Here is a 71,896-nt window from a genome sequence, read left to right as displayed (position 1 = left end):
ATAAAAATATAGCTCCAAGTAAATTACCGATGGAAGTAGACGAAAGAGGGGATGCCTTCCGGGGCATACCCAAGATTTGACTTTTTGGTGTCCTTGGATTATCTTGGGGGTGCCATGGTCATCCCCAAGCTTAGGCTCTTGCCACTCTTTGTTCCATAATCCATCAAAAGAATTCACCCAAAACTTGAAAACTTCACAACACAAAACTCAATAGAAGAAAACAAAAGACTACTTCAAGGTACTGTAATGAACTCATTCTTTATTTATATTGGTGTTAAACCTACTGTATTCCAACTTCCTTATGGTTTATAAACTAATTTATTAGCCATAGATGCATTGAAATAAGCAAACAACACACAAAAAACAGAATCTGTCAAAAACAGAATAGTCTGTAGCAATCTGTAACTAACGCAAACTTTTGTAACTCTAACAAATTCTACCAAAATAGTATGTACTAGACAATTTGTTTATCGATCAGAAGCAAAAAGAATCAATGCAAAAGCACATTCCTGTGATTTATTGATTTTTTTCTCGTGAGCGCAAAGTTTCTGTTTTTCAGCAGAATCAAATCAACTATCATCATAGCTTATCCTATAGGTTCTACTTGGCACAAACACTAATTAAAACACAAAACCACATCTAACAGAAAGTAGAAACAAAATTTAGCACTAAACAGGAACAAAAACAAAGAACACAAAATAAAATTGGGTTGCCTCCCAACAAGCGTTATCGTTTAACGCCCCTAGCTAGGCATAAAAGCGAAGATAGATTTAACGAGTGCCATAATAATAGGATAGATCTTGAAAACTCATCTCATATTCTCTACGTTCAGCGGCAAGCTTCCTTTGAGGTAAGCAAAAGTAATCAAAAGGTCTAAAATTTGTAGGACAAAGGTCCCCAAGATCAATAAAGGGAGGAATAGGATCCTCTTTCGGCCCTTCATAGTGCACAACTATTTCATCACTAAAAGCATTTTTTTGGCAAAATTTTGTGAGCCTATACTCAAGAGAGTATCCTAGCTCATCGTTTCGAAGAGCAAAGCCATCATTAAACTCGTTAATGCAATCAATCAAGACTTTGGTAGGAACCTTTTTTCTAAGGTTTTCATTGAAAGCGACATAGTCGGAAGATTGAAAACATCTAAATTCCTCTTGATCATAAAGGATTGCTTCTATGGGAGGACGACCGGCGTCCACCCTATAGTGCGCAAAGATTTCTTTGGCTTCTCTAATGATAAATCTAAACTCATGAGCCAGAAAGATAGTAATAGCATGCTTAACAGAGGAATGCTCAGTATTAGAAAATTCCAAGAAAATCCTTTGTATGCAAGGATGCATGTGCATAAATTGTCTTTCAAGTTCAACTACAAGCATAGCGATAGCATCCGCAAGACTACTTGTTTTATGAAGGATAGAACCACCCAAGGAAGGCAAAGCACCGATACAAGTAAAGAAATCTTGAATAACACCTTTGCCAATAATGTTACCACTGCCAATTCGGAACTTTTTAGTATGCAAGATATGGGGTTCATCGGCCGGAGCCTCGGGATTTTCTATGCCATTATTATTGTCCATATCGACGATAATCTCCCCAGTTTCAGACATGGCGGCAAACAAAAGGGTGAGAGAAGAAAAGAGGCAAAAGATAAAGAGAGGAGGAGATTGGGAAAGAGAGGGCGAATCAAACGGGAAAGGTGAAGTGGGGGAGAGGAAAACGAGAGGCAAATAATGTAATGTGAGAGATAGGGATTGTGATGAGTACTTGGTATAGTTGACTTTTGCGCGAACTCCCCGGCAACGGCGCCAGAAATTCTTCTTGCTACCTCTTGAGCACTGCGTTGGATTTCCCCGAAGAGGAGAGGATGATGCAGTAAAGTAGCGTAAGTATTTCCCTCAGTTTTTGAGAACCAAGGTATCAATTCAGTAGGAGATCACGCACAAGTTCCTCGTACCTACACAAAACGATAGCAACTCGCAACGAACGCTTAGGGGTTGTCAATCCCTTCACGGTCACTTACGAGAGTGAGATCTGATAGAGATAATATTTTTGGTATTTTTGATAGATAGATGCAAAGTAAAAAGTAAAAGGCAAAGTAAAACAAAGCAAGTAAATAAAGTAATATAGATTGATATGATGAGAATAGACCCGGGGGGCATAGGTTTCACTAGTGGCTTCTCTCAAGAGCATAAGTATTCTATAGTGGGTGAACAAATTACTGTTGAACAATTGATAGAAAAGCGAATAATTATGAGATTATCTAGGTATGATCATGTATATAGGCATCACGTCCAAAACAAGTAGATCGAAACGATTCCGCATCTACTACTATTACTCCACTCATCGACCGCTATCCAGCACACATCTAGAGTATTAAGTAAAACAAAGTAACACTTTAAGTAAGATGACATGATGTACAGGGATAAATTCATGCAATATGGTAAAAACCCCATCTTGTTATCCTCGATGGCAACAATACAATACGTGCCTTTCAACTCTTTCTGTCACTGAGTAAGGACACCTCAAGATTGAACCCAAAGCTAAACACTTCTCCCGTTGCAAGAACTACCAATCTAGTTGGCCAAACCAAACGGATAATTCGAAGAGACTTGTAGAGATAACTCAATCATACATAAAAGAATTCAGAGAAGAATCAAATATTGTTCATAGATAATCTGAATCATAAACCCACAATTCATCGGTCTCAACAAACACACCGCAAAAAGAAGATTACATCGAATAAATCTCCACAAGAGAGGGGGAGAACATTGTATTGAGATCCAAAAAGAGAGAAGAAGTCATCTAGCTAATAACTATGGACCCGAAGGTCTGAAGTAAACTACTCACACTTCATCGGAGAGGCTATGGTGTTGATGTAGAAGCCCTCCGTGGTAGATGCCCTCTCCGACGGAGCTCCAGAATAGGCCCCAAGATGGGATCTCGCAGATACAACAGGTTGCGGCGGTGGAATTAGGTTTTTGGCTCCGTATCTGATCTGACGGGGGTACAATAGGTATATATAGGAGGAAGGAGTACGTCGGTGGAGCTCCGAGGGGCCCACGAGGCAAGGGGCGCGCCCAGGGGGGCGCCCTCCACCCTCGTGACCGCCTCTAGCACTTCTTGGAGTAGGGTCCAAGTCTCCTGGATCACGTTCGGTGAGAAAATCACGTTCCCGAAGGTTTTATTCTGTTTGGACTCCGTTTGATATTCCGTTTCTTTGAAATACTGAAATAGGCAAAAAACAACAATTCTGGACTGGGCCTCCGGTTAATAGGTTAGTCCCGAAAATAATATAAAAGTGGAAAATAAAGCCCAATATAATCCAAAACAGTAGACAAAGTAGCATGGAGTAATCAAAAATTATAGATACGTTGGAGACGTATCAGACATCTCGCTTTCCGGCGCTCCTTCGGTCCCCATGAGGTAGCCGCCAGGGACTCCCTCCTCCAGGACATCACGCTCATTCCGATGGACGTCGAGGACGCCCCTGACTCCATCTCTTGGCGTCTAGAGCCATCTAGTCGCTTCTCCACTAAATCCTTATACGCGGCCATCGCTCCCTCGACGGCTCCTGAGCCCTTTAGTCTAATCTGGGGCATTCGCCTCCCTCTGAAGATCCGGATTTTCCTGTGGCAGTGGATCAGGGGACGCCTTCATTCTGGGGTGGAGGTCCTCAAACGGAATGGACCAGGAGATGGGATTTGACCCTTGTGTGGCACGGTCGAGGATGCTAACCACATCTTCTTCTCTTGCTCTACAGCCCAATTCCTGTTGTCCTGTTTCCACGAGATGGTTGGTGGACAGTGGTGTAATACCAACTTCCCCGACTTACTTGCTGATATTCACACCTCCCCCCTCGCTACCGCCACATTCGTTGGTTGTCCGTCGGGGTTCTCGCCTGGACGCTTTAGACCATCCGCAACAAGCTTGTCATTCAGAAAGTGCCTATTCGACGTGCGACTGATGTTGTCTTCAAAATGTGTGGTTTCTTACAGCTATGGCGGCCGCTTACTCCCCCCAGGACCGGGACGTCATCAACACCCTCCTCGCCAACCTTTTCTCTATGGCTGTCCGCATGGCGCCCCCGCTACCGTCCCCTCCTTCGGAGCCCGATTAGCGCTCGGGCTGCTGGGCGTGAGTGTGTTGTGTTTTCTTTTTTCAGGGCTTGTTGAGCTGTGCCCTCAGCAGTAATCCTTTGGTGTACTTGTGCTTGTCTGAGACTTATGTGTGTGAGTGTGTGTGTGTACCTTGTTGGATGCTGGCTTGGGCGGTTTTCTTTATAATATAAAGCGGGGCGAAAGCCTTTTTCGGTAAAAGGGGATGTTCTTACTGACCACATCTATTTATTTCTTACTTTACGCCATGTTTAAATTGAAGATATCCGTGGTCCAGAGACAGAGCAAATTACAAAGAGAGGGGTGCCCTTCTAAAATATGCAGTGCAAATCAAGAATCTACAGTTGAATGATAGAATTCTCTCTGTGTATTCATTCCATCACTCTGGTTACAATATATACAAGGAAGAGACGTTACAATAAGTCCTACAAAGGTGGCACGCAGGCCAGGATGTGGCTCAGCTCCTAGATACATGGAATACAAGTACATACAATACATCACATGTTAACCCACCCCCTTAGCCGGAACTCCATTTGAATGGACGTTTAGGCTGTCTCGGAACTCATGAAATCTTGTGATGGAAGACCCTTGGTGAACAAGTCAGCGAATTGAGAGCTGGATGGGACATGCAAGACACGTGCTTCGCCGAGAGCCACGCTATCTCGGACAAAATGCATATCAATCTCGATGTGCTTAGTGCATTGGTGCTGGACAGGGTTGGAAGCGATGTACGAGGCACTGACATTGTCACAATAGACGACGGTGGCATGGGAAGGGGGTCGACGCAGCTCATGCAATAACTGGCGCAACCAACAGGACTCAGCGACACAATTAGCCACCCCACGGTATTCGGCCTCCGCACTAGACCAGGATACGGTGGCCTGATGCTTGGAGGACCAAGACAACAGGTTGTGGCCAAGGAAGACACAGAATCCAGATGTGGATTTGCGGGTGTCCGGGCACCCTGCCCAGTCCACATCCGTGTAGGCCACAAGATCATGAGTGGTGGACTTGTAGAGCTGCAACCCGTAGTGGGTGGTGCCACGCAAATAACGAAGAATGCGTTTGATGAGCTGCATGTGTGTGTCGCGAGGGGCATGCATGAAGAGGCACACTTGCTGAACCGCATAGGACAAGTCCGGGCAAGTGAGGGTGAGGTATTGAAGAGCCCCGGCGAGACTACGGTAAGTGGTTGGATTGTCCAGAAGGCGGCCATCGTGGGCGGACAGCTTGGAGTGTGTGTCGATGGGAGTAGATGCAGGCTTGCAGTTGAGCATCTTGGCACGGTCAAGTACTTTGAGAGCATATTGTTGCTGACACAAGAACAGACCATGAGCGTTAGGAGTGACATTGATGCCGAGAAAGTGGTGAAGATCACCAAGTTCGGTCATGGAGAATTCTTGTTTGAGCGAGTAGATGAGATGGTGAAGTGTTTGCGGAGTGCTAGCGGTGAGGATAATGTCATCTACATAAACGAGGAGGTAGGCAATGGAGGCACCTTGGTGGAGGATTAAGAGTGCAGAGTCGCTCTTGGAGGCAAGAAAACCAAGGGACAACAAGAATGACAGAAAGTGATGAAACCAGGTGCGGGGAGCTTGCTTGAGCCCATAAAGTGACTTGTGGAGGAAGCACACGTGATCCGGCCGAGTGGAGTCCACAAACCCAGTTGGTTGAGCACAATACACGGTCTCCTTGAGGTCACCATGAAGGAAAGCATTCTTGACGTCGAGTTGATGTATGGGCCAGTTGCTGGAGGTGGCGATGTTGAGCACAACGCGAGTGGTGGCCGGTTTGACAACTGGACTGAACGTTTCATCATAGTCAACGCCCTCCTTTTGAGTGAAGCCGCGAACAACCCATCATGCCTTGTAGCACGCCAAAGAACCGTCGGTGTTGAACTTGTGGTGGAATATCCACTTGCCCGTGACCATGTTGGCACCTGCAGGCTTGGGAACCAAAGACCAAGTCGAATTTTTGATTAAAGCATCATATTCATCACACATTGCATGTTGCCAATTGGGGTCTTTGAGAGTGGAGCGGTACGTGGGTGGAATGGGAGAGATGGAAGACGTGGTAGTGGTGAATAAAAATTTGGGCTGGCAGAAACTAGACTTGGCGCGAGATTGCATTTTGTGGGAATTATGGGGTGTTTTTATTGGTTTGGCCCGAGCTGGTAGACGAGGCTGAATGGGAGTGGCTGGCGCGGAAGCGAGGAAGATGGCATGGGGTCGGGTGCAGGTCTGGTTGACGCGGTATTTGAGGAGGATCCGCTGGCAGAGGCGACAGGCGCGGGATCCGCGAAAACGGATGGAGGGGGCGCACGATCCGAGGGGGCAGGCGAGGTGGGTGTAGTAGGCAGCGTGCCCGAGGAAGCGCGTGGGGTGGAGGCATGTGGGGTGCCAGACGCGGTGGAGCTGGGGGAGGGAGTTGGCGAGCGACGCGTCGAGGGTTGGGTCGGGGTGGCGGATAGCTGATGAGGCGGGATAGACGTGCATGGGGGTGTCGCGTCAGGGGATTCTGGCGGGTCCTGGTACGAGGTAGGTGGTGTCCTGGGCACTGAATCAGCCATGTCAGGTAGGAGAAACCGCGTGGGATTTGATGCGGGTGGGGAAGGTGTGGTCGGGGGTGTTGCTGGGGCGTATGGAAAATTATTTCCGTCAAAAATGATGTGACGGGAGACAATGACACGCCGTGATGTGAGATCGTAGCAGCGATACCCTTTGTGCTGAAGGGGGTAGCCCAGAAGCGCTGTAGGCGGCCTGGAGCATGGCGAGATGATCCCACACTGGCGGGTGTAGGAGGAGGCGCATGGAAGCAGGAGAGCTGCATAGGGTACGCCTGAGCATGGGAGCCGGGCCGCGGACCGAGCACGCCGGCAGAGTTCGGAGGAACCCAGCCAGGCTGCACAGTGGGCAGGGCCATGCCGTAGGGGGCGAAGAACCCCATGTAAGGGTTGTACGCCGCGGGTGGAGGGGTGCCAAGGCCGCCTTAGTCGCCACGGCCACGCCCTTGACCACGGCTGCGCCCGCGCCCGCCGCAGTTGCCAGATCCGCGATCCTGCGGGAAACCAGGCCCGCGCTCGTTGCTACGGTCGACGCGGTCACCCTGGCGAGGGTTGGAGGAGTTGCCGGAGGAGGATGCGGGGCCGCTGTTCCCGGTGATGGCGAGGATGGGGACGGGCTCGTCGGCCACGCGCTGGGCGAGGTTGTCCTCGACATGCTTCAGGCGCGAGAAGATCGTCTCGAATGGGAGGAGAGGCACGGTGTCCCCCAGGACGACGCGGATGGTGTCGAGCCGTTTGTCGATGCCATGGAGAAACTAAGTGGTGAGGTCGACCTCGGTGACGGCATGGTCGATGTCGGCTAAGCCAGCAGTGAGTAGTTTCATGCGGCGAGCATATTCGGCAACAGAGAGAACACCTTGTTTGAGATTGCGGTATTGGCGATTCAGCATCATATACCGAGCCACGCGATTCGCCAGGAAGTAGTCGCGGATGCCATGCCACATATCGTAGGTGGTGGTGGCGCCGACGACATGATCGATGAGGTTGTCCGCAAGGGTGGAGTAGATCCACAGAACGAGGTGAGCGTCGAGCTCGCGCTAGAAGGCAGTGGTGTTGAGGGGTAGGGGTTGTTCGATGAACTGGGCGACGCCGTAGCCAATTAGCACGAGGAGGAAGAATATCTTCCACTTGTGGTAGTTGTGTTCGTCGGGATTGAGGAGGAACTTGATGTGGTTTTGGATGCTGTCGCAAAAAAATTGGGTGCGGGGAGGGTGCGGCGGCGAAGGACGGCGGGGGCGCCGGAGAGGAGAAAAGAGGAGCAAATTGAGATCCGGTGGAGGGGGAGGAGCCACTGTGGGGCGTGGGAGAGGTGCCGAAGACAAAGGGGGAGTGGGTGCTGGCGGCGGCAGTGGTGCCGCCGCTGGTGGACGACGAGGAGAAGACGCCTGACGAGGTGGCCGAGCTGGTGCCCGGGGAGGTGGCCTTGGAGGTGGAGTTTTCGGCCATGTGGTTCTGGAGTCTGATACAAAGCTGAATGATAGAATTCTCTCTGTGTATTCATTCCATCACTCTGGTTACAATATATACAAGGAAGAGCCGTTACAACAAGTCCTACAAAGGTGGCACGCAGGCCAGGACGTGGCTCAGATCCTAGATACATGGAATACAAGTACATACAATACATCACATGTTAACATCTACTCATATAATTTCCTTTTTCCTTTTGTTAGTGTCAAAATATTACCACATTTTCTCCCCTCTCCTTGTAATTCTGAAGGGCTTGCTAAGATCTACTTTGTGTTCTACACACTGTTGCACTGCATGACAATGCATCTGTTGCCTTCTCCCGTGAGGTAGAGGCGCCTCCGCCAAATGGACCACTTGCAACATTGCAATGTTCATTAAGATAGTAATGCAAAGTTGCTTCATCTTTGTGTCAGTCAAGTAATTGGTCCCTGAAGCAGAGTAAGCAGAGTAATTAGCGCCCGTGACATGAGCCGTCATTCCAGCATCGGCTTCACCAGCCCTCAAGTAGGATTCTAACAATTGTGTCTCGAGCCTGATGCAACTGTTAGAATCAGAATGCACATGATGATCTTGCGGGACAATTAATCACACCAAAACGACAGCGAGATTTGTCAATGACGTCCCTTTGATACGCCTACATCCACGGGGTTTTTGTTCCCATCAATTTTCATATCCCCCTTCACTAGAACTATTTCCCCTTCTTTATACTTCCTCTGTAAACTAATATAAGATGCTTTAGCGACCTAAAAACGTCTTATATTTTTTTACAGAGGGAGTACTTCTCAAGGGTTTTGGGATAAATCATAATTTCTAGCTATGTGCGTTCTGCAAGTCCCTTGGAAATGGATTGGATTCAGCTAGGTAACAATTGATCCCCACGGCCCAGGAACCTAGGTGCATTCTGCAGAGGCCCCCCGCCTACAGGCTACCACGTTGATAGGCTCGCTTCCCCAGGGCCATCATCGCCTGCACCCACCCCAACGTCTCATGCACCACAACTGGGCAATGCTGCGCGTTTCGCCGTGCCGCCAGTCACCTTGCGTTGGTCCACGCGACTCCTACACCAACTTGGCGCCCCCGCGTGCTACTCAAGCTCGACTTGGCACGCACCTTCGACTCCATCGCATGGTCGTTCCTATTCGACATACTGCGGTGCCACGACTTCAGCAACCGCTTCCTCAACTGGATCACCCTCCTCCTGTCGTCGGACAGCACCAAGATTCTCTTGAACGACACCCCAACACTTGCGGTCTGCGCACGGATGTGGGCTGTGTCAAGGTGACTACGTGTCCCCACAACTCTTCGTCTTGTCTGTCGACACAATGGGCTGGCTTTTCCACCGGGCGATCGAGCTCCACGTCATGCAACAGCTTCACCCACGTCGCGCCATACCGCCCATCTCCCTATACGCCGAAGATGTAATCCTCCTCTGCCATCCCTCTCCAGGCGGTATCACAACGGTGAAAGTAATCCTTGACCTTTTTGGCCGCGCATTCGGACTGCAGGTGAACTTCCTGAAGAATGTTGCGGCCCTGATACGATGCGACACCGAAGATGTTGTCCATGTCATTGAGCACTTGGGGTGCCCCATAGTCCATTTTCCACTCACCTATTTGGGCATCCCACTCACGCTGCGTCTCCCTACCGCCGCCCAGCTCTAGCCCATCGTCGACAAGCACACCAGGAAGTTGCCCTCCTGGAAGACTTGGCTCGTGAACAAGGTTGGCCGTCTGGCCTTCATCAAGGCCGTCCTGAGCGAGATCCCCATCCACCAGCTCCTTGTGGTTGTGCCGCCAAAAAAGACCCTCAAACTACTGGAAAATCGAGAGGGGGTTCCTATGGACAGGCCGCGCTGAGAGCAATGGGGGCAACTGCCACATTAACTGGCGGCGCGTCTATCAGCCAATCCCGCTTGGTGGCCTTGGCGTGCATGACCTCGAGCACACCGGACTCCCCTTGCACATGCACTGGCTCTGGCTCAACCGTGTCTACAGTGGGAGGGCCTGGAACGGCCCTGACCCGCAACTCTCACGTCAGGAACACGCGCCACAACAACGATGACCGGGAACGGCCAGCGCGCCCTCTTTTGGGAAGACCGATGGATCAATGGTCACGTCGTCACTGAGATCACGCCTCTCCTTTACTCTTGCATCCCCAAACGATGCCGCAAGTCCACAACAGTCGCCAATGGCCTCCATGAAAACCAATGGGCTACCGACATCCATGGCACGATTCACATCCCGGAGGTTAGCAAATACCTCTGCCTTTCGCGCCTGACTGCCCAAACCACTCTCAGTGGCGAGACGAACAACATACGCTGGAAGTTGACTTCGAATGGAGAGTACTCTGCCAAGTACGCATACCTTGCCCCTTTCCATGGCTCCACCCATTGCCAGGCTTGGAGGCTACTTGGAAGTGTTGGGCGCTGCTGCTGGTGCGTTTCTTCCACTGGCTCGCCAACCTTGGCCGCTGGTAGACAGCCGACCGCCTCACGCGCTGCAACCTGCCACATCCACAATGTTGTCTGCTTTGCGATCAGGCTCTGGAGACGCTACATCACCTTCTCCTGGGATGCCCTTTCGCTCGACAGCTGTGGCACACGATCCTCTCATGGCTGCGCCTCTCCTGTCTGCCGCCCAACAATGACGCCACACTCCACTATTGGTCGTGATCGGCAAGACAGAACACCCCCAAGCCTATGCACAAGGGTCTTGCTTCCACTGCCCTACTCGTGCCATGGATGATTTGGGAGCATCACAATGGCTACGTCTTCGAGGGTGCTCGCCCTTCGATTACCTCCCTGATCGCCACGATTAAGGATGAGGCTGCACTTCGGGCCAGAGTCGGGGCTTTAGGGCTCTGCGTAGTCCTACCACAAACCTGGGATGTTCACTAATGTTCTTGTACTTGCCTTGTAACTAGCGTCCTAAGAGGATTGTACCGAACTCCTTCTCAATACAATGAAACGCAAATCTTTTGCGTTTTCTCAAAAAAAAAACTAAAATTAGATGTGATTCACAGGCACCTGAGAAAGAGGTGTCCGTCTGCTTGCATGCCTTGTTGCTGCCTGCGACCAGTTTGACATATATGATGAGCAGTGCTCCCATGTATAATAGACCAAGATTATGTATGATACTATGTGGGATTCAACCCTCTTCTTACTATGGCAACCTACAACAGATGTCGTGATCTCCACAACACTCTGGTTATCTCTGTCAACGTTAATAACTCTCGTCTATTTGACTTGTTCACCTGCATGCTTACCCAATCAGATAACTATGGTGTGCAGCACTGGGTATCTCTGCCTTGTTCAACAGTTTTGCCAGTCGCCCAAGTTGAATGGAAAAAAGGAAATGTTGTTCTTACTCACCACATCTATTTATTAATGTCTTTAGGCAATGTTTGAACTGAACCCAGCCGTGGTCGAGAGATCAGAGCAAAGTACAGACAGAGGGATGAACTTTTCAAATATGCAAGGCAAATCTAGAAAGTAGATTCTGCTCTGATAATTTCCTTATAATTCTGAACGGCTTTACTAAGATCTACTTTGTGTTCTACTTCTATACTCTCTTCCACTGGATTGCGGATAATTCATCTGTTGTTTGTCACATGACAATTCTTTTCTCTAAAACGAAACTCCAAAAATTCCGGAAGGAAGTGCCAACTAGATCCTTGGTTAAAAGTTTGAGACACTGCAAACTGCTTCATCCAAGCTTGTGACACTGCAAACTGCTTCATCATGGGCCAAAGGACCTCCCATTCTTGCATGGATCAGATTACTTTGTGGGTGAATTCCGTATATGCCACTCAAAACTTGCCCATATCCGCATATGCCATTGGAAATTTCCCTCCGTCAAATATGCCACCGAAAATTTGCACCGCGTACAGATATGCCACTATGGCCAGTTTGACCGTTAGTTGACTGTCAAGTGGAAGGTGAAAAGACGATTTTGCCCCTGGGCGTTCTTGTGCACTGCAGCACCAACTTTATCGATCCAGTACTGTAGCATTCAATGCATTGCGCATAATACTTTTGCGTCCAGTACTGGAGCAACTAGTGCAGCGCGCAGAGGGCGACATACTGTAGTAACAATTACTGTAGCGCATGATTTTTTAAACCTTCTATATTGCCAACAATTTTTATAACATTTTTTTAAAAGTGAACAATTACTGCGACGGAGCCTGTGTTGCGAACAATTTTTTTAAAAGTGAACAAAATTTGAAAAAAGTGGGTGGCACAGTTTTTAAAAAAACATGCGCTACAGTAATTGTTGCTACAGCAGGATCCGTCCCATATTGCGAACAATTTTTTTTTAAAAGTGAACAAAATTTGAAAAAAGTGGGCGGTACAGATAGTCACATTTTTGAAAAAGTGGGCGCTACAGTGCATCAGACGCTGCAGTGTCGCTCTGTTGCTACAGTGTAGGTCAGGGGCAAAATTGTCTTTTCACCTTCCACTTGACGGTCAACTAACGGTCAAACTGGCCATAGTGGCATATCTGTACACAGTGCAAATTTTCGGTGTCATATTTGACAGAGGGAAATTGCCAAGGGCAGATGGGGGTACGGGCAAGTTTGGAGTGGCATATACGGAATTCACCCTTACTTTGTAGAGAGAATCGGCAGAGTCGAATACTTTCCAGCGTAGTCTACAAACAAGAGCATTCAGATAGTGCTTTGGAAAAGACATGACTATCCACTGAAAGGGTATGAAAGCCGCATGCAGCATCAAAACAAAAGAGCTATATGAGGGATCAGCCATAGCAAATCATAGGCCTAAAAAGAACATCCGACAAACCACGCAGAACTTTTTTTTCTCTGTAAGCATCATCAAATGTGACTAAAACAACATAACTAACAATGGGATCACAGATGTGGCGTTAGTCCTACACCCACGCATTTCACAGATGTGGCTATCAACTGAAAGGGTATGAAAGCCGCGTGCAGCATCAAAACAAAAGAGCTATATGAGGGATCAGCCATACACTAGTAGAAAAAAGACCTATAGTCCCGGTTCGTGAGGGCCATTTGTCCCGGTTTTTGAACCGGGACTAAAATATCGGTACTAATGCCCTAAACCTTTAGTCCCGGTTCTTGCATAAACCGGGACAGATGGGCCTCCACATGACCGGTGCGCCAAGCATAGGCAGGAGGGCCTTTGGTCCCGGTTGGTGGCATCCACGCTTCAGCATTTCAGGGCTGGGGTTTTTGTTTTTTAGCGGGGGGGGGGGGGGGGGGGGGGGGGGGGGTTGGGGTTGGGGGTTTTGGGGGTTAACTTAAGTGTTTCATATATTGTGTTAGCTAGCTAATTAATAGAGAGAAGTGTCCTCTCTTATGTCTGCTTGGTCGACGCTACGTACTGTACATAGAGAGGCCCTCGACACGCTAGCTAGTAAGAAAATTAAGGAAACCATTAAGTACAGAAGTTTGTCATGCATACCGAGAGAAGTGATCGATCGATCTCTTCTTCTCCGAGAGATTGGTCGAACAACAAGTTTTCATATTATCTATCCGACGCTACTGGCTACATACATATACAATATGTAAGATCTCTTACAATCCCCTAGCATTTGAAATCAACTTTTACATGGTATTCTCCGGCTTTATTGCTGACGTGGTCAAGAAAGAATCCCGCCAATTCCTCTTGAATTGCTTTCATGCGATCTTGTGGTAGGAGTTCATTCCGCATCTATCACGTCTAATTTGAATGAAACTCAACAGAAATGATGGTGTAATAAAATGAAATTTTGAATATTATTGCTTACGCATTTCATATTGTCTTTTAGAGTAGCCCCGCTTATTTTTCAAAGTCGCGTTGTAGATGAACTCGCACACATAGTATCCACAGAAATTATTCCCTTCTTCCTGCCACAAGCATTTTACGAGAAATAGAGGTCAACCAAACTGATAATGAAACATTATAAATGGCATTAATGAAAGTATAGCTATAGAATCAACGGGAGATGCGCGCAACTATCTAGCTAGTAGTACTTACTTTCGGGTATGTATATCGCAGCTCCTTCGGCAGTCCCGGAGCTTCTGCCGTGAACTTTTTCCAAACCCTGCAAGACAAAAAAATAATTATTATTACTTGAGATATCAGGAAATGAACAAAAAGTTGCCGATATGGTGCGATAATGATCGGTTGAACTTACTTGTTGAGCAATTTAGTCATGTCCGCATAGGTTTCGGGATCTTTTTGTCTCGAGTCTAAGACGGTTACTAGTCCCCGCTCAAGCTTAATCTTCAGAAGAACATAGTGGAAGTTGCACATGCATGCATAACTCATCAATTACATTACTATAACCTCACTCGAGTAATAAGGGAAACCGAATATGCACACGACAGTAACACTCACTTGAAGTTGTAAGGAAAGAGTATTAAATTTTTGTTTTGATTTTTGATCAACTAGCAAGTTGGCCTCGGCCTCTTCGGCCTTCTTTTTAACCTGAAATTCATCTATGATATTTGTGTTAATGAACCCAATATCATACATTTCTTGTTTTTTGCACTCGACGATCTTCAATCTGCATAATATAGTGAGGATAATTAATTATAAATACATGCAATGGAAGAGCCGAGCTATATATAGAGACTTAATGACAGAAATAGTACTTACAGATAGTAGCAAAAGTCCGTTAATTTATCGAGGGCCTTTTGATTGAAGAACTCGAAGAACTCCTCAAATGGAACAGACAACAGATCAGTTCCAACGAGGTCGTGCTCCTCTTTAATTCTCAGATACAAAGTATTCGTCCCCCCAGACTCTCTGCAGGTTTTCATGTACCAATTATGGAATCTTCGCATCATCATTATTAGAGATTTTTCATCTTTGACGAAAGGCTTCCCGTACTCGTATCTGTGTTCGTCCACCTCCAAGAAATCAAAATGTACATCATCATGCAGGTAATCTCTAAGATTGCTATAACCGGGCACCGTCCCCGGAGCATTAGCGACTGTGTTTGTCCAAAGATCTTCTTTCTGCATATCGGAGACATAAGACGTCGGCACCTCAGGGTCTTTCTTCTTTGGCTTTAACCATTGCTGGATACTGATCGGGATCTTGTCCCTAACAAGAACCCCGCATTGAGCATGAAATGCATCCCTTGTCCGGATGGGTTCAATTGGCTTTCCATCGCGCGCGATTGCTGTGATCTCAAACCTTTCATCCGAGCGCAACTTTTTCTTCGGGCCTCGTTTCTTTACCGAAGTTGAGCTCGATCCGGAGGGCTAGAGAAAAAGAAGAAAGATGATTAATTAATATGTGTACATATGAAAACAATGAATGCATCAATTAACTAGTCAGCACGGCCGGGCTTAACTAATATATATATACCTGGCCGGACTCGGTTAGGTCACCGGAGCAGTCAGCACGGTCTTCTTCTTGTACCTCCATTGGGTCACCGGAGCCATCATGAACATAGCCCTCTTCTTGTACTGGCATTAATGGGTCACCGGAGCCATCATGAACATATCCCTCTTCTTCACCCGGTCCTTCCTGACCATCGATGTCGTTGAGAAACGACGCAACGACATCACTTCCTTGTGCGATTATCTCCCCCAACATCTCTTCTGTTGCTTCGTCTCGGGAGTGCTCCATAGTTTCTGCAAATATTTACAACATGTCAATTATTATTCAAACATGGTACAGATGGATATATATTAGTGGCAAACGTAGAACTAGCTAGCTAATCACAATAAGGAATCATGTTAGTGGCCTCAGCGCTGCTTCTCTAGGGTTTGGGGTGGCCTAGACAACGCTTCAAGGGTTTGGGGTGGCCTCGACACAACGCTTCAAGGGTTTGGGGTGGCCTCGACGACAACGCTCTTTTAATTTGGTAAATTTGGGTGGCCTCGAGAGAGTTTGTCGGGTAGGGGCGCGGCGGGAGGGGGTAGGAGACCAACATCATTTTTTCTCTAGGGTTTGGGTGTCCTCGAGAGTTTTGGTCGAGCGAGAGGGCCGAGGGGGGGTGCTCCCGTGGTATAAGTTATCATGGTCGAGAGTGGGTATATATATCGACCGCCCCTCATGTCGAAGTTATCCGGGAGGGAGTTATATCGACAACGACGCGACATACATATACATGGAAAAATAATGTTATCGGGGAGGGGGTATATCGGTACCCCCCTCGTGTTGAAGTTCTCGGGAGGGGGTATATCGACAATGACATACCCGATAAAAAATAAGAAGACAAAAGAAGAAATAAAAAGAGGAGCAGAAGAAAGGAATAGAAGAGAAGCAATCGAAGAAAAAAAGAAGAAAAAATAAGGAGAAGAAGAAAGGAATAGAGGAGAAAGAAGAAAAGATTTCTATTTTTTCTTCTTTCTCCTCTATTCCTTTCGTCTTCTCCTCTTCTTTTTCTTCTTTTTTCCTCTTCTTATTTATTTCTCCTCTTCTTTCTCTCCTCTTCTTCTCCTTTCTTCCTCTTCTTATTTTCCTTTTTCTCCTATCATTCTTTTTCTTCTTCTTCCTAATTCCTAGCTAGATATTTAAAAAAATTCTAAAACTTAAACTAACCTAAAATGTACTAAATCTAACTTTTGCATATATGAACATATATACACAAAGAACATACAAATATATATACATTTTTATAAAAAAGCAAAAACATCATATTCTATAAAAAAATCATATACATATAATCTAAAAAAACATCATATTTTATAAAAAATCATCATATATATATGAACAAAAACAATTATCACATATATTAAGAAAAACAGGGGAGGGCGCCACCGGACCAAGGTGAGTCGGGGCAGGGGCGCGGGGGGGGGGGGGGGGGGGGGCAGGGCGGAGAGCGGCGACGGCGACAGCGTCGGGGCGGGGCCTGGGCGGCGCGCGTCGGGATAGGGCCGGGGCGGCGCGCGTCGGGGCAGGGCGGCGAGCGGCGACGACGACGGCGTCGGGGCAGGGCGGTGAGCGGCGACAGCGTCGGGCGAGGGCGCGGGCGATGGCGTCGGGGCAGGGCTCGGCGGCGACGGCAACGAGGAGCAGCGTGGGGGCGTCGGAGCGGAGAAGAAGTGATTTTTGCAGAAACTGCTAAGTGTCTCTTATATACCCAAGGCATTGGTACCGGTTCGTGGCACCAACCGGTACCAATGCCCCCCTTTAGGCCTTTGGTCCCGCACCAACCGGTACCAATGCCCCCCTTTAGGCCTTTGGTCCCGGTTGGTGGCACCAACCGGGACTAAAGGGGGGCATTGGTACCGGTTGGTGCCACGAACCGGTACCAAAGGCCCCTGTGCTGCCCGCGTCGCGGCCAAAGTTTAGTCCCACCTCGCTAGTTGAGAGGGGCGCGCAGTGGTTTATAAGCCCCACTGCCACACCCCTCTCGAGCTCCTCTCCACTGCAGGCTTACGGGCCTACTTGCTACTGCTTTGCCTGATGGGCCTTCTGGGCCTACTGCGGGCCTGAATCCTGGCCCATGGATGGGTTTCTAGTCGTATTCAGGCCGTGGTGGCCGAGTTGGTGGCAAATTTTTTATTTTTTCCCAGTTTTCTTGTTTTCTTTTTTGCTTTATTTCTTTTCTTTTGTTTATACTTACAATAAAATACTTATTTATTTTATTTTATTTTGTTTATAATTACTTATAAATTTTATTTTATGATAATTCTTTTTGCTATTAAAGTTTCTAACAAAAAAAAGTTCTTTATGAAAATTCTTTTTGCTTTTAATGATTTTGAACAGAAAATACTTTGATAATTTTAGTTGCATGAATTTTATATAATTTTAGTTTCAATAATACTAGAAGTTGCTTATAATGTTTTGAACAGAAAATACTTTGATAATTTTAGTTTCATAAATTTTATTTATGTTATTAAAGTTTTTTTTGTTTCTACTTATCTATTTTATTAAAGTTTATATTATTTTGTTTCAAATTACTTATTTATTTTATTTTATTTTGTTTCTGACTTCATTTGTTATTTTTCATGCATTAACTGATTATTTTGAGCTATAAGATCATGAAATTAAAAAGCATTTGAAATGAAGTCTGAAAAGGTTCCAAGTTGGCATGGTTTCAACATTTCACCCACATAACATGTGCAAGAAAGTAGAGATGATTACGGCAAAAACTGGATGCACTTCGTGTACAAAACAGACAATCTTGTTCGAAGTATCAGAGTTTCATACGGAAACTCGTCTGTTACAAAGGGATTTCAATTTTTTTGAACTTATTTGAACCTCCTTGTTTTTCTATGTTCAAAATGCACCATTCAAAGCCACATCATCAATTTAGAACTCTTTCTGACTTCATTTGTTATTTTTCATGCATTTACAGTTTATTTTGAGCTATAAGACCATGAAACTGAAAAGCATTTGAAATGAACTCTGAAAAGGTTCCAAGTTGGCATGATATCATCATTTCACCCACATAGAATGTGCAAGAAAGTAGAGAGGCTTATGGCAAAAACTGGATGCACTTCGTGTACAAAACAGACAATCTCCTTCGAAGTACCAGGGTTTCATACGGAAACTCGTCTGTTACAAAGGGATTTCATTTCTTTTGAACTTATTTGAACCCCTTTGTTTTTCTATGTTCAAAATGCATCATTCAAAGCAACATCATCAATTTACAACCCTTTCTAACTTCATTTGTTATTTTTCATGCATTTACTGATTATTTTGAGCTATAAAACCATGAAATTGAAAAGCATTTGAATTGAACTCTGAAAAGGTTCCAAGTTGGCATGGTATCATCATTTCACCCACATACCATCTGCAAGAAATTAGAGAGGCTTACAACAAAAACTGGATGCACTTCGTGTACAAAACGGACAATCTCCTTCGAAGTATCAGGGTTTCATACGGAAACTCGTCTAGTTACAAAGGGATTTTAATTTTTTTTTGAACTTATTTGAACTCCCTTATTTTTCTGTGTTCAAAATGTACCATTTAAAGCTGTAAAACCATGAAGTTGAAAAGCATTTGAAATGAACTCTCAAACAAAAGTACATACTTAGTTCTCTAGAGCATTAAAACCAAAGTACATACATAGTTCTCATTGAACAACATATAGCTCTCGAGATCATCTAATTAAATCATACATTCAAATTATGTAAAACATTTCAATGCAAAAACAAATGCGATCATAGCCGCAACCAAGGTAACAACTGATCCAACTGCATAATGATACCAAGCCTCGGTATGAATGGCATATTTTCTAATCTTTTTAATCTTCAACCGCATTGCATCCATCTTGATCTTGTGATCATCGACGACATCCGCAACATGCAACTCCAATATCATCTTCTCCTCCTTAATTTTTCTTATTTTTTCCTTCAAGTAATTATTTTCTTCTTCAACTAAATTTAACCTCTCGACAATAGGGTCGGTTGAAATTTCCGGTTCAACAACCTCCTAGATAAATAAAATCTATGTCACATTGGTTGGCATAATTGTCATAAACAATAAATGAACCAAATAGTTATGAAAAGATAATATGTACCACATCTGAATCATAGACAGGAAGAGGGCCGACGAGGGCGGATACCAAAACCATCGCACTATATAATAACAAGGAATAATAAAAGTAAGAAAATTAGACAAGTATCTATCTAAAGTCAGAATTTTTTTTCTTTCAGAAAGAAGATAAGAACAAGAGGCTCACCACGGTGGTGCCGGCGACGAGATCGGCGCTGGCGATCGACGGCGGTGAAGACGGGGCGGGGACGGGGCGTGACGGACCGCTAAATCTAGACAAATCTCGTTGAAAATGGAGCTCGGAGGTCGAGTTTCGAGAGGAGAAAGCTTAACTAGTGTGGCTCGGGCATTTCATCAAACACCTCATGTGCATAGGAGGTGAACTAGAGCACCCAAATGTCCTCCCCTCGCCGGCTTGACAAAAACAGAGCACTGCGGAGTGCTCTGCCGCGACGGTGGTTATATGTAGGCAAGTTATTTGTCCCGGTTCGTGTCATGAACCGGGACTAAAGCCACACCTTCTGTCCCGGTTCAAGCCACAAACCGGGACCAATGATTGTGGGCCAGCAGAGAGGACCATTGGTCCCGGTTCGTGGCTCGAACCGGGACAAATGGTACCACACGAACCGGGACCAATGCCCACGAGGCCCCGGCCGGCCCCCTGGGCTCACGAACCGGGTCTAATACCCCCCATTGGTCCCGGTTCTTGAAGAACCGGGACTAATGGGCTGGCCAGGGCCGAACTGTAGCCCGGTTTTCTACTAGTGATAACAAATCATAGGCCTAAAACAACATCCGACAAACACGCAGAACTTTTTTTCTCTCTCTAAGCATCATCAAATGTGACTAAAACAACATAAGTAACAATGGGATCGCAGAGTTGGCATTAGTCCTACACCCACGCATTCCACATGCAAAAGTAATTAAATCTTGTCCAGGACCCCTCTGCATATATGATTCTAGCAGGGAGTGGTATGTATGGACGATGGATATTACTCGAATCAGTGATATCGAATAATATATAAATACATGATGTAAAAATAAGTCCTAACTAAATGAAAACCATTCGACATACAATGAGCAGGAGTGCTACACATTCAGGAAGACTCGTGATCAATACAGAGCAGCAAACTGAATCAATCTAAGCACCAACTACATTTTTCTTGCCAGTTGCCACTGTCAAAAGAGACGCCATGCTATGTTTGTGCTTGGACACGGTTAACCGTTAGTACTACTAGTTACATGAAATGTTTGGCATAATAATTAGATCACCAAGAAAGCAAGCTAGCATATTAGTACACACATACCACATGTACCTTCACAAGAGTCGAGCGGCTCTAGAAATAGAAACTTGGTTGAAATCTCTGGAATAGTTCGATCTGCTTCTGCTGCACTTCTATTGCAAATCAAGCAAGCAGGAGTGTGAGCACCAGCCAATTGAGTGGCATGATTCAAGCGGATTCCAATGTACATAGACAAATACTTCAGCCGACAGAGGAGCCAATTCTTGCACAAGGGTTGTCTGAACTTTGAAAGTAAGAAACTACTGCCCATCTGCATCTGCTAATGGCTCTGAGAAGAGAGGAACATAGGGTAGAAATCGTTGTGTGCTGTTCATGTTCTCAAGATTAAGAATACAACCAACTTTCTGATGTCGCATATCGTACGTTGCCAAGGTAGCACCTCCATATGAAAACAAGAAAATGGTGTCACAATCTGGATGAATCCCAACAACCCTGTACTTCATCCTAGTCATGCTCAGAAGCATATCCATGCTGGCGGTATGCTTCAGGACGAATTCTTTACTGTTACAATCCTTGAGGCACCAAAGTGTTATCTCAGGAACTAGGCTTTCATAGGTAGCTACAGCATAGTGTAAGCATCCCTGCGACAATCCAATCATACAAAATCTCGAACAGTACGGCACACGGATAGTCTTCCACTCTTTCCCCTCCACGTCCACCCCCACCACCACATACTCGTTGCCGGTGCTGATGTCCTCCAGCTCGCCAATCACATACATCATACCGCCGACAAAGACACATTTACACCTGAAGAACGGCGCCGCTTTCTCAACCATCCCACTATCCCGGCGACTCCAGGCTCCTGTCCGCGACGAGTAGATGCTCACTCCTGTCATATAATTTGCCAGATAGTCCTCCTCAAAATGAAGAACGTGGAAATGCGACGAAACTGCCGGATCAAAAGCCAGAGCTGCAGTATGGCTATATCTGATTGCCGGCGCCAAAGGCTTAGGGGGCAGCTCGAGCCACTTACCAATGGCGGGATTGCACACCACAAAACGGCAATCATCCTCTGCCCAATCCCAAGGGGCCGCCTTCTTGGTGCAGCCGCGGTAGAGAACGAGACCATTGCAAGTGTCCATCTGGGCCATGTCCTTGTACTTGTTAAGTTGCAGGTAAGGAAGGGAAGGGTCAAACGGAGCTGGGCCGCCGGAGACGCTGGCGAAGTGGTGGCGATACCCGCTGCCGCAGAAGGACGTGTAGAGGAAGCCGGCAAGGGTCTGGGGCAACTTCTTGCGGTTGGCAGGGTCAGCGATGAGGTCGCGCCAGGGCAGGGAGACGCACTTGAAGCGGTGGAGGGATCTAGCAGGGAGGCGGGAGAGGATCTCGAGGATGAGGTCGTCGGTGAACAGCGCGGCCGCCTCCGCCGTCGCCCCCGGATAGTTGCACCTGTACAGCCCCGACTTGGTCTTCTTCTCGAGACTCCTCTCCTTCTCCGTCTTCGCCTCCATGGAGCAGAATTTGGAGGGAGTAGGCAGGGGAGACCGGGACAGGGATCTGCAAAAGGAGGGAGGAAATCCTCGATCTGGCTAGGAAATCATCGACCATATAGTCGGTGGTTGCGATCTTCGCCGTGGTGAGTCAGGAAAGGTACCTTAGTTTTGAGCAATTTGATAAAATAGCACACCTTTCCTCGTACGTTGATAAAATAGCACATCTTTCTTTTTGTTAGATTAAATGACACACTTTTCCTTCGGGGCTAGACAAAATGGCACAAACAGACATTTTTCTCAATTTTCAGGTCAGGACCTACACGTCATATTATTTTGGACGATTTTGCCCTTTGATCTGTTCTACGCAGTAAACTGGTTCAGTCGAACCTCTGTTTCGAAACAGAGCGAAAAGAAACGCAGCGAGGAAGATGGATCGCCGCCTCGCCGGCCCTGCCAATTACGTGCTCCCCTTATCTCCCGGCGCTTCGTCCCGTTTCTTCCCGTCTCCTGTCGCTCCACCCGTTCCGCCGCCGCCGCCTCATCTTGTAATCTTCGAGTAATATTTGATGGATGAAGACACTGACTTATGCTCAAAAAAAAAAGACACTGACTTATGCTAGCTACGGTTTTTTTACTGATGCTTTTCTCTTGTACTGTATCATATTTTCTCTGCGTACATGTATGTTTGTACGATTGTTTATTCATTTACTGATGCCTTTCACTTGTTCAGCTCTACTTCCCTGCTAAAGCAAACAACTATACCAGTCAGCAGCCACCTACAGGCTTCTACAGGAGCAAGCACCTACAGCCAGCAAACGAACGTACGCTACGGCGAGCGACCGGCCTGCACTGCCACGTGCTGCAGGGGGACTTCAAGTGGCGGCGCCCTTCTTCTCCCGCATTGCGATGAAGCAGCCGCAGCCCGCAGCGCGTACGGCGGCCGCGGCGCGCGGTAAGGTGGCGGACAGGGCGGCTCGGGGACGAATCACGGCGAGATCGTGGATGGTTCCGTCGTTCCTCTGTTCCGGTGTTCTCTCATCCTCTGGATCGTCTCGTCTCCTCTCTCGATCGAACCAGTCCAAAGTGTAAAATCGTCCAAAATAATATAACGTGTAGGTCCTGACGTGGAAATTGTGAAAAAAAGTCAGTTTGTGCCATTTTATCTAACCCTGAAGGAAAAGTGTGTCATTTAATCTAATAAAAAGAAAGGTGTGCTATTTTATCAATGTACGAGGAAAGGTGTGCTATTTTATCAAATTGCTCCTTAGTTTTAGGGCGGCTACGGGGGACGCTATACTTTTATTTTTATTTTTCGAGACTTGGATTAGATACTTGTTTATTTTTTTAGACTTGAATTGGATAGAGTCGCTTATGCGTGTTTGTAACGAGATATAAGTGGCCCGCACATAATTATCCTGGCTTGTAATATTGTTTCATCTGATTTGTAGTACTAGTGTACTACTCGGGATGATGAACACTGGATTTGCTTTTTCCCTATGGTTTATAATAACTGGGATGATGAACACGGAATTTGTTTGCTTCCAATGATATGTAGCATTGTGGAATGATCTACGTTCTTCTTATCCTATATGTTTCCATTGGAATGATTTCCTGTGGAACAATGAACATGAGCTCATTTGATCCCCGTACCTCTTGTTCGTCCTCACGAATTTTTTGTGTGTGACTTAGGTGACATGGTTGCTGAAAAAGACTGAAGAAGACCTAAAAACTAAAAGAGATACCGCGTACGGCGTGTCCGTGTTTTAGCACTCGGCGAAGAGCATTACACCCGGCGTACGTGAAAATTCCAGTAGCGCGCTGTCTGCACTCCAGACACTCATATCTTTCCGGGTCAATTCAAACACACATTCTGGTTGGTGCAAACTCGCCATGAACAAGTTTGCTCAGGCTTTTTGTGGTGCCCTCTTCCTAACCTCAGAAGTCTGATGCTGAGCGGCTGGGATAGGGAAGTTAGCAGCTGTCCATGCACGCACACGATTCCATAATACTGAAGATCGCTTTCTTTTGAGCCGAACCACAAGGGGCCAACCCACGCCGTTGAAGATTGTCGACCGCTAGAAGATTGTACTTTGCATGTTTCAGTAGCATGAACTGACACCGCTTCACTGTTTACAGGCTATATTCCTTCTGTGGTTCCGCAAAATGTGCCGCCCTACATCCACAAAAATCCTCTCATAGTGAATTTCCGGATAATGATCGCGCCTCCCCTCCCTCCCTCACGCGACGCTAACACCACTTCGAGCCTCCCCTTCTCCTAACCTCCTCCCCTCGCCGCCACCTTGACGTACTGGCGGGCAGCGGCGGGGCGCTTTCCTTCCCCCGCTCGGTCCCATCAGGGTCAGGCGGGGCACAACGTTTGCTCGGGGCGTGTCGGCGCGGCGGTAGCAGCTGGCAGCGACGTGAAGGGGCCGCACGAACAGTGGTGCGCGATGGGCTCCGGTGGCGACGGACGTCCGGATCTGGGCCCAGGTGGCGCGGGCTGCAGGCGTCCGCTCCTACCGTGGCCATGGCTGGTGGTGGTGGAGGTGCATCGGCGATGGCTGGTGGGCGTGCTAGTCGGGATCCACGAGTCCCGCCGGCTGGACGACAGCGGCAGTGCAGATGGTCTCCCCGGTGAGTTTTCTAGGCGGTTAGGGGCGGTCCTTGGGGGCCATCCTCGCCGGTGGCCAGGCCTGCGATGGTGGCTTTGCGCGGTTCTGCGACGGCCGCTGAGATGGAGCGGCACAGGGGTGTGTCCGGTGGGGAGGTTGGCTAGAGGGATGGGCGGCGGCGATGTGCTCGAGCTACCCGTCACTGACATAGGGGTGTTCTCGTCCGGATGTGTCCGCTCCCCCACCTCCCCCTTCCCCAGCAGTGTGCTGGTTGTCTCAACTTCGGTGATGTTCAAGGTGGGTCGTTTGCTGCGGGACGTCGGACGGGGGCATCCCTCTGGTACAAAGCTGGACTCTTTGCATGGTCTTGGGGGTGCCCGGATGTTGGGCGGTGACCCTGGTGGCGGGAGGCGTGGCGTTCGAGGGCGGGACGTGCGTCTCAGGTGCGTGCGGGCAGCCATGGCTTCGTGGGGGGCTTGGCTGTGGGTGGTTGGCGGAGCGGGGGTGTGTAGAAGGGGTGTGAGCACCAAGGGTACATCACTTGCCCAGTTCTGGTACTAGCCGTCGGGGGCGGCATCCATGGACGCCGTTTCCTTCCTGAAGGCTCCGTCGCGGTGCTCCCACTCCTTCATGTGGCTCCGGGTGAAAACTTGATCTTCGGATCAGACGGTGACGACTATCCGTGGTCATACCCTGCTGGGAGGCACCGTCCTGGAGTCCTTCGTCATTGTCCTTCTCAACCCTCCTTGGTGGCTCCAAGTAGCTCTTCTTGGCTCATCTCTAGTTTGCTTGGTTGTCGTCTGAGTGGTGTGTCGGTGCCCGACACCTTTGTATCTTGTCTTGGGTGTGTGTGTGTTGTGTGCCGTGGTGGTGTTGTGTTTGTAGCTGTTCGCTCGGATGTATGTGGTGATGATTTCTTTATAATATAAAGCGGGGTAACCCTTTTTGGGTAATTTCAAGATGATCAGGTGTACACTACACAAATGCAGGGGAGGCAAATTTGGCTACACTGCCTAGACAACTACTCCCTCCGTTCCAAAATAGATGACCCAACTTTGTACTATAAGTTAGTACAAAGTTGGGTCATCTATTTTGGAACGAAGGGAGTAAGTAACAATGAACAGGGTAAAACTCTCAGCCCAGCATTATTTATACGACGTAAACATGTCAAGCAGACTCCTTACTCCTCCTGAATACATCTCTTGAGGTTAACTGTGCCAAAGTATCTGGAAGTCTGCTGCAGAGTCAAAAAGCTTTTTTTTCAGAGAACACATGATCTTCTGTCGTGTACTAATATATCTCAAGGCGGTGGGGTGGTACCTCGAGTGAGTGTGCGATGCTCTTCCTAGTCCCTGAAAAGAGATGTCCGTCTGCCTGCCTGCCTTTTTTGTTGCCGCCTGCAACAAAATAGACATATATGATGAGCACTGTTCCCAGCCTACATTCTGTAGCTACTACTGTTGTTAAATCTTTGCTGCCATTTCACACAGGAAAGGTCTTGTCTTGAGAATTCAACTTTGGATCCAAGGAAGTGAAAAAAACTACAAAGGCAGGGGAAAAAAAACTAAAACCACTAGACCAAGATTTATGTATGATACTAGTAGCTGGGATTCAGTCCTCTGCTTGTTGTGGCAAATGTTCAGACTGAGGGCAAATGAATTGCCAGCTCTTTATAGATTTAAAACTGTTGCAGATATTGATCACTTCACTGGTTAAAACTACCGAGATCCAATGCAAATCATAAAAGCAAAGTTTCAGTTTGTGAAAGCGCCATTCAACCGGGGTAACGATGCAGTTTCAGGAAATTGCATGTCCTCCAAGCAACCTTCAACGGATGTCGTGATCTTCACAACACTCTGCTTACCTCTGTATTTGACTTCTTCCACTGTATGCTGCCCCAATCAGAAAACTATGGTGTGCAACACTGGGTATCTTCAACTGTTTTGTTAGTCACCTTGAATGGAAAAAAGGGGGTGCACTTTCAAGCCAAATTTGAAATGAACCGGGCTGTGGTTGAGATCACAGCAAGGACAAGAAGAGAAGAAGAGATCACAGCAAAAATACAAACAAAGGGATGAACCTAAATATGCATCGAAAATCGAGAAAACAGATTCTGATTTGGTTGTTTTCTTTCTATTACCATCGTTTCCCCCTCCTTTGTAAGTCTAAAGGGCATACTAAAATCTACCAGGTCTTTGAGTTCGAAACTCTCTTGGACTTGATTGGGCTGGACTGTATAACGGGTACCTAATCTGCTGTAACATGTCAATTATTTTCTCTAAAATAAAACATGACAATTCTTCTCTCAATTCTCAAAGGAGCTTCTGCCTCGATGATGACAAGTAAGGCAGAGATGCTCCCTGCCCAAAGGTTGATGACTCCGCAATGTTCAGAGACATGGTAATACAAAGTTGTTTCATCCAAGATGGGCCACGCAGCCAGAGAGTGTGGGCAAGTATTATATGGCCTGCCAATGTTGATGATAAAATAAAAGCAGGAGGGCAGCCCAACCGAACAGACACATTAAAGATCTTTTATCCTTCACAAGCATGACCATGTGCTACTGCATTAGCCTCCTTAAGTTATCTTCAGAAACTCCCTGCCCATCTAGTAACACTCCTATATAGCTGCAGTGCTGGTTATCCTCTGTATTGTCCGGATGTCCTCATCCCAATCAGAAAGAGTCTGGTCCTTTCTTCCTTGTATTCAGAAATGACACCGGTTGCCCCCCAAAATGGGATCTTCGTCGAAGACTGACTGAGTCAATTTTAAGTTTTAACCATATCCTATAGCTGGCCTTAAGTCCAGCAATATCTTTTGATGCCACTCTCCTTTTTCTGCACAACTCAGGGAAATTTGCAAGTTGATAGCCATGGCAGATCTAGCATGAACATGCACCGCATCATCACTTACATGCTACCTGTATTCCCACACCAAATATATGTGCCAACTTTCTAAATAAAGATATTCACCGCTAGTGGCTAGTGTACAACAGGGGAGGCAAATTTGGCTAGACTGTCTAGAACCAAGCAAGTAAAACAAAACTTAACAGAACCCGCACCTTGATTTAGACTATGTACCCATGCAAAAATATCAGAGCGAGTCTGCTGCAGAGTCCAAAAAAGTACCTTTTTCCTGATGATTCTATTTTTTTCAGAGAACAATTGATTTTCTTCTGTCGAAATATTTCTGGCAGCTGGGTGCTACCTGGAGTGTGCCATGTTCTTACCAGGCACCTCAACAGAGGTGGCCTGCCTGCGAGAAGTTTGCCGTATATATGATGACCAAGATTATGTATGTTCACACTGATAAATGAATGGTCAGCTCTTTACTAGCAATCAACTCTTACATGCATCTGATTCAGTCCATGCAAGTTTGAAATAAATACAACATCATTTCTGAAGCAGCTCGGATATTTTCTTTGAATTAAATGGCATTCCTAAATGATTCAACTCGACTTTTTCAGTTCATATTTTCCATTCTCATTCTATAGTCTTAAAAGTAAACCATTCGAGAATCAGGAATCGTCACATCACAAATATACGGAAACAACGCTGGTTGAGGCACTCAAACAGGGTAGCAACGCGGCCAAATCAATCAACACAGCGGACACCAAGAGGCCTTATTTTTTGTGGTCATTCAGCTGTGTTGACACACAAATACCCTGCATGTTGATGAAGCGCATCTCTATAAAATTCTTGTTACCACTGTAAGTAAAACTCTGCTGTACTGATTTCTTTCGCCTGCATGCTGCTATTCATACAAGAGTACATACTCCAATTTTGGTTTATATTGCCATTGATGCAATTTCTCTGTGACTAACAGATGGAAACAGCCTCTTACAGAAATGTAGGGAAAGGCTGCGTACTATAGACCCAAAGTGGTCGGACCCTTCCCTGGACCCTGCGCAAGCGGGAGCTACATGCACCAGGTTGCCCTAACAGATCAAAAGCTCTAGTGAATTCACTAGAAACAGCAAACACACATAAAACGAACATGCTGAAAGGCAACGTTTTACCAAAACACTGAATGAATAAGGTAAACAAGACATTGCACGGTTGCACCCGTAACCAGTCTGATTGAACCTTTTAGTACACTAGCAGATTCACAATCTGCAGTAGGATTTAGGATAACCATAATAACTGATTATTAGAGAAAGGAAGACCGATTACAGTGTAATTTAGCCACATTGAACTAACATCTGTCAAGAAAAAGGCCAGTGCTTGGCAAAACAGACCAAGAGTAACAATGTTCATTGGAAATGACATTATGCTTCATCTGTAGTTTGCCAGGCATTGTTCTGAACTGGAAATCAAGCAAGCATGAGGGTAAGCACCAGCAAATTCAACGGCAAGACCGAAGCAGATTCCGAAGTACACAGGCAAATTGTTAAGCCGAAAGAAGAGACTGTTCTTGGGAGGAAGCACATGGGTGGTTTGAAGGTAAAGCTACTGCCCATCTGCATCTGGTAATGACTCCGAGAAGAGAGGAACATAGGGTAGAAACTGTTTCGGTTTTGTAATGCCTTTCTCAAGATTAAGGACACAGCCAACTTTCTGATGTTGCATATCATACACTACCAAGGTGTCACCTCCAGATGACATCAAGAAAACGGTGTCACAATCTGGATGAATCTCAGCCACCGTATACTTCTCCCCAATCATGCCCATAAGCTCATTGATGTTGGCAGAACGCTTCAGAACCAATTCTTTACTGTCACGATCCTTGAGGCACCAAAGTGTTATCCCAGAATCTAGGATTTCATTACTATCATTGACTGAAACCGTTGAAGCTACAACATAGTGCAAGCACCCCTGCGACACTCCAATCGTGGCAGATCTTTGGCCATACGGCACAGGGATAGTCTTCCACACTTTCCCCTCCATGTCCACCACCATCAGCACGTATATGTTGTTGAAGTCCATCAGGTTGCCAATCAAATACATCATACCGCCGACGAAGACACATTTACTATTGAGCGGCACCACTTTCTCAACCATCCTACTACCACTCCTGAAACTCCAGGCTCCTGTCCGTGACGAGTAGATGTTCACTCCTGTGATGTAAGTTTCTGGAACCGCCTGCTCAAAGTGAAGAACGTAGAAATGAGATGAGACTGCCGGATCAAAAGCAAGACCTGTGGTACAGCTATATCTCTTTACGGGCACAGGCGGCCGAGGGGGCAGCTCCACCCACCTCCCAGTGGCGGGATTGCACACTAGAAAACGGAAATCATCCCAACTCTCCATCTTCTTCTTGAAGCCACAGTAGAGAAGGAGGCCATTGCAGGCGTCCAACTGGGTGATGCCGCCGTACTTGTTATTGTGCAGGTAAGGGATGGAAAGGTCGAACGGGGCTGCGCCGTCCCCGGAGACACTGGCGAAGTGGTGGCCGATCCTGTTGTTGATGGTCATGTAGAAGAAGCCAACGAGGGTCTGGGGCAGCTTCTTGCGGTTGGCGGGGTCGGCGATGAGGTCGCGCCAGGACACGGAGACGCACTTGAAGCGGTGGAGGGATCTGACGGGGAGGCGGGAGAGGATCTCCAGGATGAGGTCGTCGGTGAGCAGGGGCAGGCCGGCCGTTGGCTTGGTGTCCCTCTCCAAGAGCTCCCCTTTCTCCGCCTCCTCCATGGAGCGGGAGTGGAAGCAGAAGGGCCTAGGCAGGGGTCAGATCTGCAGATGGAGAGAGGGAATCACGAATCAGGCCAAGGAAAATCAGGTAGTAGCAGCCGGTGGTGGTGACCTCTTCCTCGCCGTGGTGAGTCGGGAAAGGTAGTACCTTGGTTTGGTTTAGGGCGGCGACGGGCGGCGGGGATGCAGCCGGCGGCGACGGGCGACAGGATCACAGGAGGACGAATGTGTGGACGCTCAAGCTTTTCTTCTCCAGCCGGACTGAAACAAAAAAGCCCAATCCGGTTGGGCTTTTTTTCCCTTCTTGCCCCCTATATGTCTGACTCACTATTTTTTAACCTTCCAAATTATGTGCAAAAGCATGCAACAATGCAACATAGAACTACAGACGAGCTACAACTACAACTCGTTCATAGATTCACTTATTCATAGATAAAACCAGCTAGAACTACATCCAGGAATAAAAATTACATATACCGCAAACTAATCTATTTGCTCCTTGTCTGAGGGGATTGGGATCACCGCTTTGCCGAAACAACCATCCACGTGGTCAACGGCAGCATGAGGCATCTGCCCATCCTCATTTGCAAAGGTCTTCTCCTGCTCTCGGTCATGAATGAAGATCCTGCGGCGGTTCGTCAACACCACCCGCTCATCCTCGATGGACTCAAGGATGGTGTAGGCTTCGCCAATGAGGGACGCGTTAGTGTATAGCTCGACGAGGGCTATAGCGTCTGACAGCACCGCCTCAAGCTGCACCTCCCCCTCGATGTGCTCCTTCCACCATCGAGAGGCGGAAGTGCTCCCGCGCGTGCTCCATCAATAGGTGGGGGTGATGTCAGCCCGTCGACAAGGGCGTCCACCATCTCCAACCCGGGGCCAATTGGGTCAACCGCCAAGACCACCTCCTCTGAGACATCTCCCTCCGAACCTGAGCCTTCTCTAAAGGTTTTTTCCACATCGCTTTTGAACTTTCCACAAACTGGTTTTTCGATTTTCTTCTGTTTTATTTATTTTTGTTTTTTTTTCTTTTTTTTTCTTTTTTCACATCACAAACTTCTTTAATTTGGATTTTTTTAAATTCAAGCACTTTTATGAAAATCGGAAACAATTTTCAAAATTGTGAACATGTTCTAAAACTTGTGAACATTTTCTTGGAACTCACGAACAAATTTTTGATAATCGTGAACAATTTTAAAATTTGTTAACATCTCCAAAATTTATGAATATTTTCTTGGAATTCACAAAATAATTCTTGATATTAGTGAAAAACAAATTAAACATGTGAACATTCTTTGATGTTAGTGAACATTTTTTGAACTTCATGAAAATTTTGAATTCACGAACACTTTTTGAAATCATGAACATTTTCCTAATTCATGAATATATATTTTCAAAATATTGACCATTTTTTGAAATTTCAGGAACTTATTTTCAAATTCATAAACATTTTTCTAATTATTTATTTTTTTATCCACAAACATGCTTTTGCTGTTGCAAACATTTTTTAAAGTTCTTGGACATTTATTGAATCCGTGAACATTTTCTCAAATAGCCAAACATGTGTGTTGAATCCGGGAACTTTTTTTGAATTCATGAATATTTTGGAAAATCACAAATAATTTTTTAATGCACGAACATTTTTTGAAGTTCAAGAACATTTTTTTGAACTCACGAACAGTTTTTCAAACTGAGAGCATTTTTCAAATTCTTAAACATATTTTTTCATTTTTTTTAAATCCTGAACAATATGAAGCCAAAAATAAGAGAGAAAAGAATAGGAAAACAAACAGGGGCGCAACTCGCCCGCACATGGGCCAGCCCAAATTTTGTGCAGGAGGCGCACCTGTTTGTAATTCTGAAGGGATTACGAAGATCTAAGTAGTACTTTGTGTTCTTTTGCACTTGACTACGGATAATTAACATCTGATGCCAATTCTTCTCTCCAACAAAAAAGGGATGTCAATTCTTCTCTCAAAGGAGCTTCACCTGCTACAACGGGAGGGGTCAGCTGCCGCTCCACCTGCTCAAATAGATTGCCTTCTCCCGTGTGCAGAGAGACAGCCTTGGCCATGGACTGGGTTGTTCCAACAAATGACTAAGATCTACTTTGTGTTCTAGATACTCTTTTTCACTGGATTACGGATAACTAACATGACAATTATTTTCTCCAACTAAAACGGGATATCAATTCTTCTCTCAAAGGAGCTTCTGCCGCTCCATCCGTTAGTAGGAGACAGCCTTCACCATGGACTGGGTTGTTCCAACAGGGACACATGACGGTTAAGGTTCAGAGACAGTAATACAACAGTGTTTGCACAGTCGGTTAGTTTCTTGCTGTTACCATCATCTTCCCATTGTTATTAACACTGCAGAATAAGGCAAAGCTTTTGCCGACGCTTCAAAAGGATGTATATTTCACTTGACGAGTTTCTTCTGTCTAAAAGTTGGGAAAAAAGAGAGAGAATAGAGATTCACCTTTCAGAATTAAAGGGTCGTGTCAGTTCCCGTCCAATTCCAGTTTTGTACACGGGCTTAAAAATATTAACTATCTGACCTAGCAATTAACATGAAACCAAGGGGTTTAATAATCAGGTTAAGTAAGAAAGCATACGTGCTAGACCAAACGCAGCCTGGATCCTAGCATTATTTTTTTCCAGGGAGATCAGGAGCATTCATTCATTACAGATGCAGATTACAAGCAAAATGCAGATCTTTATCCATTACCACCATTATTTTTTTTATTAGAACGAAGGCTCAAGAAGAGCCCGGCTTTAAATTAACAAAGCCATCAACCGGCCAGGATTACAAAGATTACAACCACGAACCACACAAAGAAAAAGAAAACGGCAAAGATACAAAGGCACTGGGAGGCAGCTCACATAGCACACATCCAGCTAGATAACAGATCGACATGAAGCTAATAGATAGGAGATGCTAGGGACCTCTTGCACGCACACAACCACGGGGAAGGCATCTGCCAGCGCAGGGCAAGGAGACGACGACGATGAGAGGCATGCCGTTGCCAGAACACCAGGGACTTGTGGAAGACACACCCAGACGACTCCATCGTCAAAGAAGGCCCCTACCTCATCGCCTGGCTCGAAAGGCGCCGCATCGTTGAGCGATGGACTAGTTCACCCTAGAACCTGCCTGGATGGTACCCAACGAAGCCACAGGAGCGGAACCAGGCGTTCCTGACATGTCGACGGCGACTCGCCTAGAGCCAAGCAGACCCAAAATCTGAGACCGGGCAAGAAAGAGGGTAAGCTGCCAGGATAAAAAAACAGCAGCAGGGGCCAAGAACCAAAATTCAGAAGCTCCGGCTTCCTCGGCGAGCTGGTGAGGAAACCACTGGAGGAGGGGAACCCTATCCCCTCCCTTCCTGGAAATCCACGGCACCGGAGGCACGCACAACAGCCGCACGAAGAGCACAATAATCACAGAACCCCGCTCCAAGGAGGACACAGCTGCCGCTGGAGACTTGCTGCCGCCGCCTACATCACTTGTAACAGGCCAATTTGAAATTTCCGCGTCACCCAGTATTCCACGGATGATAAACCATGTTGTCGGCCTGTTCCCTGGGTAATAGTTCGTACATTCTATCCCTATCTCGGCACATGCCTTTACTTGTTCCAATGATGTGTGACTATTTGATGTCCCAAACATGTCCGTCCAGCTTTCAACTACCTGCAATTTGATAACCATGGTTAGTTATAAAGAAGGACGGCATGCATTTAGAACAGAAAAACAAAAACACGCAGCCGTATTTATTAGGACCAGAGACCAAATGCAAGGATAACTATCACAAACAATTTCGAATTTCTCACTTGATTAATTTTGTGTTATTAATCTTTCGATGCACATAATGACTTTAGAAATCAAAATCAGCTTTATTTTACTTTATTTTTTGGGTGGAAGATCGCTGCAAAGACAACATTCAGATCTTGTCATTTGCAAATTCTAATGTTAATTAGATACACTAACTGAATATATGTTGAATTTGTTTCCAACAAGATTGTGGTTTCTTCTTAACATGCTGTCTACAATTTTTTTTTTAAACCTCACATACAAAATAATTACCTCCTTAACACTGGAGCACTCCTTATGTCCCATAAGGATCTCCATTACAATAACGCCCAAACTATATATGTCGGTCTTGAAGGTGATTTCTCCACTAATTAAGAATTCTGGTGCCATATACCCCCTGCACAAAATTTTGGTGTAGTCTGTTCGATTAGGTGAATGAAGAGTATGCAAAAAAAAAATGGCAGATGAGTAATAAAAATGTTAAGTTCGCAAAGAAAATTACTAGCCTACATTGTCCCAAGCTTGTGATCAGTAATAGCCCGACTCTGGCTTCCACTTAAGTGACGTGATAGACCGAAATCCGCAATTCTGGGCGTCATGTTATCATCCAATAGTACATTCTGAGGTTTGAGGTCCATGTGAATAATACGCTGTTGGTGAAGATAATGTACGCCCTCACAGATCCCCTTGATTATTTGGTAATGTGTGGTCCACTGAAGTCGACAAGATGCATCTGCAAAGAGTATACAATATAACAAATAGTTAGTACCATATGCGGTGGAATAAGCAGTCCAACGAAACAAAAAAAAGGCCTTCGTGAATGATTGCCCGATTTCGGAAGTTAATAAATATGCTAAGTTCAAAGGAAGTTCTCGAAACACCCATCTCATTGTCAAAACGTGGGTGTGACAATTGGGGGGCGGGGGGGGGGGGGGGGGGGGGGGGATAACTGGGGGATAACTGGCCGCCATCCGTCATCTCGCTTGTGGAAGTTAGGTGTTATTCTCCTGAAACAGAATTAGTGCTGCTCATTAGCCATACGTGCAATTAAGAAGAAACAGCAACTTAACAATTTATGCAGAAAAAAATTACTAGTATATCTATCTGAAGTCTGAAGTCGACTTTGATCTAAAACTTCAGAGATCCCCTGATTATAACAACAAAAAAGTGAATATATGTGGAAACAAATTAAAGTATATATCTATCTGATGAGGTCTGAAAGAGACACAATGAAGGACGACCAGGCGGAGACTGGAGAAAGAAACCACGCACTACTCCCACTCCACTACCTTTTCATCGTGCGCGTGAACCAAATGCTTTTGAAAATTTTATTTACTCTTCTTCGGGTGCATCTTTGAGCATCCCAACAGCCGCGCCAAAAGATGCGCGCGCGGGGTAAAATGCCCATTTAGCGCGCGCTCCAGCGAAGGCAAGAAATTAGGCGGCGGCGTTGGGGTCGGCGTGGCCGTAGGTGCGGTCGTCGAAGGCATCTGGTTCAAGATGAGGCCGCGCTCGGCCAGGTACCACGCTTTGACCTGCTCGTCCATCGTCGACATGTCCGCCCCCATCATGAACGCCAGGTCGGTGTTCCTCTTCCTCACGGCGACGTTGGTCCAGAGTAGGTCGAGCTAGCTTCACGTCCTGCTTCGTCATCAACGCCGACCACCGCATATCGGTTTTCTCCTCCCTCTTGGCTGCGTTGTTCTTGGTGTCGGTGATGCACTGCTCGATCGATGATTGCAGCCGCTCGGCAGCCGGTGCGCGTCCTTCGCCGTCTTGACTCTTTTTGTTGCCGTCAGGGCGCCTGTCGGTGTCAAAACCGGCGGATCTCGGGTAGGGGGTCCCAAGCAGTGCGTCTTAAGATCAATGGTAACAGGAGGCAAGGGACACGATGTTTTACCCAGGTTCGGGCCCTCTTGATGGAGGTAAAACCCTACGTCCTGCTTGATTGATATTGATGATGTGGGTATTATAAGAGTAGATCTACCACGAGATCAAGGAGGCTAAACCCTAGAAGCTAGCCTATGGTATGATTGTTGTTGTCTGTCTATCGACTAGCCTGGCCTTGGTTTATATAATGCACCAGAGGCCTAGGATAACAAGAGTCCTAGCCGCATACGCCGGTGGGGGAGGAGTCCTTGTCTTGATCGCCAAGTCTTGCGGAATCTTCCTTGTATGCGCCAGCTGTCCGGACTGGCCCATGAGTATACGGCCATGGGGGTCCTCGGCCCAATCCAACTGATCGGGAGATAACGCGTTGAGTACCCCATAGTCCAGGACACCGTCAGTAGCCCCCTGAACCGGTCTTCAAGTTAGGGACGCTCCTCGATTCTTCTGAACTGTTCTTCATCTTCGGTTGCCGGTCTTGAAAACTGGTTCAACAAATCTTCTCATCTTCTATCTTGAGGATCGCCGAAATCCATTCGACGAGTTTAAACGTCGGGTATCCGAGGTTTCCGGCCTTTATCAATGCCTTGTTGTTTTTATGCCACACCTCGGGTTTTGAAGTTGTTCCCGGGTGGCAGCGTCCTCTCGCGTCCGAGCTCCAACGCCGGACTACATTCGAGATATCTTTTGCAGCCAAGCACCAATGCCGGACTGCTTCCCAGCTCTAGCACTGGAATGTATCCAAGCTCCAACGTCGGACTATGTATCCGAGCTCCAACGCCGGACTGTATCCGAGGTGTCGTAAATCACCTTGGTTCAAAGAAGTTTGAAGGAGTTTAGCCGAGCTTAATGCCGGAAATGCCCTCTATGGAGCCAGCCACTAGCGCCCGAGCTTTATGCCGGACTGCTTTCGAGGTGATGCACCACCCCGCATGTGGGCCGATTTTTGTCAATATTTTTGATTGGTGCAATTTATTCTCTGCCGAGATACATAACCAGTAGCCCTCAAGGTGGGTATCGGTCTAAAACCCGAGATGCCCATGAAGGATGACATAAGACCGCTGATCCTCGTAGCTGCTGAGACTCAGGTTGATTTGCAAAATCGGTCTGAGGATCAAGTCCTAGCTCGGCAGAATACTTCGGGACACAAAAAGCGGCGTGCTCAGTCCTCGAGACTCAGGTTGGGTGCGGCCGACCAACCTGAGGATCAAAATCTCCTCGGAAACTGTATTGCACTTAAAATTTTCTGCATAGAACAGGCAATGCAGTAGCCCCCGAGACACTGGTCGGGTGGCAACACCAGATCAGGGGATCGATGTGCCCCTTTAATATTTGTAAATAATGAGCCCGAAGCCCAGTAGCCCCCGAGCCTTAATGCGGGCACGGGAGGCCGAATTAAGGATCGATATCCATAGTAAAATCACAAATTATGTGTAATGACTCTATGTATCCAAGTACTTTATGTCATTAATGCTCGGATCCGCATTGTACAAAAACTTTGTTGACCGACTATCGGCTTCCACCTCCTCGGCCAATAGCCGAGGAGTGTTTGTCCTGCTTTATATATGAGGGCAAAGATTTAGAACAAACAAGGCAATCTGGCCATGCGGTTTTATAAACAAAGGTACACGGAGAGACATGTTATATTACTATTTAACAGAAGAAATGTCTTCCAAAGAAAATAGTCCCGCTATCGGTTCCTTTCTTTGGGTTGTCATGTTAAGCATGATCATGAAACCTCAGCTCCAATGTAAAAGCAAAATATCGAGAATTTAGTGTGGGAGGCCAGTTAATAGCCCCCGGTAGTGTTCGGCGACAGTCGAGGTCAAGCCGTAAACACTTCGGCCATTGTTATGAATGGCCCGTCGTTTAACGCCGTCATCGGATCTCCGACCAGTTTACGCTTATTGTAACAGTCAGTTTTCGGCTTTCTCCACTGAGGTGCTTAACCATGTGAGCTGGAAGCACAATCGCAGTGGTTCTCCCTTTGCACACCTAGCCGAACAAAGCGGAACATAGGAGGCAAGCGCAGGAGCCGGGTAACCCAACTATTGACCGAAGACACAATTCGAAACCGATGCATATATAGCAATAGCCGAGAATGTTTTTGCCGAATCTCTAAAGGTGTCCGACGTTGCACTGCGAGACTTGTGCTGAAAGCACACAAATAGTTTAAAAGTGCCATGGGCTCGAAAAGCAAAAAAACTTATTCAAAAGGTTAGTGTCCGAACTAGATCAAGTGTTCGGTGCCAATCCAAAAATTGGACTTTAGAAACAAAAGGTGCTTCTGCCGCGCTTTAACATGACACATCCTATCTCAAAACTTTAAGCGGGTCAGTCTACGGCTAGTAACCGCACACTTGTGTCGAAAAAAAGGAGTGATAAATAATAACAAAAACTTTGCAACGGCTAGGAAGAGAAACACTTAGTATGAAACGGCTCAAATAAACATAAGAGCCCCCAAGTGACTTGGGTAAAAGTTGAATATATAATGTAAGGTGACATGTAGAATGCCTTCTATCCGGATTGTAGATCGTTTGTCGTAGCGGACCTTTTCGCTTCAACCTCTGGACCCAATAGTCCGGAGTGTGTTCGAATACCCTCGCGGTAATAAAAACCGGGGCATGCATGGAGACCAGGCGTAGGGGTCATTAGTGCTTTATCAGACAAGTGACCAACTAGTTATGTTATATTACATGGTTAGTAAGAAACATCTTCCAGGGAGAATAGTTCCGTTAGGGTTTCCTTTCCCTGGGAGGCATTGCCCTAAAGTGCATGTCCGGACTGCGAAAAGAGCAGAAAAACATCTGGGGGCAGGTAAATAAATAGGTAAGAAATCATCTTTTAGTTCACCGACCGAGTATTCCCTTAAGAACGCTAGCTTTCGGCTTCACCCAGTCTGAGGTACACATCCGGCTGACCCGGCAGTAACAATCGCAGAGGTGCTCCCTTTACCACCTAGCCGAACAATCGGGAACGTAGGGGTAAGCACAGGAGCCAGGCAACCCAGCTTGGCCAAAACTTAAGTCATATCGATGCATATAATGGTGAATAAAAGGTACATGCGGAAGTGTGACACATGTGTTGGGCATAAAGCCCGAATTGATAAGCTTCTGTTAAAGAAGCCCCCAGGTATAATGAGCGCGGGTAGCGCGTCAAGTATGTGCGAACAAAGTTTCGACAAGGAAGATTTTTACAAGCAACTTTTTTCCGAGAAAGTATAATGCTTGGTCGAACCAAACACAAGTTAGAAATTTTAAAACTTTAAGCATGAAGGCAACTTAGCTGGTTAATGTGTTCGGTATTGAAGATGCGGTCCGAGCTTGATGCGGGACAAGGATCCATCCCTCAAGCCGGTCCCGAGGTGGCGGAGCAAAGAGCTCGGCACTGTGAAGTGGTGATATAGCATGGTCAATGCAGGACGACAGAGTGATGCCGAAGTCCCTGGCATGGGGTAATGAAGTGTTGACGAAGCCCCCCGTCCAACCGAGGTGACGTCAGAGGATATAGTCCGGCTGGATCATTTTCCTGTGCACAAAAAATAGTGCAAACCATAGATAATAGTAAAAAATCGTGGCATAATAAATAATTTATGCAAAGTGAGTAATAAAAGAAATATGGCCTGGCGCCGAAGTCGATGTCGATGCAGGTCGTCGGCGTAATGCAATAAAGGCGTGGCAAAGCCTGGATTCACAGGTCGGTCCAAGTTCCGGATGCGGCGTTCGCCGGACTATGTAGGGAAACTGACCGAACCATCATGCGATCGTCGATAATGCGGCCACCATTTGATAGACCTGTGTACATATGATGGACAAACCAGAGTAATAATTCCTTGGGAAAAATTAACCCAAACAAGCAAAACGAAATACTAGGATTAATAGCACCTGGTTTATTCGTTGTAGCAATCCGAAGGAAGGTGATTCCCAAAATTGGGACTCGATCCGCGCACCCATTGCCTGGTCGGCTAGTGACGCCGAAGTGTCCGGAGTAGGTTGATGAAGAGATGGCGAAGCCCCCGGTCCAGCAGAGATGTCGAAGTAGGTCGGCGTGATGGAGACCAGCTTGAAGATGCAATAGTGCGGCCCTGCCGATGCAGGTCGTGACGCGGTCGATGCCGTCTTGATGAAGCGACCGCGTGGCGATGCAGGTGTGCCCGCTCCGTGTAATTCATGGGGCGGCGATGTTGGTGACGATTTATCCTACGCGATGCCGAACTATTGTTCGGCTGGCCGAGATGATGTTCCGAAGAAATTGAGCTCGGCTTAACAAAGCGACGACGTGTCTAACACAGGTCGGCCCCGTGGAGTGATGTTGTCGGGCTAGTTTGACATCGGCACGACGGTGAAGTTCGTATTGCAAAAATACTTTTAATACTACTGGGATGTGTTTGAGAATAAAACATAACACCCCATACGAAAACTTCCTTCAAAAAGGATATTCGAGATCCCGTTCATAAAGAAGATGAATTCGGGTCGGATTCGTTCTCGCGCAGAAAACAGATCCAAAAAGTGATGCACTAATCGGAAGTTTTCCAGAGTTTGGATGGTCGGATCGAGCTGAATTTTTGGCAGGCGGTAGATATGGGAATTCCGCAGTAAATCAACGGTTGGATCCTCCAAAGGACATCCGAGCTAGATGCTGGATACCACGCCCTAAACTCGTCCGGATTCTCGTCCAGATTCAACAGGGCTCCGGTATATCGGAGATTGCCGGAGATTCCTCCATCGGAACTCGACGAAATTTTTGCAGGGTTGTTGTAGAATTAATTCCGCATAATTCCACCGAAGTAATCGTTTAAGCGACACTCGAGGAGGCGGTGGCGGCGGATACAAGTTTGCTGTCCAGAAAAACAGCTCGGTCGCCTGAGGGTAATGTTGACGTTGAGCCCCCGAGCTCCATGGATGACTCCTCCATGATCTTGATAGAGATCGGAGTTGGTGTTGATGAAGGCCTTCATCCAAACATGACGATCGGAGGTAGGCCGCAGTCCTCGGTCAAGCCAAGGTGACCAGTCGAGCTGGTGACGAAGAAGCCGACGTCGCAGTTGACCTGCAGTCGAGCCATTGATCCTTGTGCCGATCACAGAGCGGAACTCTCAATGAAAGCACCAATGTCGGTGTCAAAACCGACGGATCTCGGGTAGGGGGTCCCAAGTAGTGCGTCTTAGAATCAATGGTAACAGGAGGCAAGGGACACGATGTTTTACCCAGGTTCGGGCCCTCTTGATGGAGGTAAAACCCTACGTCCTGCTTGATTGATATTGATGATGTGGGTATTACAAGAGTAGATCTACCACGAGATCAAGGAGGCTAAACCCTAGAAGCTAGCCTATGGTATGATTGTTGTTGTCTGTCTATCGACTAGCCTGACCTTGGTTTATATAATGCACCAGAGGCCTAGGATAACAAGAGTCCTAGCCGAATACGTCGGTGGGGGAGGAGTCCTTGTCTTGATCGCCAAGTCTTGCGGAATCTTCCTTGTATGCGGCAGCTGCCCGGACTGGCCCATGAGTATACGGCCATGGGGGTCCTCGGCCCAATCCAACTGATCGGGAGACGACGCGTTGAGTACCCCCTAGTCCGGGACACCGTCAGTAGCCCCCTGAACCGGTCTTCAAGTTAGGGACGCTCCTCTATTCTTCCGAACTGTTCGTCATATTCGGTTGCCGGTCTTGAAAACTGGTTCAACAAATCTTCTCATCTTCTATCTTGAGGATCGCCGAAATGCATTCGACGAGTTTAAACGTCGGGTATCCGAGGTTTCCGGCCTTTATCAATGCCTTGTTATTTTTATGCCACACCTCGGGTTTTGAAGTTGTTCCTGGGTGGCAGCGTCCTCTCTCGTCCGAGCTCCAACGCCAGACTACATTCGAGATATCTTTTGCAGCCAAGCACCAATGCCGGACTGCTTCCCAGCTCTAACGCCGGAATGTATCCGAGCTCCAACGTCGGACTATGTATCCGAGCTCCAACGCCGGACTGTATCCGAGGTGTCATAAATCACCTTGGTTCAAAGAAGTTTGAAGGAGTTTAGCCGAGCTTAATACCGGAAATGCCCTCTATGGAGCCAGCCACTAGCGCCCGAGCTTTATGCCGGACTGCTTCCGAGGTGGTGCACCACCCTGCAGGTGGGCCGATTTTTGTCAATATTTTTGATTGGTGCAATTTATTCTCTGTCGAGATACATAACCAGTAGCCCTCAAGGTGGGTATCGGTCTAAAACCCGAGATGCCCATGAAGGATGACATAAGACCGCTGATCCTCGTAGCTGCTGAGACTCAGGTTGATTTGCAAAATCGGTCTGAGGATCAAGTCCTAGCTCGACAGAATACTTCGGGACACAAAAAGCGGCGTGCTCAGTCCTCAAGACTCAGGTTGGGTGCGGCCGACCAACCTGAGGATCAAAATCTCCTCGGAGACTGTATTACACTTAATTTTTTTTGCATTGGACAGGCAATGCAGTAGCCCCCGAGACACTGGTCGGGTGGCAACACCAGATCAGGGGATCGATGTGCCCCTTTAATATTTGTAAATAATGAGCCCGAAGCCCAGTAGCCCCCGAGCCTTAGTGCGGGCACGGGAGGCCGAATTAAGGATCGATATCCATAGTAAAATCACAAATTATGTGTAATGACTCTATGTATCCAAGTACTTTATGTCATTAATACTCAGATCCGCATTGTACAAAAACTTTGTTGACCGACCATCGGCTTCCACCTCCTCGGCCAATAGCCGAGGAGTGTTTGTCCTGCTTTATAAAGCCTTTATGAGGGCAAAGATTTAGAACAAACAAGGCATCTGGCCATGCGGTTTTATAAACAAAGGTACACGGAGAGACATGTTATATTACTGTTTAACAGAAGAAATGTCTTCCAAAGAAAATAGTCCCGCTATCGGTTCCTTTCTTTGGGTTGTCATGTTAAGCATGATCATGAAACCTCAGCTCCAATGTAAGAGCAAAATATCGAAGATTTAGTGTGGGAGGCCAGTTAATAGCCTCCGGTAGTGTTTGGCGACAGTCGAGGTCAAGCCGTAAACACTTCGGCCATTGTTATGAATGGCCCGTCGTTTAACGCCGTCATCGGACCGCCGACCAGTTTACGCTTACTGTAACAATCAGTTTTCAACTTTCTCCACTGAGGTGCTTAACCATGTGAGCTGGAAGCACAATCGCAGTGGTTCTCCCTTTGCACACCTAGCCGAACAAAGCGGAACATAGGAGGCAAGCGCAGGAGCCGGGCAACCCAACTATTGACCGAAGACACAATTCGAAACCGATGCATATATAGCAATACCCGAGAATGTTTTTGCCGAATCTCTAAAGGTGTTCGGCGTTGCACTGCGAGACTTGTGCTGAAAACACACAAATAGTTTAAAAGTGCCATGGGCTCGAAAAGCAAAAAAAACTTATTCAAAAGGTTAGTGTCCGAACTAGATCAAGTGTTCGGTGCCAATCCGAAAATTGGACTTTAGAAACAAAAGGTGCTTCTGCCACGCATTAACATGACACATCCTATCTCAAAATTTCAAGCGGGTCACCCTATGGCTAGTAACCGCACACTTGTGTCGAAAAAAAGGAGTGATAAATAATAATAAAAACTTTGCAACGGCTAGGAAGAGAAACACTTAGTATGAAACGGCTCAAATAAACATAAGAGCCCCCAAGTGACTTGGGTAAAAGTTGACTATATAATGTAAGGTGACATGTAGAATGCCTTCTAGCCGGATTGTAGATCGTTTGTCGTAGCGGACCTTTTCGCTTCAACCTCTGGACCCAATAGTCCGGAGTGTGTCCGAATACCCTCACGGTAATAAAACCGGGGCATGCGTGGAGACCAGGCGTAGGGGTCATTAGTGCTTTATCAGACAAGTGCCCAACTAGTTATGTTATATTACATGGTTAGTAAGAAACATCTTCTAGGAAGAATAGTTCCATTATGGGTTCCTTTTCCTGGGAGGCATGTCCTAAAGTGCATGTCCGGACTGCGAAAAGAGCAGAAAAACATCTGGTGACAGGTAAATAAATAGGTAAGAAATCAACTTTTAGTTCACCGACCGAGTATTCTCTTAAGAACGCTAGCTTTTGGCTTCACCCAGTCTAAGGTACACATCCGGCTGACCCGGCAGTAACAATCGCAGAGGTGCTCCCTTTACCACCTAGCCGAACAATCGGGAACGTAGGGGTAAGCACAGGAGCCAGGCAACCCAGCTTGGCCAAAACTGAAGTTATATCGATGCATATAATGGTGAATAAAAGGTATATGCAGAAGTGTGACACATGTGTTGGGCATAAAGCCCGAATTAATAAGCTTCTGTTAAAGAAGCCCCCAGGTATAATGAGCGCGGGTAGCCCGTCAAGTGTGTGCGAACAAAGTTTCGACAAGGAAGATTTTTACAAGCAACTTTTTTCCGAGAAAGTATAATGCTTGGTCGAACCGAACACAAGTTAGAAATTTTAAAACTTTGAGCATGAAGGCAACTTAGCTGGTTAATGTGTTCGGTATTGACAATGCGGTCCGAGCTTGATGCGGGACAAGGTTCCATCCCCCAAGCCGGTCCCGAGGTGGCGGAGCAAAGAGCTCGGCACTGTGAAGTGGTGATATAGCATGGTCAATGCAGGACGGTAGAGTGATGCCGAAGTCCCTGGCATGGGGTAATGAAGTGTTGACGAAGCCCCCCGTCCAACCAAGGTGACGTCAAAGGATATAGTCCGGCTGGATCATTTTCCTGTGCACAAAAAATAGTGCAAACCAGAGATAATAGTAAAAAAATCGTTTCATAATAAATAATTTATGCAAAGTGAGTAATAAAAGAAATATGGCCTGGCGCCGAAGTCGATGTCGATGTAGGTCGTCGGCGTAATGCAATAAAGGCGTGGCAAAGCCTGGATTCACAGGTCGGTCCGAGTTTCGGATACGGTGTTCGCCGGACTATGTACGGAAACTGACCGAACCATCAATGCTACCGTCGATAATGCGGCCACCATTTGATAGACCTGTGTACATATGATGGACAAACTAGAGTAATAATTCCTTGGGAAAAATTAACCCAAACAAGCAAAAAGAAATACTAGGATTAATAGCACCTGGTTTATTTGTTGTAGCAATTCGTAGGAAGGTGATTCCCAAAATTAGGACTCGATCCGCGCACCCATTGCCTGGTCGGCTAGTGACGCCGAAGTGTCCGGAGTAGGTTGATGAAGAGATGGCGAAGCCCCCGGTCCAGCCAAGATGTCAAAGTAGGTCGGCGTGATGGACACCAGCTTGAAGAAGCAATAGTGCGGCCCTGCCGATGCAGGTCGTGACGCGGTCGATGCCGGCTTGATGAAGCGACCGCGTGGCGATGCAGGTGTGCCCGCTCCGTGTAATTCGTGGGGCGGCGATGTTGGTGACGATTTATCCTTCGCGATGCCGAACTATTGTTCGGCTGGCCGAGATGATGTTCCGAAGAAATTGAGCTCAGCTCAACAAAGCACGACGTGTCTAACACAGGTCAGCCACCGTGGAGTGATGTTGTCGGGCTAGTTTGACACCGGCGCGACGGTAAAGTTCGTATTGCAAAAATACTTTTAATACTACCGGGATGTGTTTGAGAATAAAACACAACACCTCATACGAAAACTTCATTCAAAAAGGATGTCCGAGATCCCGTTCATAAAGAAGATGAATTCGGGTCGGATTCGTTCTCGCGCAGAAAACAGATCCAAAAAGTGATGCACTAATCGGAAGTTTTCCGGAGTTTGGACGGTCGGATCGAGCTGAATTTTTGGCAGGCGGTAGATATGGGAATTCCGCAGTAAATCAACGGTTGGATCCTCCAAAGGACATCCGAGCTAGATGCTGGATACCACGCCCTAAACTCATCCGGATTCTCGTCCAGATTCAACAGGGCTCCGGTATATCGGAGATTGCCGGAGATTCCTCCATCGGAACTCGACGAAATTTTTGCAGGGTTGTTGTAGACTTAATTCCGCATAATTCCACCGAAGTAATCGTTTAAGCGACACTCGAGGAGGCGGTGGTGGTGGATACAAGTTTGCTGTCCAGAAAAACAGCTCGGTCGCCTGAGGGCAATGTTGACGTTGAGCCCCCGAGCTCCATGGATGACTCCTCCATGATCTTGATAGAGATCGGAGTTGGTGTTGATGAAGGCCTTCATCCAAACATGACGATCGAAGGTAGGCCGCAGTCCTCGGTCAAGCCAAGGTGACCAGTCGAGCTGGTGACGAAGAAGCCGACGTCGCAGTTGACCTGCAGTCGAGCCATTGATCCTTGTGCCGATCACACAGCGGAACTCTCAATGAAAGCACCAATGTCGGTGTCAAAACTGGCGGATCCCGGGTAGGGGGTCCCAAGCAGTGCGTCTTAGGATCAATGGTAACAGGAGGCAAGGGACACGATGTTTTACCCAGGTTCGGGCCCTCTTGATGGAGGTAAAACCCTATGTCCTGCTTGATTGATATTGATGATGTGGGTATTACAAGAGTAGATCTACCACGAGATCAAGGAGGCTAAACCCTAGAAGCTAGCCTATGGTATGATTGTTGTTGTCTGTCTATCGACTAGCCTGGCCTTGGTTTATATAATGCACCAGAGGCCTAGGATAACAAGAGTCCTAGCCGAATACGCCGGTGGGGGAGGAGTCCTTGTCTTGATCGCCAAGTCTTGCGGAATCTTCCTTGTATGCGCCAGCTGTCCGGACTGGCCCATGAGTATACGGCCATGGGGGTCCTCGGCCCAATCCAACTGATCGGGAGACGACGGGTTGAGTACCCCCTAGTCCAGGACACCGTCAGCGCCCATCCGCCGCCTCCAGGCCGGGCGTGTCCAGCTTGTACGTCTCCTTGGCCTTAGCGAGGGTGTGCTGGACATCCCTCCACTTCTCGCACTTCTTGATCTGGGAGAACATGTGGAGGAACTTGAACTCTTGGTCGCTGCTGTCCTGGCGGTACATGGTGAACATCTAAATCATCTGCGCAACCGAAGAACAAGTGTCGGCGACGTACACGGTGAAAAGAAGTGAGAGCCGGCGGCTATACATACCTGACTCTAGACGTTGGCGCCGCTTTCCGGGCGAGCTGCGATCTCCTCGACGATCCCATGCCATTTGTTGCAGTTCGTCTGGATGATCACCCAATGGTTCGACATGGCCTTTGCGCCGACGCTGCATGTGGATGGTGGCGAAGTAGGGGTCAACAAGCTTACGCTCATCGAATGCCGACTTGATACGCGTCCAATACATGTCCGCATTCTGGTTTGCGCCAGTGACCGAGTCGATGCTGACAATCTTCCATGCTTTGGCGAGGCACTCGTCTTCTTTGGACGTCCACTTGACGTGCGGCTCGCCCGTCCTGGCATTGGCCCCCCGCTTCTTCTTTCTCCCTTTGCTAGCCGGCACCGGCTCCATATACTCCTCCTCCTCCTCCTCCTCCTCCTCGGCGTCGTCCAGCTCGTCGTCCATGTCGTCGATGGTGTCCATTATGTCATCTTGCGTGTGGAACCCGGGGTAGGAGGCGGCGGCGACCGAGCCACTCGTGATGATCTCGTCCATGTCAGTGTCCCTCGCGCCGGGGTTGCCGAAATATGACGCCGAGGCTTGCGAGAAGGGCAGGGCGCCATGACATAGAGGCGGCGTTGGTTAGCATGTGTACGTCAGCGGCGAGTAGTTGTACACGGGGGGGGGGGGGGGGGGGGGGTTACTGGAGGCTGGCGAACGCAGGCGAGGGAGTGCGCTGGTCGGGGTTAATTCCATAGGGTGATGTGCACTGTGAAGGTAATATGCCCTAGAGGCAATAATAAAGTTGTTATTTTATATTTCCCTATTCATGGTAAAGATTAATTATTCATGCTAGAATTGTATTGATTGGAAACATTAATACATGTGTGAATACATAAGCAAACACCGTGTCCCTAGTGAGCTTCTACTAGACTAGCTCGTTGATCAAACATGGTTAATATTTCCTAACCATTGACATGAGTTGTCATTTGATAACGGGATCGAATCGGTAGGAGAATGATGTGATGGAAAAGACCCATCCGTTAGCTTAGCATAATGACCGTTCAGTTTTATTGATATTGCTTTGTTCATGTTAAATAAATATTCCTTCGACTATGAGATTATGCAACTTCCGGATACCAGAGGAATGCCTTGTGTCCTATCAAACGTCACAATGTAACTGGGTGATTATAAAAATGATCTACAGGTATATCCGAAGGTGTTTGTTGAGTTGGCATAGATTGAAATTAGGATTTGTCAATTCGAGTATCGGACAGGTAACTCTGGGCCCTCTCGGTAATGCACATCATAAGCTTGCAAGCAAACAACTAAGGAGTTAGTCACGAGGTGATGTATTATGGAACGAGTAAAGAGACTTGCCAGTAACGAGATTGAACTAGATATGAAGATACCGACAATCGAATCTCGGGCAAGTAACATACCGATGGACAAAGGGAATTACGTATGTTGTCATAACGGTTCGACCGATAAAGATCTTCGTAGAATATGTAGGAGCCAATATCGGCATCCAAGTTCCGCTATTGATTATTGACCGGAGAGGTGTCTCGATCATGTCTACATAGTTTTCGAACCCGTAGGGTCCCCACACTTAATGTTCGCTGACGATATAGTATTATATGAGTGATGTGATTTGGTGATCGAATGTTGTTCAGAGTACCGGATGAGATCACGGAAATGACGAGGAGTCTTGAAATGATCGAGAGGTAAAGATTGATATATATGACGATGGTATTCGGACACCGGAAGTGTTTGGGAGGGTATCGGGTACTTATCAGGTCACTGCAAAGGAGTTTCGGGCACCCCTGGCAAAGATATAAGCCGTATGGGCCTAGAGAGGGAACACACCAGCCCACAAGGGGTTGGTGCACCCCTATAGTGGCCGGCCCTATGAGGAGGAGAAGAAAAGAGTGGAGGGAAAGGAAAGTGTGGAGTAGGACTCCCACTTCCTTCCCTCTCCCCCCTTCGTCTTACAAGAAAAGGGGGCGCGGGGCAAGACAGCAGCCCTAGGGCTGCCTCCTCCCCTCCCACCTATATATACATGGGTAGGGGGTGCCACACAAAGAGACAACATTGTCTTAGCCGTGTGCGGAGCCCCCGTCCACCGTTTACTCCCTCGATCATATTTTTGTAGTGCTTAAAAAGGACTGATGCATGTATAAAATTATTCAGCCATAAAACAAGCAGGAACATACAACTTCACAAGCACATCATAGTGAACACTCGACACTCTCAATACAATAGTACAAATATCCATAGTACTCACTTCCCCATGAGAGAAGTAGAGGTCATGGAGCAGAAACTATTGTGCTGTCGAGCCCCTCCCGTGAAGAGCAATCCGACGTTCGACAACTCCATATCCCGCTAATTGCTGCCCGAAGGCCAAAGAAACACAGGCTTATTCATCTATCATGGTGAAGTTCCACGACTTTATATGGTTCAGTTGGGTGAAGTTGCCAGTGGAACCTGCAAATACCAGATATATCTTGTCCTGCAGAAGCTGTGATAGATCAATGTAGATATCTCCTTGGTAGACATACCGCCCACAGATGCTGTGTTGGACTAGAAATACTTGAAACAATTTCGATGTGCCGTGGTACCTGATACTGACCCATACATCAGACCCACTTGAGAGGACGATGGAAACATTACTAAGCGGGTATTACCGAATAGATTTGACGTTGTTGATGTTGATGCCGATATGGTTGCCGTCAAGGTCATCCTCATAGCTCTTCCTCGTGTCAAACTCGACAGCAACAACTGGGTCCGTCTTCGTGCCATCTGCCGTGTCATTGCATATGCCAAGCCACTGGCCACTACTGTTGCTAGGCAATGATGGATTGTTTGTGAGCACAAATGCCATACCTTCTCCAGCCCCATTCTGACCGGGGAGGATGCTGAGCAGGAAATCTGTCCTGAACGATGTGGGCATCATGAGCTTTTTGTTCCACAGCTTGATGGTTTCCCTTGCATAGAACACTCTCCCCGACCGGTGGCGCATGTTTCCGGTACTTGGTGTGATCTGCAAGGCACCGTCTGCAATTGTTGAGCCTGGGCTGAAACTGAAATCATCCCTATTGATTGTGTTGAAGTTGGGATAAGTAAATTGCAAGCAACTACTGGTTCTACTGCCTAGGGTTAGGATGACAACAGCTGCAGTAGCTATACAGGAAAAGCTCAACTTGGTATTGGGCATTGACATGCTAAATGGTTCCTATAGCTTCCTACAACCTTCTCAAGAAAGAGGAGTATTTATACGATCCTTGTGCTTCACTTCTTCTCAATATGGTGGAGGGGAGGAGCTGACAAAGTACTTGGAAGAAACATAGTCAATGGGAATTGTCAGGATAAAGCCTGGGATAATATTTGTGCAGCTGCAGAGAAACAACCCAATGTTAGACTAAGAAGCGATGCGGGCAAAATGTTGTGACATATGCTACTCAACAGCAATATGTTTGACTATGCGATTTCTCACCTTCTTTTCACAAGAGAGGGATGAAAAGAGGGACATCTGAGAGGATCAACAAGGTCTGTTTAACAAGCGGAACAATGACATTAACATAAAAAAACAACGATAGGTGGAAGAAAACTTATCCGTCACAGCATGATACTGCCAGCTATGGACTTGGGTAGAAATCCCTTTCATCCAATAATTCTTTATATTGGATTCCTTGTCAATGCATAACTTGTCTCGAGGAAAGCTCTTACAATTTACAAGTGTACCACATGATGTAGTCAAAGAAAACAAGTATTGTAACTCGACTCACTTAATATATATGTAAGTTATACTTCGACAAGACATAACCAATGGGAATCATCATATACAGCCGGCAACAAGATGTTCAGAGTAATATGTTTGACTATGCAATCATCTCTCCTTTTTCCCCTAGCGACAAACTAAAAGAGGGGCTTATGGGAGGGATAACGAGGCTGTTGAACGAGTAAAACAATGTAACATACAAAAACGCTAAGAGGTAGAACAAATTGATCAGTGACAACTTGATGGTGCCATACCTCTTTCTTTTTTTGTGAGTGATGGTGCCATCCCTCAAGTAGTCTCCACTGGCATGTAATACTGTAGAACGTTGAACTTGATGATCTTATTCACGCGTTTGATTTGGACTTGGTGCTTTTGTTTCTGTCTTTTATGCTGGTGTGGAGATCTTGACAAAAAATTGATTGCCCTACACTTGGAGATGTTGTATTCTAAACAATATCTAAGGGGATAAGTTCATGGTTTGGATCTGACTCAAATAGGCCTTATCTGCACTGCTCTTTATTCCATCATATGTTGTTTTACATGGTCTACCTATATTCATATGGTGAATTTGCAAATTTGATATAGCCAAGGAAACTCTAGCATGGACTTACACCGCAGCACCATTTACATGCTGCCTGCATTCCCGCACCAAATGTATGTTCCAACTTGCGTCAACAAAAATCCTATGCAAGTTGATTACGAGATGATCAGAGGTGCACTGCACGGTACAGGGGAGGTAATTTTGGCTAATGTATAGAGCCAACTAAGTAAAAAAGAGCATAAAACCAGCTTGATTAGACTACCTAAACACGTCGCGCAAATTCCTTGCTCATCTTGAAGACATCTCTTGAGGCCGGCCATGCCAAAGTATCTGAAATTCTGCCTCAGATTCAGGAAAAAAAAAACAAGTTCAGAGAACAGACGATCTTCTTCTGTCGTAATATTTCTCAAGGCAGCTGGGTGGTACCTGGAGTGTGCCATGTTCTTCCCAAGCACCTGAAAGGACGTAGTCCTCCTTGCCTGCAACAAGTTTGACATATATGATAAGCAGTGTTCCGACTTCCCATATTCCATTGTGTAGTTGTTACTGGTGTTGAATCTTTGCGTTCATCAGTGCTATCTGAAAAGAGAGAGAGAGATGAACCAGACCATCTTGGAGCCAACAAACTGGAAAAACTATACAGGTAATAGCAATGTAAAAACCACTAGACAAAGATTATGTATGATACTAGCTGGGATTCAGTCCTGCTCGCTGTGGCAAATGTTCAGACTCACAAATGAATTGCCAAGTTTAAAATAAATACGTCATCCGTTCTCCAGCAGCTCAGATATTTTCTGGGAATAATATGGCATTCTTGAATAATTCATTGACTGTTTTTAGTTCATATGTCTATTATCATTCCAGATTCATTCAAGAATCAAGACTCATCATTCATGGCATCATAAACGATAGAACTAATGCTTGTTGAGCCGACTCAAACAGGGTAGCCAAATCAATCACGCAGTGGGCATCAATCAACCACGCCGACAGACCGTATTCTTGGCATTCAGTCGTGTTGACAGACAAATATTGTGAATGTTCTCCAAGCCGCATCTCTATGAAACTCTTGTCACCACTGGTTCTAGTGTACTGATTTCTTTCACCTGCATTCTGCTATCAGTACAGGAGTATACACCCCAATCAGAAAACTATGGTGCATTACGTACACTGTTTGTATGCCTGCTTTAATTGTTTTGTCAGTCACCAAGTTGAATGGAAAAAGAGGATGTTCTTATTCACCACTTTTTAATTATTTGTTTATGGTCCATATTTATCTCTGACTTTTGGACCATGTCTGAAGTGCCCAGCAGTGAGATCGCAGCTAGCAACGTGTAACGGGCCCAATCTACTAAGGGATTGGAGGGGGAGAGAGAAAGGGGATCGACAAAGGAGAAGGGAATTAGGGTTCCGGAGGAGAAGATCAGCTCCTCGCTCACAGCCGATTCAATATCCACTTAATCGATATCCTTAGCTTACACAAGAAAGGGCTAGTTATACAAGAATGAGACGGGCTGCAGCCCACAAGGCCAACATAGGCCCAACCGAACCGACCAAACTAACCCACTCGGCTTCACAGTCCATCAATCCCTGGACCGTCGAGTGCTTCTCCTCTAGGCACTTCGGGTCCACCATGTCAGTCGTGACATTCACGCCCTCTTGAGTACCGGCTTGTTCCCAAGCCGGCGCCACCGGAAAACGACGTTGAAGATCGCTTAAGTCCTCCCAAGTAGCCAGAGATGATGGCAGGTCACTCCATTGCACCAGAATTCTGGGTTGAGAGGCACCCTCCGTCTTGACCATCTTGTGCCCCAGGATGCATGCCGGCTGATGCTCTGCCTGCAGGATGGTGTTAGCGGGGGGCAAGGTAGAACTCACCGGAATCTCTGGACCTACCAGCTTCTTGAGCTGAGACACATGCACCACAGGATGAATTTTGCTGCCTTCGGGGAGCTTCAGCTTGTAAGCCACTGCGCCAACGCGAGCAATGATCGGATAGGGCCCATAGTATCGGAATGCCAGCTTCTGATGCGGTCGATGGGCCATGGACGTCTGCACAAACGGTTGAAGCTTGAGGAAAACTGAGTCACCAACATCGAACTCCCGGTCAGTACGGTGTTTATACGCTTGCCTCTTCATGCGATCCTGAGCACGCTTAAGTTGCTGTTGAAGGTGTTGCATCATCACCTCCCGCTCCTGCAGCCATGATGCCAAGTCAGGCACAGAACACTCCTCGACTTGCATCACCCCAAACTCGCGAGGCAAATTCCCATAGATCACTTCAAACGGCGTACGACCCAACGACGAGAGGAAATAGGTGTTGTACCAATACTCAGCAAGAAACAACCATTTACTCCAGTTGCGGGGGCACGAATGAACTGCACAACGAAGATATCCCTCCAGGCACTGATTCACCCTTTCTGTCTGGCCATCCGTTTGAGGGTGATATGATGAGCTCAATCGCAACTGAGTCTGGGATAACTTGAACAGCTCCTACCACACAACACTTGTGAATATTTGGTCGCGGTCTGATATGATAGCCAAGGGAAGACCATGTAAGCGAAAGATGCTCTGCATGTAAACAGTCGCCACCGAGAGAGCCGTGAATGGATGAGTCAGGGGTACGAAGTGAGAATACTTCGAGAACTTGTCCACAACCACTAGAATGACATCGTGGCCACTGGATCTAGGAAGCCCTTCAATAAAGTCCAGCGACACCACTGCCCAAGGCCTCTTTGGAATTGGCAAAGGCTGCAACAGCCCTACTGGCGAAACTCTCTCAGTTTTCGCTCGCTGGTAGGTTACACAAGCACGAACATACTTCTTAATCATATCTTGCATGCCCTTCCAGCAAAACAACCTCTTGATGCGATTATAAGTGGCATGGAAGCCGGAGTGGCCCCTCACAGCGCTATCATGCAAGGACGTGATCAGGGAGCGCTGAATGTCACTGTCCACTCCCACCCAGATCCTGTCTTCATACCGAATGATGCCATCTTTCAAAGAGTAGCCCTGTTCATCCGGGGTCAGCACCGCTAGCTTTGTCAATTTCTGTTGCGCTTCCGGGTCCGTTCGATAGCTCGCAGCAATCATTTCCAACCATGCTGGCTTACACACCGACACAGCCACCAGTTCAACATCAACAGGGTGATCACGGCGAGAGAGAGCATCCACGGCTCGATTGGCGACTCCCGCCTTGTACTGGATAACAAATTGCAGCCCCACCAGCTTAGTAAACGCTCTCTGTTGTATCAAGGTGTTCAATCACTGGTCAGTAAGATTCAACAAACTTTTCTGATCCGTGCGGATGGTGAATTCAGCATGTTGCAGGTACGGCCTCTACTGCTCAATGGCTAGCAAGAAAGCTAGACACTCTTTCTCATATGTAGAGAGTCCGATATTCTTAGGCCCCAATGCCTTGCTGAGATACACCACCGGGTGTGAATCTTGCATCAACACAGCTCCAACTCCTGTAGCACTTGCATCTGTCTCCACAACAAACCGCTTGGAAAAGTCTGGAAGTACCAAAACAGGGGCTTCAATCAATGCTCGCTTCAGTTCTTTGAATGCTGTATCCGCTACTGGTGTCCACACAAAAATCGTTCCTTTCTTCAACATTTTTGTCAATGGTCGTGAAATCACGCCAAAATTGCGGACAAGTTTGCGATAGTACCCTGTCAGCCCTAAGAACCCCCTTAGCTTGCAAACTGAGTCCGGTCTTCGCCAATCACGCACTGCTTGGATCTTAGTGGTATCCATGGCGACACCCTCCTGACTGATGTGGTGTCCCAAATAGTCAATGCGATTCTGAGCAAAGGTGCATTTAGACATCTTCGCTTTTAGACCATTCTCTAAGAGTATCTTCAACACGGCACGAAGGAGAGTCACATGCTCTGGCCAGGTGCGGGAATGGACCAATATGTCATCCATAAACACGAGCACACCCTTACGGATGAGAGGTGAGAGCACTATGTTCATACCACCTTGGAACGTAGCCAGTCCTCCTGTTACCCCGGGCGGCATAACCCTGAACTGGAAGTGGCCCTGATGCGTTTTGAATGATGTTTTGGCCTCGTCCTCCTCAACCATTCAGATCTTATGGTAACCAGCTCGCAAATCAAGTTTCGAGAACCAGCAGGAACCGGCCAATTCATCAAGGAGTTTGTCGATGATTGGCAAGGGGTAGGTACTCTTCACTGTGATGGCATTCAAATGACGGGAGTCCACACACATCCTCCAAGTTTGATCCTTCTTCTGTACTAACAGCACCGGTGAAGAAAACGAGCTGACGCTTGGAACGATCAATCCTGCCTTCAATAGCTCTCGGACCTGTGCTTCGATCTCGTTCTTCTGCTCCGGTGTATACCGATAAGGCCGAATATTAACTGGTTTAGCCCCAGGAAAAAGTGGAATGGTATGGTCCCATGACTTATGAGGAGGCAACTCCGTTGGTTCTGCAAACACCAACTGGTACTCATCAAGCAATTGTTGAATCTCTTCTGGGACTGTAGTGATATGCATATCAGGACCCACAGCACGCAACACCACCACCTGAGTAATTGTGTCCATGTTTTCCATGGCTCACAGCTGAGCGCCAGATATGTGTTGGACAGGCTCCAGCTTACTCTGCACACTTGTCAGGGTGATCAACGCGCCCTTATGCTGGAACTGGAGCTGCTTCGCTGCCTAGTCTATCCACATCGGCCCACACTCCTCCAGCCAATCCATCCCAACAACCATATCATAGCAGCCCAATGGAAGAACGCGAAGATCAGTGACAAATTCCTGCCCTTGAACCGCCCAAGCACACGCTGGAATGACCCCATTGCAGGACATAGAACCTCCATCAGCAATTTTGACCACCATAGGTTGCTGCAGTCGAATCTGCCCTTGCACCCGCTCAGCCACTGTCTCACTGATGAAGCTATACGAACTGCCTGAATCAACAAGAATCAAGACCTCCTTGCCTGTTATCTTAACCACAAGCCGCACTGTATGAGGGGTGGTTTGCCCTGTTGTGGCCACCTTCGAGATACACATGAGAACCTCGTTGTCCTCCTCCAGTTCTGGCATCTCTGGTTCGACATTATCAGCTTGCAATATATCCAATAGTTCCTCCACAATGTGCAACTGAACAGTCGGGCCACATTGATGCCCCGAGCCCCACCGCTCGCCACACTTGAAACACAATCCTCGCATTCGGTGATAATTGTGCAAAGTGGCGATCCTGTTATCGCCAGGCCCCTATTCCCGCTGATCCGGTGCTCGGGCTGCCTCCCTGGCCCGGTGATCATCCGCTGCAGCTGGTGGCCCAGGCATCATTTGACGAGCTGGAGGTGCTCCCAACGCGAGCAGCGGCCGCTGCACAGGTTGTCTCGGGGGAGCCACGTCTTGGCGTCGATATTCTCGGCGCGGTAACGCCTCTAACAGCTCCTCCTATAACGAAGCAAGAGAAAAGGCAGTCTCCAAATCTTTTGGCTGATGCAACATAACGCCCGCTCTAATCTCGGCTCTAAGCCCTTCAAGAAACTGGGTTGTAAAATAAACAGAATCTAATGCAGGATTATGAGCTAATATGTGATGCATCAACTCCTCAAAACGCTGCATATACTCATGCACAGTACTCTTTTACCGCAATGTATTGAACTGCTGGATATGTGCCTGATATTGCTCCCGCCCAAACTTGGTACTCAATGCACTACAAAGTGTTTCCCATGTGAATACAGTGTGTTGTGACTCATGCAACTATAGCCAATGAGCTGCATTGCCCGTGAAGTGCAGTGTCGCTAACCTAACCCACATATCCGGAGCAATCCCAAAAACATCAAAGTATTTTTCACACTTGTTCTTCCAGAATTGGGGGTTGTCCCCGTCGAAAGATGGGAAATCCATCTTCGACAGTACCCAGTGCGCATGATGCGAGTAAGGCAAGGGGGTTCGCTCTTGCACCAAGCTGCCAGACATGGGTTGATCTAGATCTATGGCAGTACGAATTTCAGAGGGATTAGAGCACGCGCCCTTGACCGGAGGCGGTGCCAGGGTGGTGACCACCCCATGTACCGAGCCCCCGGAGTTGAAGACCTCACCGTGGCCACTTGGCCCATGTTGTTGCCCCAGATCGGCCGCCGATGGTGGGGGCACTGGCCGTCGCGGCTGCTCCTCCGGGATGGACTACGGATCCACGAGCATGGGATGGAGCGCGATCCTGCCCACTTGGGTACGGAGTTCATCGAGCTGGCCTTGGAGATTTTGGACCGCAGGGCGCCAAAGCTCCAGCGACTGCTGAATTGCCTCCAACTTGGCGTCGTTGGCGGCGCGGCTCTCGTTGACCGTCTGGATCAGCGTCGCGAGCTGCTCCTCCATCGCCGCCGTCTTGAGCGCCTACTTCGTGTTGTAGCGCGGGCGAGGGTACGCCGTCTCCAGGTCGCCTGACCTCTGATACCAGATGTAACGGGCCCGATCTACTAAGGGATTGGAGGGGAGAGAGAAAGGGGATCGACAAAGGAGAAGGAAGCGAATTAGGGTTCCGGAGGAGAAGATCAGCTCCTCGCTCACGGCCGATTCAATATCCACTTAATCGATATCCTTAGCTTACACAGGAAAGGGCTAGTTATACAAGAATGAGACGGGCTGCAGCCCACAAGGACAACATAGGCCCAACCGAACCGACCAAACTAACCCACTCGGCTTCACAGTCCATCAATCCCTGGGACCGTCGAGTCCTTCTCCTCCAGGCACTTCGGGTCCACCATGTCAGTCGTGACACAACGATGAGAAAAGAAGAAGAGATCACAGCAAAGTATCAAGAGAGGGATGGACATTTCAATTATTCTCTGGAATGATCCCCATAAATACTCAAAGGCCCTTCTGCTACAACGGGAGGATAGGAGGAGGCTCAGCTGGTGCTCGACCTGCTACAAGGAGGTGCCGTCTCCTTCGCTAAATGGTCGATAATTGTCTTCAACCAAATACTTCTGACGTGTACCAACACCCTGTGAACCTATTCAATCGGCAGAGCTGCTCCCTGCTCAAAAGCTTGTGTTGTTGCAATTTTCAGAGACATGGTAACACAAAATAGTTTCATCCAAGATGGGCCATAGACACTAGTAGAAAAAGCCCCATTCGCCCCGGTTGGTAAGGGCCTTTTGTCCCGGTTCTTGAACCGGGACTAAAGGGTCGTTTCTAATGCCCTAGACCTTTAGTCCCGGTTCGAACACAAACCGGGACAGATGGGCCTCCACGTGGCCGGTGCGTCGAGCCCAGGCAGGAGGTGTTAATACATATATATAAATGAAACTCAATAGAAAGGATGGTGTAATAAAATGAAATTGTGAATATTATTGCTCATGCACATCATATTGTCTTTTAGAGTAGCCCCGCTTATTTTTCTTAGTCGCGTTATAGATGAACTTGCACATGTAGTATCCGCAGTAATCATCCCCTTGTTCCTGCCACAAGCACTTTACGAGAAATAGAGGTCAATCGAACTGATAATGAAGCATTATAAATGGCATTGATGAAAGTATAGCTATAGAATGAACGGGAGATGCGCGCAACTAGCTAGCTAGTAGTACTTACTTTCGGGTATGTATATCGCAGCTCCTTCGGCAGTCCCGGAGCTTCTGCGATGAACTGTTTCCAAACCCTGCAAGACAAAGAAAATAATTATTATTACTTGAGATATCAGGAAATGAACAAAAAATTGCCGATTTGGTGCAATAATGATCGATTGAACTTACTTGTTGAGCATTTTAGTCATGTCCGCATAGGTTTCGGGATCTTTTCGTCTCGAGTTTAAGACGGTTACTAGTCCCCGCTCAAGCTTAATCTCCAGAAGAACATAGTGGAAGCTGCGCACGCATGCATAACTCATCAATTACATTACTATAACCTCGCTCGAGTAATAAGGGAAACCGAATATGCACACGACAGTAACACTCACTCGAAGTTGTAAGGAAAGAGAATTAAATCTTTGCTTTGATTTTTGATCAACGATTGTAGCAAGTTGGCCTCGGCCTCTTTGGCGTTCTTTGTAACCAGAAATTCATCTATGATATTTGTGATAATGAACCCAATATCATACATTTCTTGTTTTCTACACTCGACGATCTCCAATCTGCATAATATAGTGAGGATAATTAATTACAAATACATGCAATGAAAGAGTTAAGCTATATATAGAGACTTAATGACAACTAGTACTTACAGACAGTAGAAAAAGACCGTTAATTTATCGAGGGCCTTTTGATTGATGAACTCGAAGAACTCCTCAAATGGAATAGGCAACAGATCATTTCCAATGAGGTCGTGCTCCTCTTTAATTCTCAGATACAATGTATTCGTCCCCCCAGACTCTCTGCAAGTTTTCATGTATCAATTATGGAACCTTCGCATCATCGTTGTTAGAGATTTTTCATCTTTGACGAGAGGCTTCCCGTACTCGTATCTGTGTTCGTCCACCTCCATGAAATCAAAATGTACATTGTCAGGCAGGTAATCTCTAAGATTGCTATAACCGGGCACCGTCCCCGGAGCATTAGCGATGATGTCGCTAGACACATTGAGCGGGGGGCACGATTGATTTGCTTGTTCGCCGAGTTGGGCAATTTTTTCGTAGCTGCTCGTTCTTTTGACCTTTGATGTCTGACAGTACTTCCCGACCGCTCCGCTTTGAGATATGCCTTTTCAGTAATGCGCTCATAGTTGGTTTTCGGTGGAGACTTTGGTGGTTTCCTCAGGGCATCGATAGTGCGCTTTGCTTTCATCAGATCTACCTTCTCTTCGGGAGGTGGATGTCTCTTTGCTTTCAACCCTTCAAATAAGTCCTCCATTTCGGTCCGCACGATCTTCGCATTTTCCTCCTCGGTCCTCTCGTATGGTAACTTCTCTAGAGGCTTGAGAGGTGGACCGTATTTGTATTGCCTCCCGCCTCTGGCTATACTGCTAGACGCCGGAGCAGACGAAACGGCTGCGGCGTCTGTCTTCTTTCGTGCTTGCTTACGAGGCAGAGGAGAAGGACTACGACGCGCCGGAGCAGCTGGGGCGGCGGCGGGTCTCTTCCGCCCTTGCTGGCGAGGCGGAGAAGGAGGAGGCTGTTGGCTGCTCGGGCGCGCCGGCGCAGGCGGAGAAGGAGGCGGAATGCTGCCACGTGCCAGAGAAGGAGGCTGAGTGCCCTGATCGTCACTCGCCGGAGGAGGAGGCGGTGGAGGAGGCGGAGTGCCCTGACTCGCCGGAGGAGGAGGAGGAGGCGGAGGCGTCCAGTTCAGAAGGTTGATGAACTCCTTCCGCCATAGGCATGGAGTCTTGAGAGCAGAACCCAGCCGAGTCTCCCCTTCACCGGTAGGATGGTCAAGCTGGAGGTCCTCAAATTCCTCCGTTATTTCGTCCACAGTCACCCTAGCATATCCTTTTGGAATCGGACGACAGTGAAAAGTTGCGCCGGGTTTAGAAGGTCGAACAGAGCCGACAGCTGCCTTGACTTTTAAGTTCTGCCATTGCGTCATAAGGTGGCAAATTTGAGACTCCGTGAAAGCAACCACGGGGTAGCTAGCAGGAGCCGTCAAGACATGCTCCGGCTGAAGAAGCTCTGTGGAAGCCACATTGCTTCTCCGCTGAGATGGCGGGGTAGCTTCGAGGAAGCTTCGGCAGTTCGTTTGCTGCGATTTGCTTCTCGTTCCTATATCCCTTGTACCGTAGCGTGTAGCGCCTGCAGTTCGGTCTGCTTCACTTTCTTCCTCCTCTCCTGGCATTTGTAACCGTCTGCGTCCGGAAACCCAACCTTCCACAGAATGGAGCCTGGCGTGCCTCGTGTCCGTCCAGGGTGCTCAGGATTCCCGAGGACCATTGTGAGCTCGTCGTTCTCTCTGTCTGGAACGAACGTCCCTTCCTGCGCTGCATCGATATAGTGCTGAAGCCTCTTGACTGGTATTTTCATTTGATCATCCATCCAAAGGCACTTCCCTGATACAGGGTCTAAGGTTCCGCCAGCCCCGAAGAACCAAGTCCGGCAACGGTCTGGCCAGTTAATTGTCTCTGGTTCGATCCCTTTATCAAGCAGATCATTCTCAGCCTTGGCCCACTTAGTCCGGGCTTTGAGGTAGCCACCTGACCCCGTGCGATGGTGAAGCTTCTTCTTTGCAGCATTTTGATTGTTTGTCGCCGACATCTTCTTACGCTTTTTCGATGTCTTGTGGGCCATAAATGCGGGCCAGTGATCTCTGATCTTCTCATATTTGCCGATGAATTCTGGTGTCTCTTCTTTGTCGACTGACCTTTTCAGCTCATTCTTCCACCTCCTGAATTGGCCTGCCATCTTCTTAAGAGCATGAGACTTGATTAATTGCTCTTTAACTGGCTTCTCCGGATCCTCCTCTGGCGGTAGGGTGAAATTTGCCTTCAGCTCAGCCTAAAGATCATCTTTCTGCATATCATTGACATAAGACACCACAGGGTCTTTGTTCTTAGGCTTATACTATTGGTGGATGCTGATCGGGATCTTGTCCCTAACAAGAACCCCGCACTGAGCAGCAAATGCATCCTTTGTCCGGATGGGTTCAATCGGTTCGCCGTCGCGCGCGATTGCTGTGATCTCAAACCTTTCATCTGAGCGCAACTTTTTCTTCGGGCCTCGTCTCTTTAACGAAGTTGTGCTCGATCCGAAGGGCTAGAAAAAAGAATAAAGAGGAGAGTTAATTAATATGTGTACATATACCAAAACAATGAATGCATCAATTAGCTAGCTAGCACGGGCTTAACTAATATATATACCTGGTCGGACTCGGTTCGGTCACCGGAGCCGTCATCACGGTCTCCTTCTTGCACCGTCATTGGGTCACCGGAGCCATCATAATCATGTCTTTCCTCCTCCATTCTTTGATCACCGTAGCCTGCTTCTTCACACTGTTCTTCCAGACCATCATTGTCGTTAAGATACGACAAGATATCACCTCCGGCTAAGATTATGTCCCCCAACACCTCTTCTGCTTCCTCGTCTCGTATGTGCTCCATTGTTTCTGCAAATATTACAACATGGCAATTATTACACAAACATGACAGCAGGTGGATATATTAGTGGCAAACATAGACCGAGCTTATTCCGGGTTTGGGGTGGCCTCGGCAACGCTTCAAGGGTAGGGTCCCGGCGGGAGGGGTAGGAGACTGACATCGTTTTTTTCTAGGGTTTGGGTGTCCTCGAGAGTTTTGGTCGAGCGAGAGGGCCGGGGGGTGCTCCAGTAGTATAAGTTATCACGGTCGAAGTTATCCGGGAGGGGGTTATATCGACAACGACGACATACATACATGGGAAAATAATGTTATCGGGGAGGGGGTATGTCGAACCCCCCCCCCCCTGTGTTGAAGTTATCGGCACACGGGGTATATCGACAACGACATATCCGATAAAAAATAAGAAGACGAAGAAGAAATAAAAAAAAGAGAAGAAGAAAGGAATAGAGAAGAAGATTGAAGGAAAAAAAGAAGAAAAAAAAGAGGAGAAGAAAAAGGGAATAGAGGAAAAGGAGAGAAAATAGAATAGGAATCGACTAACGTCCAACTGGACGTTAAGCATTAGATATGTACGACGCGAAATCATCCCGATTACTTCCTAATCAGACCGATTCCTTTCCTTTTTTACCATTCGCCCCGATTACTTCCTAACCAGCCTGATTACTTCTTTTTTTCCTTCCACTCGGACATCGTCCTGATTACTTCCTAATCAGACCGATTCCTTTCCTTTTTTCTCATTCGCCCCGATTACTTCCTTTTTTTTCTTCCACTCGGAAAACACATGCAAAATTATCGTGGGCCAGAAAAATCAATTGCACCATTGAGGATTCGAACCATGCGCTCTTTTACCAAATAGTAATCCGGCAACCAACTCGCCGTAGGTTGTTTCTTGTGAAAAAAAGGAACATCCGCCTACTTGATCCCTATTTTGCGATGCATTTCTTCCTAATCCTGATAAAGAAAAGGAAAAGCACAGTGAAAACATGCGCACATGGGTCTGTACTCATGAACTCCACCAAACTGTCCAACGAACTAACCAACTCAACCAACTATAATTGTTGTCCTACTACATAAAACTAGTCATGAGAACCTCCTTTACTTTCATATTAGGATTTTTTATTTTTTTATTTAAGTTACCAGCCTCGATGGCACGTAGGTTACGAGCCCTGGGGTACGTAACTTACCATGCTTTTTACATATATAAGTTGCCGCGGTAATGTTTGAACAATTTTTTATTAGGTGAGAGTTACCACGGTGTTGTACATAAAAATATCAGGTCTGCGGTCCGTAAAATACCATGTTGTTTTCACATAACTTATTGGGGCTTGTTTTCAACAACTTTTCTCCCGGAACAACATTACCACGTTGTTTGTACATAAATTATCAGGTATGCGGTGCGTAAAATATCATTGTTATTTACATAGAATTTATCAAGTATGTAGAGTGTCAACAGCTGGTTTGTTTTCAATAAATTTTTTCACTGGATCAAAAAGTTACCACTGTGTTTGTGCGTATATTACCATGTTGTTTGCATAGAATTTACCGGGGGTACGTTTTCAACAACTTTTATCATGTGGTCAAAAAAGTTACCACGATGTTTGTACTTAAGTTATCAGTTCTGTTATGCGTATATTACCATGATATTTGCACATAAGTTATCGAGAGACTTTTGCTCCTCTAGCACCATACTATGGAGGCGGAGACATACCTATCACTTCATCCGACAACCACCACTATGCGTCATTTTCTTTATCAAATGGGTGTATTGGTGAGTGGAATAAATAGTTGCTATATACACATGAGTAAGTGAGGATAAGGCGTTTAAAAAAATCCAGGATCAAAAAAGGCACCACGCCTGGGTGAAGTAAGTTATCAACTATATGTTGGTGTATATTACTATGTTTTTTACACATGAGTTACCTAGGGGTGTTTTCAATAACTTTTTACCCGAGCGAAAAATTATCACGTCTAGGCCGAGTAAGTTATCATGTATGTGGTGCGTATATTACCATATTGTTTACACAAAAGTTACGGGTGATGTACTTTCAACAAACTTTTATCCCGGGGTCAAAAATTAACGTGGTGTCTATAGTGAGTTATCAGCTTCGTTTGTGTGTGTGTTTCCTGGTATATTTTCAACAACATTTCTTCCATTGGGTCAGAAAATTATCGCGGTGCTTGCATATGAGTTATAAGCTCTCGTGTATGTATATTATCATTCTACTTACACAAAAGTTAACGAATGTATGTCCTTCAAGAACTTTTTTTACCGGCTAAAAAAGTTATCGTGGAGTTTGTATGTGAATTATGGATGCTAAGGGATGAAGGTCCGGGCTTTAACAAGTTTGTACAATTCAAAATGACCGAATTAAAACTACGTGATGCAAGTAAAATTTTAGTTGGGATCATACGCATCCAATTGTAGCTGAGTTGGTTAGTCTTGCATGTACTTAATGGTGAGGGCAAGACATCAATTTCTACAAGGCGCATGGCTTTTTGACTTAAATGAAGAAACAAGCTTCAAATGGCAGTACTCTTAATAATTAGGAGCCCATTAATCACACCAATTAAGATACGAGAGAAATAAATCATGCTAATTAAGAGCCACGAGAATAAATCGGGCTAATTAATAGATCTGACAATTAAAATCGCGCTAATTAAGGAGACGTAGAAACTGGAATTGTGAGAGCCTCACGCGAGACCGCATGATCAAAAATTGACGGCATCCAAATCCTTCGCGCCTATTACTAAACTACAGTCGACTGGAAAATAGCTTTTCCGATAAGTTATTGGGTGTCTCGTGCGTAAATTACCATGCTATTTGCACTAGGTTATCAGGGCATATTTCTATAACTTTTCGCTCAAGGTGAAATGTTATCAATGTGTTTATATGTAAATTATCGGATTAATTGTACGTAAGTTATCATCTTATTTACACAGAAGTTACCGGGGGATATATTTTAACAACTTTTTCACCTCGGATTGTCAAAAAAGTGGTATTTTATTTGAACTTGTGAGGAGCCAAGTAGTGGGTGAGTTGGCTAGTGTGTTAAGATCTTAATATTGAAGTCTTGAGTTCAATTCTCAGCTTAAGCATGATTTTTTAGGCTATAAAACTACAATATGGAAACTGCTAGCATCAAGATTTGTTTCCATTAGCTTTTTCTCCCAAAAATTATCAGGCTTGCGATGTGTGAGTTGTCAATCTATTCACACACAAAAATGACGGTATTTCATCAACGTGCCTCCCTCCACCCGGTCACCAAATTTACCAAGACCTAGGTACATAAGTTATCGGGTCAGCGATGTGCGAGTTACCGTGATATTCATATAAAAGTTATCGGGGGTATATTTCATCACCTTTATTCAACAAAGTTACCAGGACCGGGTTGCATAAGTTATCAGGTCTTCGATGTATGAGTTACCATGATATTCACACCAAAGTTACCGGGGATATTTCATCAACACCCACCCCCTATGACAAAGTTATCAGGACTGAGTTATATAAGTTATCAGGTATGTGATATGCGAGTTACCTTGATATTCACACAAAAGTGACCGGGGGAGTATCCCCCCTGGTCGAAAAAATTACCATGGTGTCATCGTTCTAGATGAGTTGGTAAAATAGTCTACTTAAGTGCAGAAAAGATTAGACATTGCATTAACTATTGTGCAAACGTAGAAGAGGAAACAAGTTAATAAGGAATTGCTGTTTTTCTTTTCCACTCATTTAATAAGGTATAAAAGTAGTCTAATCCGACTGAAATAATATATCAGAGTCTTATCTCAGCATGGGTGACAGTCCAGTCCTCAAATGCATGTTGTCCTCGCCCGCGAACATTTCGATAACCCACAGCATGTCGATGTCTTGCAGAGCATGGTCCTCATTCTTCTTGATAAACACTTGGTCGCCCATGGCGCGAGCACATGCACTACTAGATTTCCCAATATAGCCGAGGTGGAATCCCCGTCGGATATTTAAGTTCACCATCGGGTATAACTATAACCGACGGTGCACCGTCGGCTATCTCCCGTCGGCCTTGCTTGGTCGGCCATTACTATAATAGCCGACGGTACTGTCGGATATCTTCTTTGCCTACGGTGTAAAATCGACGGTGAGCCGTCAGCCATGTCTTGGGCAACAGCCGCCTCACAATGGTTCGACGATGACTATAGCCGACAGTACCCCGTCAGTTATGTATTTTCCGACGGTGTTTCTCTCCCTATAGCGTTGACAATGGCCTACGGTATATATGTCCTGTCGATATGGTTATAGCCGAGGGGTGGCCTAACACCATCGGGAATAATAATTGCTGACAGTGTGCATACACTGTTGGACATTGTTGTAGCCAAGTGTTCAACAAATACCATCAATTTTTATAATTACTAACAATTTGACAATCCCACTAGATTGTATAATTTAGTCATGCTTGCCATCATCACTTATGTAGGCATATAATAAAAGAAACCATTTCAGATCTATTGCACAAAGTGCAAATTTCACAATCACGAGATTACTTCAGAAGTTCTTGTAGATCAATACATCCGTCCGAAATGACAAAATATGAATTATATTTTTTTACAATATCAACATGTTCAAGGCGCAACAAGATTGAGATCCAAATCACTTTGAACCTTAACAATTCATCAAATGAAGAAGGAAATGGTAACTAGAACAAAATGTTTTTAACAATATTCTATAGACATAGTACAAAGATATCAAACACCGTCAACACTCGAGCTTCATAACTTCACTTGGTAGAATCACTTATGTCTTTTTGCCCCTCATATTATGCTCACGACCATAGATATCGCTTCCATCATTGCGACTTTCCTCCAGCATTGCTTCCCTTTATCTACAAGCCCGAAGACTAAACTGAAAGCAAGCGCTGCACCTGTCATGTCCTTTGCTGGGCATGCCGAAGTGTTATAATATGATATGAAATGAGACAAGAAAAAAGTACGTGTGAAAATTGTGATTAGTAACAACAAAAGATGAAAGTACAGTTTGTACTCTGAATTTTTTATGAGGATTACTAGTAGAGTCTGACTATCCACGAGAGTTTAGTAATGCAGGCCTCCTTGTTTATTTGGAGTACTAGTTATTTAAAAGTAGTATTTCGATGTATTTTCAAGCAATTAAGTGATTACTAACATAAGATGCTGCAGAATTCTTACTGTTCAGTTTCATGTTGGTTAGAGGCATAGCTTCCCCATGCAAATCCAATTTCAGAGTCTGAACTGGGCTATAATAAACACATTAAAAATTCAGTTCATATATATCGTAATTAAGGCTAGTCCAGTTACAATGTTCAGTGAATAGCTGCAGATCAATTTTCATTTCCATCATCCAAGTTACTATGCATTACTGAACCGAGAGACTTGCAAACAGGAAGATATGGATTACAGCCACATCACACAGGAGGGGTTACTTCAATGAAAAAGAGGACGGGAGAGAGAAAAGAAAGAGGATAAGAGTTGGATACCTTGGCACCGTGATGTGGTTGTTCGCTTTGCTTGGTGGTGGGGTGGTCGTGGTAAGCTTGACCTTGGATGAAGCCGACATGGATATCCCGCCTCCTTGACCCTGCATGTGAACGAGAACAGAGCAGAACACAACTCATTAGCCCCTGTTGCCGCTCGCCCATCAGCACGCGGCCCGCTCGAGCATCAGCCAGGGCGGCAGCTCCCCATCAGCCCGCGCAGCCGCTCGTTGTTGCTCGCCACCATCGCTCGCGTTGATCTCGCTGCAGAAAGAGGAGGTAGAAGAGACCAAGGCGAGAGGAGAGATGAAATTCCGGGGGGAGAGAGAGTAGCGGATGCACTAACCTAGCGCCGTAGATCGCCGAGTGCTGCGGCGCGCCGCCAGAACTGGTGAGATACAAGATCTGGTGGACTGGTTACTACGGGAGGAGGGAGAGGAGAAAATGTCTCCATCCTCCACGAGGACCACGACCAGGCCATAGGTGGTTACAGGAAACCAAGTTCGTGCGGTGTGGGCTATTTAGAATTTCTCTTCGCGCCCTTATGGGTTGAATTTTTTTCAGCCCCCCGTGTAAACACACTTTGAACCTTTTTCCTATATTCTACTCCCTCCGTTCCTAAATATTTGTCTTTTTAGGATTTTAAATGGACTACCACATATGGATGTATATAGACACATTTTAAAGCGTAGATTTACTCATTTTGCTCCGTATGTACACATTAGAACATTGTTCCTGTTTATATTTCATCCCTTCAAATACAACGGATTAAATTCAGTGTATGTTATTGAAATAGTTAAAACTTGAATAAAAATACATTAATGTCAATCGTATTAATGAAAGTCGGAGGGGGGGGGGGGGGGTTAATTTCTGTAAAGGGAGCCCGTAAAGGTCCATTGTTGTCCGTTGATGTAGGATTATCGGTGACGGAGGAGAGGAAGGAGAGTCAGGAGAGGAGACGCGACACACCTAGGTGGCCACTGGTGTTGAGAGAGGTGAGGTCAGGAGGTATTGTACGTCTAAGCAACAAATGGTGTTGAGAGTGAGGACCGAGGCGATTGGGTGAATCGGTTGCGGCACTTTGGCTCCCTGCGTTGGAGAGAACGCTCTATGTATAAGAAAATCTGAAGGCACATGAATCACAACTCTTCTGACACCTTCCTAGTAAAGTCGCTAGAGTTAGACCTTATGGTTTTGAGTTTGAATCATGCTCCTTCAGTTCTTTCTCGAGACGTATCGTTATTCTAAGAACCATCTTATTTTTTTTCTTTGGAGTGATTTTCTCTTTCAAAAGTACCATATTTATATTTTTAGGTTTCTCACATAGTTCAGTTTCTTAATTTTGAAATATTGAATGCATGTTTATTATAATTTAGGATATTAATTATTACTTCAAGGTACTTTGTAAGTACGCATTTTCAAACACATGCCATTTAAAGAAACATCTTGTTCGTATTCTTTTGGAGCAATTTTCCTATTCATTCAGACCAATTTTTAAACCATCCTACTTCTATTAGTTTGGACCATATTGTTTGTGTTCTTTTGGACCATATTGTAAGTTCATTTTTTTTCAGACGTCTCCTTTTTAGAAGAAAAAAACATCTTATTTGTATTGTTTTGGAGACCAAGCTTTCTAAAAAAAGAAAATTCGTATTTATATCCTTAGGTTTCTTACACACGTCAACTTCTTAACTTTCATCTCGAGAGATCATACTTATTTAAATTGAAAATAATAATAGTACCTCATAATAATTAAAGCCAACACAAGCAGTGTCTCTTCTACTTGTAGTTTTGACTCTTGCTTACTGCTACTTAATGATCAAGCCGACACACTAACATCTCTCATCAACATACCTAGTTAATCAAAGCCACGTTCACTCACGAACAAGAGCTTCTCCTATTCGTATTGTTTAGTACCAACTTTATTAAGCATCATACATATTAATTGTGAAAACAACATAATGCACTTAAAAATAGAAATGCTAGATCTCAATTCTCGGAAAATCTGGTATATAACATCGGTCATTCCAAATGTTTATCGATGTTGCCCATTGAAACATATCATCGAGAGTGAAAGTTAACCGTCGGTTATTGCTATACCCCGTCGGGTATTTACTCAAATAACCGAGAGTCACACATGTACCGTCGGCCATTTTCACTCATAAGTGAGAGTTTTGTTTTCACCTTCGAATATTAAATTTCACCGTCGGGCATTACATGTAATCCACGTGAGTGTATCTAAAACCGTCGAATATTATATTGAACCGTCGGGCATTAAATTGGATATCCGAGAGTTGGATTTTCACCGTCGGGTAATCTGTTATACCGTCGGCTATTAGTAGTAATATGTGTGAGTTGCCAATAACCGTCGGCCACTGATACTACTGTCGGCTATTATAGTAATAATCGACGGCCCGTCGGCTAATAGATTTCACCGTCGGAAATATGGTGATTTCTAGTAGTGATGGTAACCATTGGCCACATTGACAAGCGCTGGTCGGCCATGTCAATGAGAGCCAGTTGACTGTCAATAACATCAGCGAGAGCCTGTGTTACCATGTTATTTACAGAGTATGTTTTCAATAACTTTTTTTCATGGGTCAAAATTTATCGTGGTGTTTGTACATAAATTATCAGGTCCGGGAGCCTGTGTTACCATGTTGTTTGTAGAGTATGTTTTCAATGCTGTTTTTTCACGGGTCAAAAAAGTTATGGTGGTGTCTGTACCTAAGTTATCAGGTCAAGTGTTTATCAAGCTGCGCACTGCCTGTTTATATCGAACAACTCAATCCCCAAAAGTTTCCAGGCTAAATTTTCAAACAAGTTTTTCGGAGAAGTGGAGTGTGGGATATGCGATCATCATTGAACGTCGTGCAAGTTGTTCGGTCATACGATTAAAAAATAATTTATGGGAACACAAATAAAATAGTGCACCGAGTAAACCAAAGAAAACCCAAAAGATGACTTTTTTATGCTTACGTGAAGAAGTCTCAAAAGAAAAAAAATCAATTTGTGCCAACAACCTTGTTTGATCCTGCTGGTAAGTACGTTGCCTCTGCATCCATGAGATCGTGGGTTCGATCCTTCTAACCAACACTTAATTTTTTTTCACGCCTCCAGGTGAATCGGGAGTTGACCAGTTGGCTGTTAGGGCATCTCCAGCCGTTCGGCCCCCTAGGGCGTCTAAATTCGGCATCCTGGGGGCGTGCCAGCGCTAGCTCGGCCTCTGGGGGCGAGCTAGCTCCCAGTCACGCACCCACGCGCCGGCCCTAGGACGCGGTTAATTCAAACTCGGCCGTTCCCGCTCTCAAGACGCCGCAAGTCCGGCGATCGGGCATAGTCTGTCGTTACAAAAAAAAGAGCGCCGCCGCCTCGGCGGGGTATTCATCACTCGCCGGGGTTGGTCCCAGGTGTTGGCGGAGTCGGCGTGCGCGAGCTCGGCGGCGTCGGAGCTGCTTCGGTGTTGGGCTGCGTCGGCGCGGCTTCGACACTGCTGGGCGTCGTGGGCGTTGCCATCGGCAGCTCGTTCAGGATGAGGCCGCGCTGAACCAGGTACCACGCCTTGAGCTTCTGGTGGGCGTGGCTGAAAACGGGAGCCTCGACAGAAGAGGAGGACGCCGCCGCGCGCGCCGCGTTGTCGCGGGCCTTCTTGGCTATCCCCCGGTTCCGCCTGTCGGCGGTGACCGCTTCTCGGCGCTGTACTTCCACCCTCCACTCGGCGTTCGACAGGCCCGGCGGCTTCGTTGGAGGCGCCCTCGGCTTCCTCTGTTTCGGTTGGGTAGCGGCGCCCGTCGCGGTCGCCGCGGCGCGCGGCATGGTGTATTTCTTCGGCGGCATGGCGGCGGGATGCGAGCGGGGT

The 71,896-nt window shown here is 46.6% G+C and overlaps 3 protein-coding genes and 1 pseudogene across 4 annotated transcripts; all 4 read right to left on the bottom strand.

Annotated features, from left to right (window-relative positions):
* Positions 1 to 20,556: 20,556 nt before the first annotated feature.
* On the bottom strand, positions 20,557 to 22,448 carry LOC123083504 (F-box protein At2g21930-like). Its single transcript, XM_044505535.1, has one exon. The coding sequence runs from the start codon at positions 22,317 to 22,319 to the stop codon at positions 21,108 to 21,110; it is 1,212 nt and encodes a 403-aa protein (XP_044361470.1). The 5' UTR covers positions 22,320 to 22,448; the 3' UTR covers positions 20,557 to 21,107.
* A 6,491-nt stretch (positions 22,449 to 28,939) lies between these two features.
* Positions 28,940 to 30,822, bottom strand: LOC123083503 (F-box protein At3g49450). Of its 2 annotated transcripts, XM_044505534.1 has the most exons (3): positions 30,692 to 30,822; positions 30,110 to 30,585; positions 28,940 to 29,994 (listed from the first exon to the last, which is right to left on the bottom strand). In XM_044505534.1, exons 2-3 carry the CDS (start codon positions 30,541 to 30,543, stop codon positions 29,964 to 29,966), a joined length of 465 nt encoding a protein of 154 aa, XP_044361469.1. In that variant the 5' UTR covers positions 30,544 to 30,585; positions 30,692 to 30,822; the 3' UTR covers positions 28,940 to 29,963. The 2 variants fall into 2 exon arrangements, with proteins under 2 accessions (XP_044361469.1, XP_044361468.1); XM_044505533.1 differs by having other exon boundaries at positions 28,940 to 30,585.
* Positions 30,823 to 33,675: 2,853 nt separating this feature from the next.
* Positions 33,676 to 35,909, bottom strand: LOC123084474 (cysteine-rich receptor-like protein kinase 27). The gene is made up of 4 exons (XM_044506059.1): positions 35,690 to 35,909; positions 34,864 to 35,086; positions 34,627 to 34,750; positions 33,676 to 34,233 (listed from the first exon to the last, which is right to left on the bottom strand). The coding sequence occupies exons 1-4, from the start codon at positions 35,907 to 35,909 to the stop codon at positions 33,676 to 33,678; spliced, it is 1,125 nt and encodes a 374-aa protein (XP_044361994.1).
* A 13,741-nt stretch (positions 35,910 to 49,650) lies between these two features.
* Positions 49,651 to 50,520, bottom strand: LOC123088469 (probable L-type lectin-domain containing receptor kinase S.5; annotated as a pseudogene).
* Positions 50,521 to 71,896: the final 21,376 nt, after the last annotated feature.

This window comes from Triticum aestivum, chromosome 4A (assembly GCF_018294505.1).
Source record: "Triticum aestivum cultivar Chinese Spring chromosome 4A, IWGSC CS RefSeq v2.1, whole genome shotgun sequence".
Classification (NCBI taxonomy): Eukaryota; Viridiplantae; Streptophyta; class Magnoliopsida; order Poales; family Poaceae; genus Triticum; species Triticum aestivum.
Note: the sequence above shows the minus strand (reverse complement) of the source record. Positions and strands in the feature narration are given on the sequence as shown.

Bases quoted from the DNA above. Each gene is read 5' to 3' on its own strand.
- LOC123083504 (XM_044505535.1), bottom strand. From the start codon at position 22,319: ATGGAGGCGAAGACGGAGAAGGAGAGGAGTCTCGAGAAGAAGACCAAG.
- LOC123084474 (XM_044506059.1), bottom strand. From the start codon at position 35,909: ATGTCGACGATGGACGAGCAGGTCAAAGCGTGGTACCTGGCCGAGCGC. The intron at 35,087-35,689 runs GTAAATAAAATT...TACTCTTTGCAG, and splicing joins AAAGATGCACCCGAAGAAGA to ATGCATCTTGTCGACTTCAG. The intron at 34,751-34,863 runs GTAGGCTAGTAA...AATTTTGTGCAG, and splicing joins GATCACAAGCTTGGGACAAT to GGGGTATATGGCACCAGAAT.
- LOC123083503 (XM_044505533.1), bottom strand. From the start codon at position 30,543: ATGGAGGAGGCGGAGAAAGGGGAGCTCTTGGAGAGGGACACCAAGCCA.